Source organism: Tachyglossus aculeatus, chromosome 14 (assembly GCF_015852505.1).
Source record: "Tachyglossus aculeatus isolate mTacAcu1 chromosome 14, mTacAcu1.pri, whole genome shotgun sequence".
Classification (NCBI taxonomy): domain Eukaryota; kingdom Metazoa; phylum Chordata; class Mammalia; order Monotremata; family Tachyglossidae; genus Tachyglossus; species Tachyglossus aculeatus.
In genome coordinates this window covers 53,667,158-53,732,325 of record NC_052079.1, presented here as the reverse complement: position 1 = coordinate 53,732,325, position 65,168 = coordinate 53,667,158, and the positions used below count along the sequence as shown (strand labels likewise).

General features: G+C 45.2%; 1 protein-coding gene across 1 annotated transcript; it reads left to right on the top strand.

Moving 5' to 3' along the window:
• Positions 1 to 14,660: 14,660 nt before the first annotated feature.
• NFAM1 (NFAT activating protein with ITAM motif 1) lies at positions 14,661 to 60,056 on the top strand. Its single transcript, XM_038756855.1, has 7 exons — positions 14,661 to 14,746; positions 20,209 to 20,389; positions 29,994 to 30,326; positions 33,454 to 33,569; positions 47,157 to 47,246; positions 58,607 to 58,693; positions 59,980 to 60,056. The coding sequence occupies exons 2-7, from the start codon at positions 20,335 to 20,337 to the stop codon at positions 60,037 to 60,039; spliced, it is 741 nt and encodes a 246-aa protein (XP_038612783.1). The 5' UTR covers positions 14,661 to 14,746; positions 20,209 to 20,334; the 3' UTR covers positions 60,040 to 60,056.
• The last annotated feature ends 5,112 nt before the right edge of the window (positions 60,057 to 65,168 follow it).

The following is a 65,168-nucleotide window of genomic DNA, read 5'->3' as shown; positions in this document are numbered from 1 at the left end:
GGCAAATCACTCCACTTCTCTGTGCCTCAGTTACCTCCTCTGGAAAATGGGGATTAAGACTGTGAGCCCCGTGTGGGACAGGGACTGCACCCAACCCGATTTGCTTGTTTCCACCGCAGCACTTAGTACGGTGCCTGTCACATGGTAAGCACTTAACAAAAATCACAATTACTATTATTATTAGATTAAGCACTTAATAAATATGATCGAATGAATAATAATAATAGCATTTATTAAGCGCTTACTATGCGCAAAGCACTGTTCTAAGCTCTGGGGAGGTTACAAGGTGATGAGTTTGTCCCACAGGGGGCTCACAGTCTTCATCCCCATTTTACAGATAAGGTAACTGAGGCACAGAGAAGTTAAGTGACTTGCCCAAAGTCACACAGCTGACAATTGGCGGAGCCGGGATTTGAACCCCTGACCTCTGACTCCAGAGCTCGTGCTCTTTCAGACTCAGGCCCAGCCAAGGACAGTAGGTTAGGAGTCCAAAATTATCACTGAACGCACCATAGAGGAGCATTTTGACATCATAATCATCATCATAATAATGATGGTATTTGTTAAGCGCTTCCTATGTGCAAAGCACTGTTCTAAGCGCTGGGGAGCTTACAAGGTGATCAGGTTGTCCCACAGGTGGCTCACAGTTTTAATCCCCATTTTACAGATGAGGTCACTGAGGCACAGAGTAGCGAAGTGACTTGGCCAAAGTCACACAGCTGACAGTTGGCGGAGCCGGGATTCGAACCCATGACCTCTGACTCCAAAGCCCGGGCTCTTTCCACTGAGCCACGCTGCTTCCCCATAATATGCATCATTATAATAATGGTATTTGTTAAGCACGTACTATGTGCCAGGCACTGTACTAGCACTGAGGATTAAGACTTTAAGCCCCACGTGGGACAACCTGATAAAGTTCATTCATTCATTGAGTGGTATTCATTGAGCGCTTACTGTGTGCAGAGCACTGTACTAAGCGCTTGGAAAGTACAATTCGGCAACAGGTAGAGACAATCCCCACCCAACAACGGGCTCACAGTCTAGAAGGGGGAGACAGACAACAAAACAGAACAGGTTGTATCAGCGCTTAGAACAGTGCCAGCGCTTAGAACAGTGCTCAGCACATAGTAAGTGCTTAATAAATGCCATTATTATCTATCCCGGCGCTTAGAGCCCTGCTTCGCACATAGTAAGCGCTTAACAAATACCACTGCTATTATTACAAGGTAATCAGGTTGTCCCACGTGGGGCTCCCAGTCTTAATCCCCATTTTTACAGGGGAGGTAACAGGCCCAGAGAAGTTAAGTGGCTTGGCCAAGGTCACACAGCAGACAAAGGTAGGAGAAAACAGGTTTTGAATCCCCATTTTACAGATGAGGTAACTGAGGCCCAGAGGAGCCAAGTGACTTGCCCTGGGTCACGCAGCAAGCAAGTGGCAGAGCTGGGATATGTGACTGTGGTGTTTGTTAAGCACTTACTATGTGCCAGGCACTATACTAAGTGTTGGAGTGGAACGTGTCTCTGTGGAAAGAGCCCGGGCTTTGGAGTCAGAGGTCGTGGGTTCTAATCCTGGCTCTGCCACTTCATCCATTCATTCAATCGTATTTATTGAGCGCTTACTGTGTGCAGAGCACTGGACTAAGTGCTTGGGAAGTCCAAGTTGGCAACATCTAGAGACGGTCCCTACCCAACAGTGGGCTCACGGTCTAGAAGGGGGAGACAGAGAACAAAACAAAACGTATTAACAAAATAAAATAAATAGAATAAATATGTACAAATAAAATAAATAAATAAATAGAGTAATAAATCCGTACAAACATATATACATATATCCAGGTGCTGTGGGGAGGGGAAGGAGGTAAGGTGGGGGGAATGGAGAGGGGGAGGAGGGGGAGAGGAAGGAGGGGGCTCAGTCTGGGACGGCCTCCACTTGGCAGCTGTGTGACTTTGGGCAGATCACTTGGCTTCTCTGTGCCTCAGTTACCTCATCTGTAAAATGGGAATTAAGGCTGTGAGCCCCCCGTGGAACAACCTGATCACCTTGTTTCCTTCCCCTCTCCATCCCCCCGGCCTTACCTCCTTCCCTTCCCCACAGCACCTGTATATATGTATACATGTTTGTACGGATTTATTGCTCTATTTATTTATTTATTTTACTTGTATATATCATCATCAATCGCATTTATTGAGCGCTTACTGTGTGCAGAGCACTGTACTAAGCGCTTGGGAAGTACAAATTGGCAACATATAGAGACAGTCCCTACCCAACAGTGGGCTCACAGTCTAAAAAGGGGAGACAAAACCAAACATACTAACAAAATAAAATAAATAGAATAGATATGTACAAGTAAAATAAATAAATAAATAGAGTAATAAATATGTACAAACATATATACATATATATATAAATAGAGTAATAAATATGTACAAACATATATACATATCTATTCTATTTATTTTATTTTGTTAATATGTTTGGTTTTGTTGTCTGTCTCCCCCTCCTAGACTGTGACCGCACTGTTGGGTAGGGACCGTCTCTATGTGTTGCCAACTTGGACTTCCCAAGCGCTTAGTACAATGCTCTGCACACAGTAAGCGCTCAATAAATACGATCGATTGATTGATTGTTTTCCCCCCCAGCGCTGAGAACAGTGCTTTGCACATAGTAAGCGCTTAACAAATACTATTATTATTATTATTATTATTATTATTATTATTATTATTATTATTAAGTGGCGGAGTGGGATTAGAACCCACGACTTGTGACTCCCAAGGCCGGGCTGTGGCCACCAAGCCTCGCTTCGGCTCAGTGACAGATTCCTGGCTCCATCTACTGGGGAGGAGAAGTTGGCCCAACGCTGAGGTCATTCATTCTTTCAATTGTATTTACTGAGCGCCTACTGTGTGCAGAGCACTGTACTAAGCGCTTGGGAAGTACAAGTTGGCAACATCTAGAGACAGTCCCTACCCAACAGCGGGCTCGCAGTCTAGAAGGGGGGAGCCAGACAACAAAACAAAACAAGGAGACAGGCATCAGTTGCAACAAAATAGGTAAATAGAATTATAAATATATACACATCATTAATCAAATGAAAACAAAATAATGTGGTATTTGTTAAGCGCTGTATACCATAAATAATAAATAATTATTAATAGCGTGGCTCAGTGGAAAGAGCCTGGGCTTTGGAGCCAGAGGTCATGGGTTCAAATCCCGGCTCTGCCAATTGTCAGCTGTGTGACTTTGGGCAAGTCACTTAGCTCCTCTGGGCCTCAGTTCCCTCATCTGTAAAATGGGGATTAATAATAATAATAATAATAGTAATGGCATTTATTAAGAGCTTACTATGTGCAAAACACTATTCTATTAAGACTGTGAGCCCCCCGTGGGACCACCTGATCACCTTGTTACCTTCCCAGCGCTTAGAACAGTGCTTTGCACATAGTAAGCACTTAATAAATGTCATTGTTATTATTAATATAATTAATAATAATGATATAAAAATAATAAATACTGTGGTATTTGTTATGTACCTGTATATATGTTTGTACATATTTATTATGTCTGCTGTGTGACCTTGGGTAAGTCACAACTTCTCTGAGCCTGTTATCTCATCTGCAAAATGGGGATTAAGACTGAGCCCCATGTGGGACAGCTCAATCACCTTGTGTGCCCCCCCCCCCCAGCGCTTAGAACATTGCTCTGCACATAGTAAGCGCTTAACAACTGCCATCATTATTATTTTTATTTATTTATTTAATTTGTACATATTCATTCTATTTATTTTATTTTGTTAATATGTTTTGTTTTATTCTCTGTCTCCCCCTTCTAGACTGTAAGCCCCCTGTTGGGTAGGGACCGTCTCTAGATGTTGCCAACTCGTACTTCCCAAGCGCTTAGTCCAGTGCTCTGCACACAGTAAGCGCTCAATAAATACGATTGAATGAATGAATGAATGAAAGTGCTCGCTGTGTGCTGAGCGCTGCAATAATAATGATGGTATTTGTTGAGCGCTTACTATTGTGAGAAGTAGCGTGGCTCAGAGGAAAAAGCCCGGGCTTTGGAGTCAGAGGTCATGGGTTCAAATCCCTGCTCTGCCAATGGTCAGCTGTGTGACTTTGGGCAAGTCACTTCACTTCTCTGGGCCTCAGTTCCCTCATCTGTAAAATGGGGATTAAGACTGTAAACCCCCCGTGGGACAATCTGATCACCTTGTAACCGCCCCAGCGCTTAGAACAGTGCTTTGCACGTAGTAAGCACTTAATAAATGCCATTATTATTATGTGCCAAGCACTGTTCTAAGCGCTGGGATTGATACAAGGTCATCAGGTTGTCCCGCTTGAGGCTCACAGTCTTCATCCTTAGAAGCTGCGTGGCTCACTGGAAAGAGCCCGGGCTTTGGAGTCAGAGTTCAAATCCCGGCCCCACCAATTGTCAGCCGTGTGACCTTGGGCAAGTCACTTCACTTCTCTGTGCCTCAGTTACCTCATCTGTAAAATGTGGGTTAAGACTGTGAACCCCACGTGGGACAACCTGATCACCTTGTAACCTCCCCAGCGCTTAGAACAGTGCTTTGCACATAGTAAGTGCTTAATAAATGCCATTATGGGAAGCAGCGTGGCTCAGTGGAAAGAGCCCGGGCTTTGGAGACAGAGGTCATGAGTTCAAATCCCGGCTCCGCCAATTGTCAGCTGTGTGACTCTGGGCAAGTCACTTCACTTCTCTGGGCCTCAGTGACCTCATCTGGAAAATGGGGATGAAGACTGTGAGCCCCCCGTGGGACAACCTGCTCATCATCATCATCATCAATCGTATTTATTGAGCGCTTACTATGTGCAGAGCACTGTACTAAGCGCTTGGGAAGTACAAATTGGCAACACCTGATCACCTGATCACCTTGTAACCTCCCCAGCGCTTAGAGCAGTGCTTTGCTTAGAACAGAACAGTGCTTTGCACATAGTGAGCACTTAATAAATGCCATTATTATTATTAGATTCATTCAATCGTAGTCATTGAGCTCTTACTGTGTGCAGGGCACTGTACTGAGCGCTTGGGAGAATGCAATACAACAATAAACACGCACGTTCCCTGCCCAGAATGAGCTTAAGGTTTTGGGAGCTTCAAGTGGGTCAGGGAGTGTATCCAACCTGATCAGACTTTAGTACAGTGTCTGGTACGTTGTAAGCGCTTAACAAGTACCATTAAAAAAAAGTTGGTGTCAGGGAAAAGGTGGATCAGCAATGGGAGGGATAATTATGGAATTTGTAAAGTGCTTACTACAGGTCAAGCACTGTCCTAAGCACTGGGAGGGATACCAGTTGCCCTGGAACTTCTCCATTCATTCATTCATTCAATCATATTTTTTGAGCACTTACTGTAGGCACAGCACTGGACTAAGCGTTTGGAAAGTTAGGCTGAATGAATGAATAATAATAATGACGTTTATTAAGTGTTTACTATGCTCAAAGCACTGTTCTAAGCGCTGGGATCTATTTGGTTGGTATTGACGCTTGTCTCCTTGTTTTGTTTTCTGTCCCCCCCCCTTCTAATAATAATTTCTAGACGGTGAGCCCGTTGTTGGGTAGGGACCGCCTCTATATGTTGCCAACTTGTACTTCCCAAGCGCTTAGTACAGTGCTCTGCACACAGTAAGCGCACAATAACTACGATTGAATGAATAAATGAATGACAAATTTTGTACATATTTATTACTCTATTTTACTTGTATATATTTATTCCATTTATTTTATTTTGTTAATATGTTTTGTTTCGTTGTCTGTCTCCCCCTTCTAGACTGTGAGCCTGCTGTTGGGTAGGCACCATCTCTATGTGTTGCCAACTTGTACTTCCCGAGCGCTTAGTACAGTGCTCTGCACACAGTAAGTGCTCAATCAATATGATTGAATGAATGAATACGAATGAATGAATGACTGAAATTTTGTATATATTTATTACTCTATTTTTCTTGTACATATTTATTCTATTTATTTTATTTTGTTAATATATTTTGTTTCGTTGTCTGCCTCCCCCTTCTAGACTGTGAGCCCGCTGTTGGGTAGGCACCGTCTCTCTATGTTGCGAACTTGGACTTCCCAAGCGCTTAGCACAGCGCTCCGCACACAGTAAGTGCTCAATAAATACGATTGAATGAATGAATGCGAATGAATAAAGGACTGAAATTTTGTATATATTTATTACTCTATTTTTTAATTTTGTTAATATGTTTTGTTTCAAAGAAAAAAATACATATTTATTCCATTTATTTTATTTTGTTAATATGTTTTGTTTTGTTGTCTGCCTCCCCCTTCTAGACTGTGAGCCCGCGGTTGGGTAGGGACCGTCTCTCTATGTTGCCAACTTGTTCTTCCCAAGCGCTTAGTACAGTGCTCTGCAAACAGTAAGCGCTCAATAAATACAATTGAATGAATGAATGAATGACATTTATTAAGCGTTTACTATGTGCAAAGCACTGTTCTAAGCTCTGGGACCTATTTGGATGGTATTGACGCTTGTCTGCTCGCTTTGTTTTCTGTCTCCCCCCTTCTAATAATAATTTCTAGACTGTGAGCCCGTTGTTGGGTAGGGACTGTCTCTATATGTTTCCAACTTGTCCTTCCCAAGCGCTTAGTCCGGTGCTCTGCACACAGTAAGCGCTCAATAAATACGACTGAATGAATGAATGAATCCCTACCCAACGATGGGCTCACAGTCTAGAAGGGGGAGACAGACAACAAAACAAATCAAGTAGACAGGTGTCAATTCCATCCATTATCAGCAATGGAGGGCTCGCCACCAGGAAGCCCTCCAAGAACCTTCTCCATCATCATCAATCGTATTTATTGAGCGCTTACTGCGTGCAGAGCACTGTACTAAGCGCTCCATCCTGCCGATGATTTCCCACCATGAATTCCCCACCCCGACGGCCTGCTGTAGGAGGGTTTTCTTTGCTTTGTTTTGAGTCTTGAGGCTTCAGTGGGGTGCCCCCTCGCCCTCCTCCTCATCAATCGTATTTATTGAGCGCTTATCGTGTGCAGAGCACTGGACTAAGCGCTTGGGAAGTACAAGTTGGCAACATATAGAGACAGTCCCTACCCAACAGTGGGCTCACAGTCTAAACTGGTTTGAGATTTGAAGAAGGACGATTCCATGTTCTCCGTGAGCAGGGGCTGCGCAGTTTAAGAAGTCATTTTGCTACTTGCTCCCCTCTGTAGTAACACACGAGGTGGGCTCACCTCCTCCAGGAGGCCTTCCCAGACTGAGCCCCTTCCTTCCTCTCCCCCTCGTCCCCCTCTCCATTCCCCCATCTTACCTCCTTCCCTTCCCCACAGCACCTGTACATATGTATATATGGTTGTACATATTTATTACTCTATTTATTTATTTATTTATTTTACTTGTACATCTCTATCCTATTTATTTTATTTTGTTGGTATGTTTGGTTTTGTTCTCAGTCTCCCCCTTTTAGACTGTGAGCCCACTGTTGGGTAGGGACTGTCTCTATGTGTTGCCAATTTGTACTTCCCAAGCGCTTAGTACAGTGCTCTGCACATAGTAAGCGCTCAATAAATACGATTGATTGATTGATTGATTGGGGGAAGAGGTTAAAATGAGGAACTAAATGAGGTTAAGAAGCCCCCTTTTGATGTGGCTCACCACACCACGGGAGAGATGGGCCTGAATGGGCTCTCCCAACCCAAGTCCAGGTTCAATCTCAGACACCTTGTCAACTTTTGGGTGGGCTGAAGGGTGGGCCTCACACCAGGTTCTGCCCATTAAGTAATAATGTAATAATGGCATTTGTTGAGTGCTTACTATGCGCAAAGCACTGTTCTAAGCGCTGGGGGGGATGCAAGGTGATCAGCTTGTCCCACGTGGGGCTCACAGTCTTAATCCCCATTTTACAGATGAGGGAACTGAGGCTCAGAGAAGTTAAGTGACTTCATCATCATCAATCGTATTTATTGAGCGCTTACTGGGTGCTGAGCACTGTACTAAGCGCTTGGGAAGTACAAGTTGGCAACATATAGAGACAGTCCCTACCCTACAGTGGGCTCACAGTCTAAAAGTGACTTGCCCAAGGTCACACGGCAGACATGTGGCAGGGCCGGGATTCGAACCCATGACCTCTGACTCCCAAGCCCGGGCTCTTTCCACTGAGCCACGCTGCTTCTCTGAAGTACTTGTTAAGCCCTTGTTAAGTACTTTGTTTTGTTGTCTGTCTCCCCCTTCTAGACTGTGAGCCCACTGTTGGGTAGGGCCCGTCTCTATAAGCTGCTAACTTGGACTTCCCAAGCGCTTGGTACAGTGCTCTGCACACAGTAAGTGCTCAATAAATACGACTGAATGAATGAATGAATGAATGTGAGCCTGTTGTTGGGTAGGGACCGTCTCTATATGTTGCCAACTTGTACTTCCCAAGCGCTTAGTACAGTGCTCTGTGCACAGTAAGCGCTCAATAAATACGACAATGAATGAATGAATGTGAGCCCGTTGTTGGGTAGGGACCATCATCAATCGTATTTATTGAGCGCTTACTGTGTGCAGAGCACTGTACTAAGCGCTTGGGAAGTACAATTGGCAACATCTAGAGACAGTCCCTACCCAACAGTGGGCTCACGGTCTAAAAGGGGGAGACAGAGAACAAAACCAAACATACTAACAAAATAAAATAAATAGAATAGATATGTACAAGTAAAATAAATAAATAAATAAATAGAGTAATAAATATGTACCAACATATATACATATATACAGGTGCTGTGGCGAAGGGAAGGAGGTAAGATGGGGGGGATGGAGAGGGAGACGAGGGGGAGAGGAAGGAAGGGGCTCAGTCTGGGAAGGCCTCCTGGAGGAGGTGAGCTCTCAGCAGGGCCTTGAAGGGAGGAAGAGAGCTAGCTTGGCGGATGGGCAGAGGGAGGGCATTCCAGGCCCGGGGGATGTCTCTATATGTTGCCAGCTTGTACTTCTCAAGAGCTTAGTACAGTGCTCTGCACACAGTAAATGCTTGATAAATACGATTGAATGAATGAATGAATGACAAGACTTGTTAAGCATTCATTCAAACATATTTATCGAGCGCTTACTGTGTGCAGAGCACTGTACAAAGCGCTTGGAAAGTACAGTTCAGCAATAGAGACAATTCCTGCCCACAACGGGCTCACAGTCTAGAAGGGGGGAGACAGACATGAAAACAAGTAAGCAGGCATCAGTAGCATCATTATAAATTCATTCATTCAATCGTATTTATTGAACGCTTACTGTGTGCAGAGCACTGTCCTAAGCGCTTGGGAAGTACAAGTTGGCAACATAGAGAGACGGTCCCTACCCAACAGTGGGCATGAATACAATAATAGAGAAGCAGCGTGGCTCAGTGGAAAGAGCCTGGGCTTGGGAGTCAGAGGTCATGGGTTCTAATCCCGGCTCCACCACTTGTCAGCTGTGTGATTTTGGGCAAGTCACTTAACTTCTCTGTGCTTCAATTGCCTCATCTGTGAAATGGGGATTAAGACTGTGAGCCCCACGTGGGCCAACCTGATCACCTTGTATCACCCAGCGCTTAGAACAGTGCTTTGCACATAGTAAGCGCTTAACAAATGCCATTATTCTTATTAGTATTATATATACAAATTAATAAAAATGAATAGGATTGTGACCTTGATGCCTAATAATAATAATAATAATGATGGTATTTGTTAAGTATGTGAGCCTCACGTGGGCCAACCTGATCACCTTGTATCACCCAGCACTTAGAACAGTGCTTTGCACATAGTAAGCACTTAACAAATGCCATTATTATTATTATATATACAAATTAATAAAAATAAATAGAATTGTGACCTTGATGCCTAATAATAATAGTAATAATGATGGTATTTGCTAAGTATGTGAGCCCCACGTGGGCCAACCTGATCACCTTGTATCACCCAGCGCTTAGAACAGTGCTTTGCACATAGTAAGCGCTTAACAAATGCCATTATTATTATATATACAAATTAATAAAAATAAATAGGATTGTGACCTTGATGCCTAATAATAATAATGATGGTATTTGTTAAGTACTTACTATGTGCCAAGCACTGTTCTAAGCACTGGGGTAGATAGAAGCAAATCAGGTGGGACCCAACCCCTGTTCCACGTGGGGCTCACAGCCTTAATCCCCATTTTCCAGGAGAGGGAAACCGAGGCCCAGAGAAGTGACTTGCCCAAGGTCACCCGGTAGACATGTGGCAGAGCCAGGATTAAAAGGCATGTCCTCTTCTTCCCAGGCCTGTGCTCTTTCCATTTCCAAGCTAGCTCTCTTCCTCCCTTCAAGGCCCTACTGAGAGCTCACCTCCTCCAGGAGGCCTTCCCAGACTGAGCCCCTTCCTTCCTCTCCCCCTCGTCCCCCTCTCCATCCCCCTCATCTTACTTCCTTCCCTTCCCCACAGCACCTGCAAATATGTATATATGTTTGTACATATTTATTACTCTATTTATTTATTTTACTTGTACATATCTATTCTATTTATTTTATTTTGTTAGTATGTTTGGTTTTGTTCTCTGTCTCTCCCTTTTAGACTGTGAGCCCACTGTTGGGTAGGGACAGTCTCTAGATGTTGCCAATTTGTACTTCCCAAGCACTTAGTACAGTGCTCTGCACACAGTAAGCGCTCAATAAATACGATTGATGATGATGATGATGATTAGGCCATGCTGCTTCCTAAGTGTCGGAGAGGTGGGAGACAAGCTGCGGATCGAGCTTCCTCTTCACAACCCAAAAAAAGTGTCAAGCGGGGTTGGCCTGGGGGAAGCAGAGGCTCCGGGGAAACAAATCCAAGAGTTTACGCCAAGAGGCCAAAGACACACCGGCCCGCAGAGTGACTGACTGGCAGATGAGAGGAGAGATAATAATAATAATAATAATAATGGCATTTATTAAGCGCTTACTATGTGCAATGCACTGTTCTAAGCTCTGGGGAGGTTACATGATGAGCAGGTTGTCCCACGGGGGGCTCACAGTCTTCATCCCCATTTGACAGATGAGGGAACTGAGGCCCAGAGAAGGGAAGTGACTTGCCCAAAGTCACCCAGCTGATAAGTGGTGGAGCCGGGATTTGAACCCGTGACCTCTGACTCCAAAGCCCGGGCTCTTTCCACTGAGCCACGAACAAGGAGGTTCAGTTTCCCTCCCCGGAGATGCCTCGGGCCCTTGCCGCAGATGGGAGTAGGGGAGCCCCTTCCTTCCTCTCCCCCTCGTCCCCCTCTCCATCCCCCCATCTTACCTCCTTCCCTTCCCCACAGCCCCTGTATATATGTATATATGCTTGTATGTATTTATTACTCTATTTATTTATTTATTTATTTTATTTGCACATATCTATTCTATTTATTTTATTTTGTTAGTATGTTTGGTTTTGTTCTCTGTCTCCCCCTTTTAGACTGCGAGCCCACTGTTGGGCAGGGACCGTCTCTATATGTTGCCAACTTGTACTCCCCAAGCGCTTAGTACAGTGCTCTGCACACAGTAAGCGCTCAATAAATACGATTGATGATGATGATGATGATGATGAAGTGGGAGTCGGAGCAGGGCAGCCAACAGTGATGAAAAATAGTTTTCAGAAAAAATCAAGGGTGAGACAAGTCTTCCTCCGGCGGACGCGGGAAAGTCGAGGCGGACCCGGGGACCCGTCCACCGCCATGGGCCGAGGCTGGGTCGTGTGAGCCCACTGTTGGGTAGGGACTGTCTCTATATGTTGCCAACTTGGACTTCCCAAGCGCTTAGTACAGTGTTCTGCACACAGGAAGCGCTCAATAAATACGATTGATTGATTGATTGATTGATTGATTGATGACCAGGGCTGGTCTGGGTCTCCCAGCCTGCCCTCACGGCTCTCCCGCCCGTCAACTCGAACCCAGGGGATGGGAGCCAGTTGGCACTCAGAGGAGCGGAAAGCCGGAGGGTTTCTGCACCGCGATCGACCGAGGAAGAATAACCACACCTGGATGGTGGAGGGGCCTGTTTGGGAGATCCTTGGCAGACAAGACCCCATTTATCTTCTCGGTATCCCCGGGAGGGGAGGAGGGTTGAGTTCCATCATTGGAATGATTTATGGAACACCTGCAGGATGCACACTACACTGGATGCTTGGGGATAATCAGGAAAAAAGGCATTTTGATGAGGATCCTGTATATATGTATATATAATAATAATAATAATGGCATTTATTAAGCGCTCACTATGTGCAAAGCACTGTTCTAAGTGTTGGGGAGGTTACAAGGTGATCAGGTTGTCCCACGGGGGGCTCACAGTCTTAATCCCCATTTTACAGATGAGGGAACTGAGGCCCAGAGAAGTTAAGTGACTTGCCCAGACTCACACAGCTGACAAGTGGAGGAGCCTGGATTTGAACCCATGACCTCTGACTCCAAAGCCCTTTCCACTGAGCCACACTGCTTCTCAATATGTTTGTACATATTTACTACTATATTTATGTATTTTACTTGAACATATCTATTCTATTTATTTTATTTTGTTAATATGTTTGGTTTTGTTCTCTGTCTCCCCCTTCTAGACTGTGAGCCCACTGTTGGGTAGGGACCGTCTCTATGTGTTGCCAACTTGTACTTCCCAAGCGCTTAGTACAGTGCCCTGCACACAGTAAGCACTCAATAAATATGATTGATTGATTACTTGTTAAGCACTTACTGTGTGCCAAGCACTGCTCTAAGCACTGGTGTAGATACAAGCTAATCAGTTGTATCCACTAGGCCGTGCTGCTTCTTTTCATTCATTCATTGATTCATTTATTCAGTCGTTATTTCATTCAGTTGTATTTATTGAGCGCTTACTGTGTGCAGAGCACTGTACTAAGCACTTGGGAAGTACAAGTTGGCAACAAGTCATATTTATTGAGTGCTTACTGTATGCAGAGCACTGTACTAAGCACTTGGGAAAGGACAATATAACGATAATCAGACTCATTCCCTGGCCAAAATGTGTATCTCAAATACAGCTGCAGGCACACTGCTTGCTGTTTTCACGCCCTAAAACTGCTTCTCTCTATTGACTAGAGAAGCAGCGTGGCTTAGTAGAAAGAGCCCGGGCTTTGGAGTCAGAGGTCATGGGTTCAAATCCCTGCTCCGTCACTTAATAATAACAATAATGGCGTTTATTAAGCGCTTACTACGTGCAAAGCACTGTTCTAAGCGCTGGCACTTAGCTGTGTGACTTTGGGCAAGTCACTTAGCTTCTCTGTGCCTCAGTTCCCTCATCTGTAAAATGGGGATTAGGACTGTGAGCCCCCCAGGGGACATCGTGATCACCTTGTAACCTCCCCAGTGCTTAGAACGGTGCTTGGCACAAAGTAAGTGCTTAATAAATGCCATCATCATTATTATTATTGCCCTGATTCCACCTATGCAGTGCCGACAGGAGGTTGAGGATGGGCAAGAGGCCTTGGCTCCCTAGCCTCACTTCACCCAACTGTACAATGGGTATAATAAACCCACAAGACAGGGCATGCCATGTCAGCAGGGGCTGTAGAGTGGTTTAGTGGGTAGAGCATGGGATTGGGAGTCAGAAGGACCTGGGTTCTAATCCTGACTCCTCCACATGTCTGCTGTGTGACCTTGGGCAAGCCACCACCTCACTTCTCCGGGCCTCAGTTACCTCATCTGTAAAGAGAAAGTGAGCACTATGTGGGGCAGGGACTGTATCCAACCTGATTATCTTGTATAATAATGATGGCATTTATTAAGCACTTACTATGTGCAAAGCACTGTTCTAAGCGCTGGGGAGGTAGCAAGGTAATCAGGTTGTTCCACGGGGGGCTCTCAGTCTTAATCCCCCTTTTACAGATTAGGTAACTGGGGCACAGAGAAGTTAAGTGACTTGCCGAAAGACACACAGCTGACAGTTGGCAGAGCCAGAATTTGAACCCATGACCTCTGGCTCCAAAGCCCGGGCACTTTCCACTGAGCCACGCTGCTTCTCTATCTACCCCAGCGCTTCCTACAGTGTCTGGCACATAGTATATGTTTAATACTATAATGGCCTAGTGGAAAGGTCACAGGCCTGGGAATCGGAAAACCTGGATTCTATTCCCATCTCTGCCACTTTTGTGTTTTTTTTAATGGTATTTGTTGAGCACTTACTATGAGACAGGCACTAAGCGCTGGGGTGGATACAAACTAGAGAAGCAGCGTGGCTCAGTGGAAAGAGCCCGGGCTTTGGAGTCAGAGGTCACGGGTTCAAATCCCGGCTCGGCCAATTGTCAGCTGGGTGACTTTGGGCAAGTCACTTCACTTCTCTGGGCCTCAGTTCCCTCATCTGTAAAATGGAGAGTAAGACTGTGAGCCCCCCGTGGGACAATCTGATCACCTTGTAACCTCCCCAGTGCTTAGAACAGTGCTTTGCACATAGTAAGCACTTAATAAATGCCATCATTATTATTATTAACTAATCCGGTTGGACGTAGCCCATGTCCCACATGGGGCTCACAGTCTTAATCCCCACTTTACAGATGAGGGAACTGAGGGTCCTGATCCTGGGGAAGGGTCTTTGCTGGGTCGAACAGGTCTCCACCATCACCAGGTGATACAGTTTCTACTAAGAGTGTTACGGCCTGCACTTTCACAGGGTCCAGCCCACGGGAGGGAGAGCTCAGGGAAACAACCGCGTCCTGTTTTCTTTCTCGGTGTTGTCTAAGGTGCCGGTGCTGAGGTCAGCAGGCTCTGGGAAGAAAAATAATAAATCACTCAGCGAGATTGGTGAGTCAGAGTTCCTTAATCATTAGCAGAGCAAAGCCGAACGGAGCAGAGCGGAGCAGGCCGCTGTCTGGGCTGCTGCTGCTCATTAAAACTTTCACCGGACCTAAATTCTTTAAATTGAAAAAAAAAGCCCAGAATATAGCTTCTTTTTCTCACGAGGAGGGTTTATGGGGTTTCCCCCAGGAAGGAGAATGGGGGCTCAGATTTCTGGCTGAACAAAAACTCAGGCCACTTCGAAAGAGCTTGAGCGTGCTAGCCAGATGCCTGAACCAGTTGGAAATAGCCTACTCATTCAGAAAATATAATAATAATAATAATAATGTTGGTATTTGTTAAGCGCTTACTATGTGCAAAGCACTGTTCAAAGCGCTGGGGGGAATACAAGGAGATGAGGTTGTCCCATGTGGGGCTCACAGTCTTAATCCCCATTTTACAGATGAGGGAACTGAGGCACAGAGAAGTGAAGTGACTTGCCCAAGGTCACACAGCAGACATGTGGGGGAGGCGGGATTCGAACCCATGACCTGTGACTCCCAAGCCCGTGCTCTTTCCACTGAGCCACGCTGCTTCTCACCCCTCTTGTAGACTGTGAGCCCACTGTTGGGTAGGGACTGTATATGTTGCCAACTTGTATATCCCAAGTGCTTAGTACAGTGCTCTGCCCACAGTAAGCGCTCAATAAATACGATTGATTGATTGATTGATTTTCCCCCCTCAACCGGTCATGGGTTCTAATTCCAGCTCTTCCATTCATTCATTCATTCATTCAATCTTATTTATTGAGCGCTTACTGTACGCAGAGCACTGTACTTGTCTGCTGTGTGACCTCGGACAAGTCACTTCCCTTCTCTGGTCTGTCTCCCCAGTTAGACTGGAAGCTTTTCTTAGGCAGGAAACGTGTCTTCCCACACTGTCGTACTGTACTCTCCGGGGAGTTTAGTACAGTAAGTGCTCAATAAATAGAGAAGCAGCCTAGCCTAGTGGATAGAGCACAGGCCTGGGAATCAGAAGGAACTGGGTTCTAATCCCAGCTCTTCTACTTGTCTATTGAGACTGTAAGCCCCATGTGGGACGGGGACTGTGTCCAACCCTATTTACTTGTAACCACCCCAGCGCTTAGTACAGTGCCTGGCACACAGTAAGGGCCTAACAAATACCACACATTACTGTGTGACCTTGGGCAAGTCACTTCATTTCTCTGTGCCTCGGTCACCTCATCTGTAAAATAGGGTTTAGGACTGTGAACCCTTTGTGGGACATGGATTGTATCCAACCTGATTCCAAACTGAATTGTACTTTCCAAGCGCTCAGTACAGTGCTCTGCATAAAGTGCTCAATAGATACGATTAAATGATTGAATGATTACATTGTATCTACCCCAGCGCTTAGAACAGTGCCTGCTTCTCCGCTGTACTGTACTAAGCACTTGGGGGAGTACAATAGAGTTATTCATTAACTCATTTGTATTTATTGAGCCTTTACTGTGTGCACAGCACTGTACTAAGCGCTTGGGAAGTACAATTCAGCAACAAATAGATCCACTCCCTGCCTTCACAGAGCTTCCAGTCTAGTAGAGGCAGGCAACCGTTAAAATCAATTACAGATGGGAGAAAATCCTCATTCTACTTATCTCGGCCTTTATATGGTGTCTTTCACCTCACACTGTTGGGTAGGGACTGTCTCTATATGTTGCCAACTTGTACTTCCCAAGCGCTTAGTCCAGTGCTCTGCACACAGTAAGCGCTCAATAAATACGATTGATTGATTGATCGGGTGCCTAAGCACCTCGCTATTTCCGTTAGGATTGCGACAACGCCATAACATGGGTGATCTGTGATACACACAATCATACAGCACCGTGGGGGATCAACAATAAATAGCATCGTGATTTCCCCTACACGTCCCCGTGAAAAAAAATTAAAAACAACAACAAAAAACTTTCCGGCTTCATAAATCATCTTGGTGGGGCGGCCCGCCTGGATGCCTGCCCGTCTTATAGGCCAGCTGCTTCCCTCCCGCCGCAGCCTGGGCCTCACTTCCCGTGAGGCAATTGTGTAGCTGTGTTGCACAACGCGCTGTTTTCACTGGGGAATGACAGAGAGTTGCGGTGGGGCAGAGGAGCAGCTGGCCAAGAGAAAAGAATAAACGCGGGCAGAAATACAGGCAGAGCTGGAAGGGAGCAGGTCTTTGTAGTGATTGATCTCCGCCAGCCACCGGCCCCTTCCTGGACCAGTTGAGCCCCTCTCAGTCGTATTTATTATATTAATAATAATAATAATAATGGCATTTATTAACACTTACTATGTGCAAAGCACTGTTCTAAGCGCTGGGAGGGGGTACAAGGTAATCAGGTTGTCCCACAGGCGCTCACAGGGTTCATCCCCTGGAGGCCTTCCCAGATTGAGCCCCTTCCTTCCTCTCCCCCTCGTCCCCCTCTCCATCCGCCCCATCTTCCCTCCTTCCCTTCCCCACAGCACCTGTATATATGTATATATGTTTGTGCATATTTATTACTCTATTTATTTATTTATTTTACTCGTACATATCTATTCTATTTATTTTATTTTGTTAGTATGTTTGGTTTTGTTCTCTGTCTCCCCCTTTAAGACTGTGAGCCCACTGTTGGGTAGGGACTGTCTCTAGATGTTGCCAATTTGTACTTCCCAAGCGCTTAGTACAGTGCTCTGCACATAGTAAGCGCTCAATAAATACGATTGATGATGATGATCCCCATTTTCCAGATGAGGGAACTGAGGCCCAGAGAAGTGAAGTGACTTGCCCAAAGTCACACAGCTGACAAGTGGCGGAGCTGGGATTTAAACCCATGACCTCTGACTCCAAAGCCCGGGCTCTTTCCATTGAGCCAAGCGCTTACTGTGTGCAGAGCACTGTACTAAGAGGTTGGGAGAGAACAATCCAACAATAAACACACACACACCCTTCCCACAATGAGCTTACAGTCTAGGTGCGAGGAGACAGACATTAAGATAACTAAATGAATTACAGATGCGATAATAATAATAATGGTATGTGTTAAGTGCTTACTATGTGCCAGGCACTGTACTAAGCACTGGGGTGGATACAAGCAAAGCAGTTGGACACAGTCCCCGTCCCACATGGGGCTCACAGTCTTAATTCACTCATTCATTCATTCAGTCATTCAATCGTACTTATTGAGCACTTACTGTGTGCAGAGCACTGTACTAAGCGCTTGGGAAATACAAGTTGGCAACATATAGAGACGGTCCCTATCCAACAGTGGGCTCACAGTCCAGAAGGTGGGCTCACAGTCTCACAATCAAACAGGCTCACAGTTCCCATTTTACAGATGAGATAACTGAGGCACAGAGAAGTGAAGTGACTTGTTCAAGTCACAGAGCAAATAGTGGAGTCAGGATTAGAACCCAGGTCCTTCAGACTCCCAAGCCCCAGTTCTATCCACTAGGCAACACTGCTTCTCTCCTTCTCTGCTTCCAGCTTCTCAGCTCCAAATCCCCTAACAGGGGTTGGCTGGCAGGCAATCAGTCAATCAGTCAATGGCATTTATTGATAATAATAATGATAATGATAATAATAATAATGACGGTATTTGTTAAGCACTTACTATGTGCTAAGTGCTGTAGACACAAGGTAATCAGGTTGTCCCACGTGGGGCTCACGGTCTTAATCCCCATTTTACAGATGAGGTAACTGAGGCCCAGAGAAGTGAAGCAGCCTGCCCAAGGTCTCACAGCAGACCGGGATTAGAACCCATGACCTCTGACTCCCAAGCCCGGGCTCTTTCCACTAAGCAACGCTGCTTCTCATTGAGCACTTATTGAGCTCTTATTGAGCACTTACTGTGTGCAGAGCACAAACTAGACTTGTAGACTGTGAGCCCACTGTTGGGTAGGGACCGTCTCTATATGTTGCCACCTTGTACTTCCCAAGCGCTTAGTACAGTGCTCTGCACACAGTAAGCGCTCAATAAATACGACTGAATGAATAAACTAAGCTCTTGGGAGAGTACAATACAATAGAGTTGGCAGGCACATTCCCTGCCCACAAGGAGCTGACAGTCTAGAGGGGGAGACAGATGTTAACATCAATTACGCATGTGGACATAAATGCTTGGGGGGCTGAAGGTGGGGTGATTATTTAGTGTATATAATATATAATTTAATTAAGTGTATATAGCTATAATTCTATTTATTCTGATGGTATTGACACTAGTTTATTTGTTTTGTTTTGTTGTCTGTCTCCCCCTTCTAGACTGCGAGACCGTTGTTGGGTAGGGACCGTCTCTAGATGTTGCCAACTTGTACTTCCCAAGCCTTAGTACAGTGCTCTGCACACAGTAAGCGTTCAATAAATACGATTGAATGAATGAATATGAAGGTGCTGTGGGGGGGGAAGGAGGTAGGGCGGGGGGGATGGGGAGAAGGAGTGAGACGGGAAGGATCAATCGATCAATCAATCAATCAATCAATCAATCGTATTTATTGAGTGCTTACTGTGTGCAGAGCACTGTACTAAGCGCTTGGGAAGTACAACTTGGCAACATATAGAGACAGTCATCATCAATCGTATTTATTGAGCACTTACTGTGTGCAGAGCACTGTACTAAGCGCTTAAGGACTAAAACAGTCCCTACCCAACAGTGGGCTCACAGTCTAAAAGGGGGAGACAGAGAACAAAACCAGACATACTAACAAAAGGATGGTAGTTCCGTCTACAATGATGGGAAAGTCAGGGTTTGGGAGGGAAGATAAGGAGTTCAGTCTTGGACATATTCATTCGATCATATTTATTGAGCGCTTACTGTGTGCAGAACACTGTATTAAGCGCTTGGGAAGTCCAAGTCGGCAACATATAGAGCCAGTCCCTACCTGACAGCGGGCTCACAGTCTAGAAGGGGAAGACGGGCAACAAAACAACACATATTAACAAAAGAAAATCAATAGAATCGTCAATATGTACAAGTCAAATAAATAGAGGAATGAATTGGGACATTCATTCATTCATTCGATTGTATTTATTGAGCGCTTTATTGTGTGCAGAGCACTGTACTAAGCTCAAGCTACATATTGAGTTTTAGATGGAGGGCAGACATCCAGATGGAGATGTCCTAAAGGCAGGAGGAGACACGAGCCTGAAGGGAGGGAGAGAGAGCAGGGGCAGAGATGGAGATTTGGGGGTCATCAGCGGAGAGATGATAGTTGAAGCCGTGGGAGCGAATGAGGTCATCAAGGGAGTGAGTGTAGATAGAGAACAGAAGAGGACCAAGAACTGACCCTTGAGGAACCCCTACAGTAAGGGGATGGGAGGAGGAGGAGGAGCACTGGGCGGACAGGCAGGGAGACAGGAAGACAGAGGCGGGGAGAAAACGGACCTGCGGAAGGGGGAGGCACTTAACTGGAAAGTGAAGGGAAATTGGGCCCAAATGAAACAGCTGTTCTCTCTTCCCCCTCTTGTGACCTGAGGAGGAAGAACTGAAGAGGAAGGAGAGGACCCGAAGCCCTTGGCCGCGGGGGAACTGCTGGGCGGCTTCCTTTGGGGACAGATGCTTCCTTCCAGCCTCAGGCTTCGGCCTACCCCTTAAGCCCACCATGGTCTCCAGGCTCATCTTCTTGGCTCTGCTCCCGTGGCTGCTTCAGAGAGGAGGTAAAAGTTCCCTGCACCGTTCTCTGGATCGGAGCTCTCCTAGAGTGGAGTGTCTTTTTTTTTAAATGGTATTGGTTAGGTGCTCACTATGTTCCAGGCACTGTACTAAGAGGCGGGGGATATACAAGATAATCAGGTTGGATGCAGTCCATGTCCCACATGGGGCTCACAACCTCCATCCTCATTTTGACGGATCAGGTATGAGGCCCAGAGAATCAATCAATCAATCAATCAATCGTATTTATTGAGCACTTACTGAGTGCAGAGCACTGTACTAAGCGCTTGGGAAGTACAAGTTGGCAACATATAGAGACAGTCCCTACCCAACAGTGGGCTCACAGTCTAGAAGGGGGAGACAGAGAACAAAACCAAGCTAATTGCCTAGAGTCACACAGCAGACAAGTGGCGGAGCTGGGATTAGAATCAATCAATCGGTGGTGTTTATTGAGTGCTTACTGGGTGCAGAGCACTGTACTAAGTGCTTGGGAGAGTACAATATAACAGTTTAACAGGGTTGATAGACACTTTCCTGGCTCACAGTGAGAACCCAGGTCCTTCTGACTCCCGTGCCCATGCTCTATTCATTCATTCAATCATATTTATTGAGCACTTACTGTGTGCAGAGCACTGTACTAAGCGCTTGGGAAGTACAAGTCGACAACCGATAGAGACGGTCCCTACCCAACAACGGGCTTACAGTCTAGAAGGGGGAGACAGACAACAAAACAAAACATGTAGACAGGTGTCAAAGTCGTCAGAACAAATAGAATTTAAAGCTTTATCCACTAGGCCATGGTTTATCTACTTGGTCTTGCTTCCAATCTACTCCATAATAATAATAATAATTATGATAATAATAATAATTGTGGTATTTGTTAAGCGCTTACAGTTACCTCACCTGTACAATGGGGATTGACTGTGAGCCCCCCATGGGGCAACCTGATCACCTTGTAACTTCCCCAGCATTTAGAACAGTGCTTTGCACATAGTAAGTGCTTAATAAATGCCATTATTATTATTATTATTACCAGGTACTGTACAAAGTGCTGGGGTGGATACAAGCAGATCAGGTTGGACACAATTCCTGCCTCACATGGGGCTCACTGTCTCAATCCCCATTTTCCAGCTGAGGTCACTGAGGCCCGGAGAAGTGAAGTGACTTGCCCAAAGTCACACAGCAGACATATGGAGGAACCGGGATTAGGACTCATGACCTTCTGACTCCCAGGGAAGCAGCGTGGCTCAGCGGAAAGAGCCCGGGCTTGTCACCTCCCCAGCTCTTAGGACAGTGCTTTGCACATAGACTGAGCCCCCTCCTTCCTTTCCCCCTCCTCCTCCTCCCTATCCTCCCCGCCTTACCTCCTTCCCCTCCCCACAGCACCTGTATATATGTATATATGTTTGTACATATTTATTACTCTATCTATTTATTTTACTTGTACATATTTATTCTATTTATTTTATTTTGTTAATATGTTTTGTTTTATTCTCTGTCTCCCCCTTCTAGACTATAAGCCCACTGTTGGGTAGGGACCGTCTCTATATGTTCCCAGCTTGTACTTCCCAAGTGCTTAGTACAGTGCTCTGCACACAGTAAGCGCTCAATAAATACGATTGAATGAATGAATGAATAGTAAGTACTTAATAAACGCCATTATTATTCTGTTCTAGCCACTATGCCATGCTGCTACTCTTTTTTAAATGGCATTTATTAAGCGCTTACTGTGTGCAAAGCACTGTTCTAACCTTTCAGCTTTTAGGTCAGCCTGGTGACCCCCCCCGTTCAGAAGGTGATGAAGAATGTATTCTTTTATTAGTTCAGTAGTGACCGCGCCGCCACTCTGGGGATTTTACCTCACTGCTGTGAGAGGCTTTCCAGGAACCAGAGATTCATTCATTCAATCGTATTTATTGAGCCCTTACTGTGTGCAGATCACTGTACTAAGCGCTTGGGAAGTACAAGTCAACAACAGATCGAGACGGCCCCTACCCAACAACGGGCTCACAGTCTAGAAGGGGGAGACAGACAACAAAACAAAACATGTAGACAGGTGTCAAAATAGTCAGAACAAATAGAATTATAGCTATATGCACATCATGAACAAAATAAAGAGAATAGTAAATATGTACAAGTAAAATAAATAGAGTAATAAATCTGTACAAATATATACAAGTGCTGTGGGGAGGGGAAGAAGGTGATGGGGAGGAGCAGAGGAAAAAAGGGGGCTCAGTCTGGGAAGGCCTCCTGGAGGAGGTGAGCTCTCAGCAGGGCTTTGAAGGGAGGAAGAGAGCTAGCTTGGCAGATGAGTGGAGGACTCCAGGACAGGGGAAGGACATGGACTGGGGGTCGACAGCGGGACAGGCGAGCACTTACTGTGTGCAGAGCACTGTACTAAGTGCTTGGGAAGTACAAATTGGCAACATATAGAGATGGTCCCTTTTCCCAACAACGGGCTCACAGTCTAGAATGGGGAAACAATGGGGAAACAAAACAAGTAAACAGGTGTCAATACCATCAGAATAAATAGAATTATAGCTACATACACATCATTAATAAAATAATATAATATAGAGATGCATCTTCATCTAAGTCCACTAGGATCCCTTTGCCGGGTAGATGAATGGCTCGAATTCCAGTCGCTTCAGCCTCCAGAGGGAAAAGAAGCTATCCCACTAATAATAATGATAATTGTTGTATTTGTTAAATGCTTATTATGGTCCCGGCACTGTTCTAAGTGCTGGGGTAGACACGAGTTAATTAGGTTGGACACAGTCCCTGTCCCACGTGGGTCTCACCGTCTTAATCCCCAATTGGCAGATGAGAAAACTGAGGCCCAGAGAAGTGAAGTGACTTCCCCAAGGTCCCACAGCAGACACGGGGTGGAGCGGGGATTAGGACTCAGGTCCTTCTGATTCCCAGATCCGTGCTCTACCTACTAAACTGCACTACTTCTTACAGATGAATGACACGGATGCCATTCGCTCCATCCTTCAGAGGGAAAAGGTGCTGTCCGATGGTGGTAATGAAATAACGATAACTGTGGTATTTGTTAAGCACTTACCATGTGTCAGGCCCTATACTAAGCGCTGGGGTGGATATGAGTAAATTGGGTTGGTCACAGTCCCCGTCCCATGTGGGGCTCACAGTCTTAATCCCCATTTTACAGATGAGGTCACTGAGGCATAGAGCAGTTAAGTGACTTGACCAAAGCCACACAACAGAAGAGTGGAGGAGCTGGAGTTAGCTAAGCACTGCACTAAGTCCTGGAGTAGAAACCAGATGATCACGTGAGTGTTACTGTGTGCAGAGCACTGTACTAAGTGCTTGGAAAGTACAAATTGGCAACATACAGATATGGTCCCTTCCCAACAACGGACTCACAGTCTAGAATGGGGAAACAATGGGAAACAAAACAAGTAAACAGGTGTCCCCATCTTAATCCCCATTTACTTAATGGGGATTAAGTAAACACTGTCCCCATCCCTCTTCTTGCATCCATGCCAGCGCTTAGTACAGTGCCTGGCATATAGTTAAAGCGCTTAACAAATACCATTATTATTATTATTATTATTATTACTACCCCTCATGGGGCTCATGGTCTAAAATAGGAGGGCAAACAGAGCTTGAATCCTGTCTCCATGTTTTGTTTTGTTGTCTGTCTCCCCCTTCTAGACTGTGAGCGTGTTGTTGGGTAGGGACCATCTTTATATGTTGCCAACTTGGACTTCCCAAGCGCTTAGTACAGTGCTCTGCACACAGTAAGCGCTCAATAAATACGATCGAATGAATGAATGAATGAGCCTGTTGTTGGGTAGGGACTGTCTCTATATGTTGCCGACTTGGACTTCCCAAGCGCTTAGTACAGTGCTCTGCACACAGTATGTGCTCAATAAATACGAATGAATGAATGAACAGAGTTGGTAGACATGATCCCTGCCCACAAGTGCTTTCAGTCTCTGATCGAATTCCCTCTAGCTTAACCCTCCCAGCAGTAGGCAAGCCGGGACACGGGGAATCCGTGAGCCCAGGCTCTAAAGACAATAATTCAGCCGGGCTGGGACCCAGCTCCTGTTCTGCTTTCTTCTGCCAAGCCGGTGCTTTTGCATCCTCTGTGAAAAAGGTCTTTCGAAACCCTCTCAGCCTGCAAATGACAACGGCTATTTTCTTCCATTCTTGCAACATCAGTTAGATGAGCCTGGAAATTGGTTTTCCCCTTTTATAGTGGGGAAGCTGTCTGCAGCTCCCAAAGTCCGCCCACCACCCATCTCCGAACCCTGTTTGTGTCGCTGCAATTTGGGCCTGCCCATGATTTTCTCACATCCCTGTCGGCGCTTCGTTTGACTGACCATGCTGGGAAGATAAAGCTGGGTAATCATCAAACTGGAGAAAGTACCCAGCTGTTTCACTATCAAGTTCCTTCATTTCAGCAATGGACAGGAAACTAGAGTAGCGGAACAGGAAGCGGACACCTTTGAAATACCTAGTTAGAAGCGAGACTACTTTTGCTTCGTTATCAGTTTGTTGGACTTCCCTGCTAATGAGATGGCGAGGAGAGGAGTTTTATCCTGGACAGATCCCCCTCCAATCCCCTTCCACCCAACTAATCACCCAGACTGAACACCTCAGCTTTCTTTCTTTCTTTTAATGGTATTTATTAAGCACGTACAATGGGCCGGTTATTGTACTAAGCACTGGGGTAAATACAAGGCAATTGGGTTGGACACAGTCCCTGTCTCACATGGGGCTCAGTCTTAATCCCCATTTTACAGATGAGGTAACTGAGGCAAGGAAAAGTTAAGTGACTTGCCCAAGGTCACACAGAGGACAAGGGAAGGAGCTGGGATTAAAATATCCAGCAATTAATTCAATAGAATTTATTGAGCATCACCGATGAACAGATCACGATAGTAAATGTTTGGGAGAGAACAATTAAAGAAAAAGACCCAGACTTGTCCTTGAGGTTTTTTTTTTCTTTTAATGGTGTTTGTTAAGCACTTACTATGTGCCAGGCCATATACTACGTGCTGGGGTAGATATTGGGTTGGACACAGTCCTTGTCCCACATAGGGCTCATAGTCTTAATCCCCATTTTACAGATGGGGTAACTGAGGTGCAGAGAAGTTAAGTGATTTACCCCAGGTCACATGGCCGACAAGGGGATTAAAACTCGGGCCCTTCTGATTTCCAGACTGGTGAGCTACCCACTAGTCTATGCTACTCCTCAAGTTAATAGGGGAATCAGGCAGACATAAATTAAACCCACCCAATGGGAGCGGAGGGAAAGATATAGATACAACTGCTAATTGTAAGAGTAGAGAAAAACATGTACATCAGTGAATGAATGGAGTTCACAAATTAATGTATACAAAAGTACTACGGTTGGTCTGATCCAGTAAGAACATTGTTTGAGGGTTAAAGTGTTTATAATTTCTCAAAATTTGGGATTAAACAAATCTATAAATTTATTGAAGGCTTACTAGATGCTCAGCACTGTACTGAGAGCTTGAGAGAGTACCCTACAACAGAATTAGTAATAATAATAATAATAATAATGTTGGTATGGCGCTTACCATGTGCCAAGCACTGTTGTAAGCGCTGGGGGGGATACAAGGTAATCAAGGCTGTCCCACGTGGGGCTCGCAGTCTTAATCCCCATTTTACGGATGAGGTAACTGAGGCACAGAGAATAATAATAATGATAGCATTTATTAAGCGCTTACTATGTGCAAAGCACTGTTCTAAGTGCTATGGAGGTTACAAGGTGATCAGGTTGTCCCACAGGGGGACAAGGTAAGTGAAGAGAAGGTAAGTGACTTGCCCAAAGTAACACAGCTGAAAAGCGGTGGAGCCGGGATTAGAACCCATGACCTCTGACTCCCAAGCCCAGGCTCTTGACACTGAGCCACGCTGCTTCTCTAGTAGACACGTTTCCTGCAAGTAATGAACTTACAAATCTAGAAGGAGACCCCTTAATTTAGACACCCCCAACTTAGAGAAATACTTAAAAATACCATAATTACTTTTACCCCCTTTCCAAATGGACAATCTAGTCACTTTTTTTCTTTTTAGGGAAAACGTTTCTTCCCACTCATCCTATACAGGATGACTATGAATTTATAATTTAAGAAAAAAAATAAGAACGATACTTTTAGATTTGAAAAATTTGTCGTCTGGAGTTTTATTAGTTTGGGTTGAATGAGTGAGAGTTGATAGGCTTCGTGAGAGATTTTATAGCAGAAAATGCCACATCTCCAAATACCTTGGCAAAGGGATGCACCAGAAATGAAACTTATTCTGTTGCCTTTGGAAGGCAGCCAGGAGCTGAAATCGCCGGGGCTGCTGCTTTTTAAAAATGCAGCTGGTTAGCTTTGCGTTCATTTGATATCATTTCCCTTCCCTCAACATTAGAAAAAAAAAAAAATGATGGACGCTTTTTGTTTACTGTAGCATTTTCTCTTGCCTCCAGGGAAAGCAGACATATTTTGTATGAACTATCCCTGTTTTTAAGCTGGTGTCCAGATCGCACTCCCTGAATGCATTTACCTATCCAAGATCAGGCTAAGTGGGGAGAGAAATTTTCCAAAGAAAATATCAAATTGGCGTACTTTCTAGAAAGAGAAGCAGAGCGCTAAGGACTGGGCCCAGGGCTACATCAGGTCCAGAACCTGGTGGACAAAGCCAATTAAAATAATAATAATAATTATAATAAAACCTGTTATAATAAGCGCTTACTATATGCCAATCACTGTTCTTAAACGCTGGGGTCGACACAAGTTAATTGGGTTGGACACAGTCCCTGTCCCACGTGGGGCTCACAGTTTGAGTAGGAGGGAGAACAGGTATTGAATCCCCATTTTACAGATGAGGTAATTGAGGGACGGAGAAGCTAAGGTCACACAACAGACATGTGGCAGAGCCGGGTTTAGAACCCAGGTCCTTCTGACTCCCAAGTCCTTGCTCTATCCACTAGGCCTTGATGCTTCTAAATGGATGAGACACTGGGAAGACATGCTATGTGACCTTGGACAAGTCACTTCACTTCCCTTTGTCTCAGTTACCTCATCTGTTAAATAGGGATTAACACTGGGAGTCCTATGTGGGACAGGGATCGTGTCCAACCTGATTATCTTTTATCTACCCCAGTGCTTAGTACAGTGAAAGACATGTAATAAGCACTTCAAAAATACCATTAAGCGGTGGATGTGTTTTTGAGCAGAAGAAGGTTTTGATGGGCTTGCGGTGGGGTTTTTCTTCACCTTCCTGTAACTTTCAGCTGGCTGAGGTTTGAGCCAGGGCCCCCATTCAGACGCTGTTGGCAATATTTTATTCTTCCTCATCAATTAGAACGAATCGGGGGGGTTGTAAATAGCTTTAAGAGCTCTTGTGGGAAGAAGATGGGAGAATAATAAATCGGGAACTCCGGGTTCGTCTGCCGGTTCTATGACTGCGTCTACCCAAGCCCAGGGAAGTAGATAATTGAGGCACTTATTCGGAGAATTCAGGCAGAAGCAACCATGCTTTTCCTTCAATAATAAGGTTGGAGGAGGAACAAGATAGTGATGTAAAAAGGCATTTTGAGCTTCTTGAAGAAAGATATCGATCGATGATTTTAGAGTTATTTAGAGGAAAGGTATTTTAGTATATAAATCTAAAAATATTAATTATATTCGATCCAGGTGCTCTAAATATATAGCCAAACAACTAGCCTTAATTTGTTTTTTTCCTGGAGATTTTTTGGGGGGTGGCTGGGGGAAGAATCTGGGGAAAGGGGTCCAGAGATATCATCAAAGTGCAAGTCATTTCCCCTAGATTTTCCCAGAGACTGGATCTGGAATTACCATGTCACACATGTTGATGATCCTATCTCTTGCAATAAACACAAAAAATACCCAGGACAGTCAGCAATATCCCTTTTGGTAATATGACTTGTAATATGACCAAAAGATCAGTTCAGTTATTAGAGTCATTTCTAAACTGGCCTTTCTGTAGTAGTAATAGTAATGGTATCTATTGAGCACCCACGGCCAGGTACTGTACCAGACACTTCAGAGATACAACAGAAGCAGAAGACATGTCTCCCTGCCCACAAGGAGTTTTCACTCTAATGTGAGGAGATGGGCATGGAAATATTTACAACTAATAATACATATTATAGTAATAATAATGGTAGTTTTTGTTAAGCGCTTACTATGTGCCAAGCACTGTTCTTAGCACTGGGGAGAAGACAAGATCACGTTGTCCCACGAGGGGCTCACCGTCTTAATCTCCATTTTACGGATGGGGTAACTGAGGCACAGAGAAATGAAGTGACTTTTCCAAAGTCACACAGCTGACAAGTGGCAGAGCCGGGATTTGAACCCACGACCTCTGACTCCCCAGGTCCATGCTCTTTCCACTAAGCCACGCTGCTTCTTGATAATAATTGTGGTCTTTGTTGAGTACTTACTGTGTGCCAGGCGCTGTACTAAGTGCTGGGGTGGATACAAGCAAATCAGGTTGGACACAGTCCCTGTCCCACATAGGGCTCAGTCTCCATTTTACAGATGAGGGAACTGAGGCCCAGAGATGTGAAGTGACTTGCCCAAGGTCACACAGCAGGCAAGTGAGAAGCAGCATGGCGTGATGGATAGAGCATGGGTCTGGGAGCGAGAAGGTCATGGGTTCTGATCCCGACTCAACCTCCTGTCTGCTGTGTCACCTCAGGCAAGTCAATTCACTTCTCTGTGCCTCAGTTCCCTCATCTGTAAAATGAAGACTGAGACTGTGAACCCCACACAGTACAGGGACGGTGTCCAACTTGAATTGCTCGTATCCACCCCAGCGCTTAGTACAGTGCCTGGCACATAGCTTTAATTCTCTTTGTTCTGACGATTTGACACCTGTCCACATGTTTTGTTTTGTCATCTGTCTCCCCCTTCTCGACTGTGAGCCCATTGTTGGGTAGGGACCGTCTTTATATATTGCCAACTTGTACTTCCCAAGTGCTTAGTATAGTGCTCTGCACACAGTAAGCGCTCAATAAATACAATTGAATGAATGAATGAATGAACAAATACCATCATCATCATCATCATCACGTGGCGGAGTCAGGATTAGAACCCAGGTCCTTCCGATTCCCAGGTCCACGCTCTTTCTATTAGGCCATGTTGCTTAGTACAGAGAAGCACAGAGAAGTACAGAGAAGTTAGAGAAGCAGTGTGGCTCAGTGGAAAGAGCCCGGGCTTTAGAGTCACAGGTCATGGGTTCAAATCCCGGCTCCACCACTTGTCAGCTGTGTAACTTTGGGCAAGTCACTTCACTTCTCTGGGACTCGGTGACCTCATCTGGAAAATGGGGATTAAGACTGGCAGCCCCCAGTTGGACGACCTGATCACCTTGTAACTTCCCCAGCGCTTAGAATACTGCTTTGCTCATAGTAAGCGCTTAATAAATGCCATTATTATTATTATTACAGTGCTCCGCACACAGTAAGCGCTCAATAAACTCAGATGATAAATACGAGCGGGCCGTTGTAGATGCAGAAAGCGCACAATAAACACGAATCATAAATACGGGCGGGCCGTTGTAGATGCAGACAGCCATCCTGTACCTTCTCACCTACAGGAGGGCAGTCCGTGGTGGAGAAGATGCCCCCTATCCTGGTTAAATCGGCTCCCTCCCATGTGGAATTCCAGTGTGCGGTCACCTATCCCAACACCGACGCGTACAAGAACTTCCAAGTCGGCTACTATCAAACAGACCACCGAGGCCAGCGAATCCAAGAGGTGTACTTCCCCTGCAGAGCGGGCCCCGGGCCCGAGAACCAGACCCTTACGACGGACTGCTCGTTTTCCGCTGGCCCATTCCGTAACGCCTCCGCCACTGGGACTTACTACTGCCAGGTGAAGTGGTCTGGAACCAAACGGAAAGGAAATGGCATCTTCATCCTCGTCAGAGGTGAGTTTCGCTCCCCTCACCCTGCCTTGGCCAACGTCAAGGAGATTTCCCAAGGTCAAGTGGGACCTCGGCCCTACCTCCTTCCCCTCCCCACAGCACTTGTATATATTTGTACAGATTTATTACTCTATTTATTTTACTTGTACATATTTACTACACTATTTATTTTGTTAATGATGTGCATATAGATATAATTCTATCTATTCTGACGGTTTTGACACCTGCGTAGATGGTTGATTTTGTTGTCTGTCTCCCCCTTCTAGACTGTGAACCCTTTGTTGGGAAGGGACCGTGTCTATATGTTGCCGACTTGTACTTCCCAAGAGCGCACAGTAAGCGCTCAATAAATATGATTGACTGAAATGAATGAACCTACCAATTCCCTAAGGTGGGACAGGTTTCACCCTCCCTCCTTTTTTATTTTTTGTAATGGAATTTGTTAAGCACTTCCCGTGTATCAATCACTGCTCTACGGACTGGGGTAGATACAAATTAATCAGGTCAGACAGAGTCCCTGTCTCACACAGGGTTCACAGTCAGGTTAGGAGGGAGAACGGATATTTAATCCCCATTTTACAGTTAAGGTAACTGAAGCAAAGAGAAGTGAAGTGACTTGCCCAAGTTCACACAAGGTAGGAGCGGGATTAAAACTGGTGGGGAACATTTGCTTACAGAGAAGCAGCATGGCTCAGTGGGAAGAATGTTAATATGTTTGGTTTTGTTCTCTGTCTCCTCCTTCTAGACTGTGAGCCCACTGTTGGGTAGGGACTGTCTCTATATGTTGCCAACTTGTACTTCCCAAGCGCTTAGTACAGTGCTCTGCACACAGTAAGTGCTCAATAAATACGATTGATTAATTGATTGATTGAAGAGCACAGGCTTGGGAGTCAGAGGTCATGGGTTCTAAGCCCGACTCCGCCGCTTAGCTGTGTGACTTCACAAGTCACTTCACTTCTCTGTGCTTCAGTTCCCTCATCTGTAAAATGGGGATTAAGACTGTGAGCCCCACATGGGACAGCCTGATTAACTTGTATTCCCCCCAGTGCTTAGAACAGTGCTTGGCACATAGTAAGCACTTAATAAATACTATTATTATTATTATTATTATTATTACCAGCATTTGTGAGAAAATCTGCATGGTCTAATGGAAAGAGCTTGAGCCTGGGTGTCATAGGATCTGGGTTCTAATCCCGGCTCCGCCATTTGTATTCTGTGTGACCTTAGGCATGTCACTTAGCTTCTCAGTGCCTCACTGTCCTCATCTGTAAAATGGCGATTCCATAACTGTTCTCCCTCCTGCTCAGACTGTGAGCCCCATGAGGGACAGGGATGGAGCCTGATCTGAATATCTTGTATCGACCCTGGTACTTAGAATAGTGTTTGACACATAGTAAGTGCTTAACTGAGACAATAATATCACTGTCAGAAGCAGAATACTGGATTGGGTAGACCATTGCCCTTACCCAATAACGGCATTCTTTTCTCCCTCCTTAGACCTCATGTATGGATGTGTACTCAGTCATTTATTTCAGCCATTCCAGCTGTAAATATTTTTTATGTTAGCCACCCCCATGAATTTATAAACACTACATGGGCAGGGAATGTGTCACTTCTTTATTTGGTTCTTTCAAAGCATCTAGTACGGTGCACAACACCAAATGAGAAGCAGTGTGGTCTAGAGGAAAGAGTCCAGGCCTGGGAGTGCTTAGTACAGTGCTCTGCACACAGTAAGCGCTCAATAAATATGATTGAATGAATGAATGAATTAATTAATTAATTAATGGTTGTCAGAGGATCTGGGCTCTAATCCAGGTTCCACCACTTGCCTGCTCTGTGACCCTGGACGAATCACTTCACTTCTCTGGGCCTCGTCATCTGTACAATGCGAATTAAATACCTGTCTCCCTCCCGCTTAGACCGTGAGCCCCATGTGGGACAGGGACTGTATTCATTCAATCGTATTTATTGAGTGCTTACTGTGTGCAGAGCACTGTACTAAGCACTTGGGAAGTGCAACATATACAAGTTGGCAACATACTGTATCCGACCTGATTAACTTGTAATTACCCTAGTGTTTAGTACAGTGCTGGGTACATAATAAGTGCTTAACAAATATCCCAATTATTATTGTTATTATTATTCTCCTTCCTTGTCCTCTTCTTCTTCTTCCTCCTCTTCCTTCTCTTCTCCCACCTTCTCCCCCTCATTATTGTTATTAAATGAGTGTGCAAGAAATGAATGAGAAGCGTTGTGACCTAGTGGAGAGAGCGTGGACCTGGGAATCAGAAAGACGTGGTTCCAGATCCCAGCTCTGCCACTGGCCTGCCATGTGACCTCGGGCTAGTCCCTTCACTTCTCTGTGCCTCAGTTCCCTCACCTCTAAAATGGGAATTTAAAAAAATGATAGCATTTATTAAGCACTTACTATGTGCAAGGCACTGTTCTAAGCGCTGGAGAGGTTACAAGGTGATCAGGTTGTCCCACGGGGGACCCACAGTTTTAATCCCCATTTTACAGATGAGGTAACTGAGGCCCAGAGAAGTGAAGTGGCTTGCCCAAAGTCACACAGCTGACAATTGGTGGAGCTGGGATTTGAACCCATGACCTCTGACTCCAAAGCCCGGGCTCTTCCCACTGAGCCACGCTGCTTCTCTGTGGCTCACAGAGACGGTGAGCTCTGTGAGCCGGTGAGCCGTATGTGGGACAGGGACGATGTCTGATCCAATTATCTTGTATCAATCAATCAATCAATCAATCGTATTTATTGAGCGTATTATTGTGTCTACCCCAGCACTTAGTGCAGTGCCTGGCATACAGTAAGCACTTCACACATACCAGACTAACAATAAATGCCGTGGCTACTGTTACGACGACTAGGACGGCTGTTAGCTGGTGCTTTTAGACTCTTCACCTCGGGACCACTTCAACTCACTCATAGTACTGTGCTCTGCACACAGTAAGTGCTCAATAAATACGAATGAATGAATAAAAGAACGAGCAAGTGTCGGCGTTCAAAGGGAAGGGAGTGGGCGGCATTCCCTGCCCGGCTGCTGACTTGAGAACCAAGTGGGAGTGAAGATCATCTTTCCTAAATCCTCTGTCTCCCCGTTGCTCTCTCTCCTCATAGATTCCGGGTACAAAGAACCCCCCATGAGTGCAAGAAAATTCCTACTCATCACCTCTACCTCCCTCCTGGCCATCCTAAGCATCGTTGGTACGGCTCTGCTGCTGTGGAAGACCGAGGTAGAGTGTGTGTGTGTGTGTTTGTGGTGAGTGAGAGTGCGTGTGTGTGTACATGCATGCTCATTAGTGTGCATGAAGCCTTGGGTCACGACACCAATTACTCTCTGTAATGTGGTGTCGGCTTGGGCAATCCCAAGGCGTTCAAAAGGCAAGGCGGGAGAAGGAGGCCCTCGGAATGAAAGGCAGTGGGCTAGCAAGGCTAGGACCACACTGGCCAACTCACCCGGCCCAGGAGGCAACGGAGAGTCCACAACTGGACTTCGGAACACAGTGACTCCGGCAGGGAGGCAGCGTGGCTCAGTGGAAAGAGCACAAGACTGGGAATGAAGGGACTGGGGTTCTGATCATCATCATCATCATCAATCATATTTATTGAGTGCTTACTTGTGTGCAGACCACTGTACTAAGAGCTTGGGAAGTACAAGTTGGCAACATATAGAGACAGTCCCTACCCAACAGTGGGCTCACGGTCTAAAAGGGGGAGACAGAGAACAAAACCAAACGTACTAACAAAATAAAATAAATAGAATAGATATGTACAAGTAAAATAAATAAATAAATAAAGAGTAATAAATATGTACAAACATATATACAGGTGCTGTGGGGAAGGGAAAGAGGTAAGATGCGGGGATGGAGGGGGGACGAGGGGGAGAGGAAGGAAGGGGCTCAGTCTGGGAAGGCCTCCTGGACTCCTGGATAAAAATAATTAATAATAATTATGTTATTTGTTATGCGCTTACTATATGCCAGGCATTGTTCTAGGCGCTGGCTTAGATCCAAGGTAATCAGGTTGTCCCACCTGGGGCCCACAGTCTTAATCCCCATTTTACAGATGAGTTAACTGAGGCACAGAGAAGTGACTTGCCCACAGTCACACAGCAGACGAGTGGCGGAGTGGGGATATATACCTGAATATATGTATATATGTTTGTACATATTTATTACTCTATTTATTTTACTTGTACATATCTATTCTATTTATTTTATTTTGTTAGTATGTTTGGTTTTGTTCTCCGTCTCCCCCTTTTAGACTGTGAGCCCACTGTTGGGTAGGGACTGTCTCTATATGTTAGCAACTTGGACTTCCCAAGCGCTTAGTACAGTGCTCTGCACACAGTAAGCGCTAAATAAATACGATTGATTGATTGATTGATTAGAACCCACGTCCTCCGACTCCTAAGCCCCTGCTCCTTCCACTAAGCCATGCTGCTTGATCCTGAGCAAGTCATTTGACCCCCCTCTTGGGCCTCAATTTCCTTATCTGTAAAGTGGGGTTGTTAGCTTCTTAGATTGTAAGACTCCTGAGAGTTGATCTGATTGTCTTGTATAATAATAATGGTATTTATTAAATGCTTACTATGTGCCAAGCATTGTTCAGTTATTCATTCAATCGTATTTATTGAGCGCTTACTGTGTCCAGAGCACTGTACTAAATGCTTGGGGGAGTACGATGCAGCAATAAAGCACTGGTAATAGGGTTGGACACAGTTCCTGTCCCACATGGAGCTCACACTCTTAATCCTCATTTTACAGGTGAGGTCACTAAGGCCCAGAGAAGTGAAATAATAATAATGGTATTTGTTAAGCACTTACAATGTGCAAAGCACTGTTCTAAGCGCTGGGGAGGTTACAAGGTGATCAGGTTGTCCCACGGGGGGCTCACAGTTTTAATCCCCATTTTACCGATGAGGTAACTGAGGCACAGAGAAGTTAAGTGACTTGCCCAAAGTCACACAGAAATAATAATAATAATAATAATATGGTATTTGTTAGGTGCTTACTATGTGCAAAGCACTATTCTAAGCGCTGGGGTGGTTACAAGGTGATCAGGTTGTCCCACTTGGGGCTCACAGTCTTAATCCCCATTTTACAGATGAGGTAACTGAAGCACAGAGAAGTTAAGTGGCTTGCCCAAGGTCACACAGCTGACAAGTGGCAGAGCCGGGTTTCGAACCCAGGTCCTCTGACTCTCGGGCCCCAGGCTTTTTCCACTAGGTCACACTGCTTCCGTGTTTCAATCTAATGAGTCATCACACCCTAAGTGTAAGCACTTCCACTAGACTGTAAACTCATTGTGGGCAGGAAACATGTCTATCAATTCTGTTAGTGATAGTGTTCTCTCCCAGACAGTACAGTGCTCTGCACACAGTAAGTGCTCAGTAAATACCATGGATTGATTGATTTAGTGCCAAAATTGGAAAGGTGGTAATAATAATAATTATGGTATTTGTTCAGCGCTTACTATATGGCAGGTACTTAACACTGGAGTGGATACAAGCTCAGCGCTTAGAACAGTGCTTCAGCGCTTAGAACAGTGCTTTGCACATAGTAAGCACTTAACAAATACCATAATTATTATTATACAAGCAAATCGGTTTGGACACAGGCCCTGTCTTGCGTAGGGCTCACAATCTTAATCCCCATTTTACCCATGAGGTAACTGAGGCCCAGGGAATAATAATAATAATAATAATAATAATAATAATGGCATTTATTAAGTGCTTACTAGGTGCAAAGCACTGTTCTAAGCGCTGGGGAGGTTACAAGGTGATCAGGTTATCCTATGGGGGGCTCACAGTCTTCATCCCCATTTTACAGATGAGGTAACCGAGGCACAGAGAAGTTAAGTGACTTGCCCAAAGTCACACAGCTGACAGTTGGCAGAGGCGGAATTTGAACCCATGACCTCTGACTCCGAAGCCCGGGCTCTTTCCACTGAGCCACGCTGCTTCTCTATGGAAGTAAAGAGACTTACCCAAGGCCATATGGAAGACAGGTGGAAAAGCTGGGATTAGAACCCATGACCTTTTGACTCCTAGGTTCATGCTCTATCCCACTATCAGGAACTCCCAAAGCAGAGCTGCTTGCCACCAGCATTCATTCGTTCAATCATATTTATTGAGCGCTTACTGTGTGCAGAGCACTGTACGAAGCGCTTGGGAAGTACAAGTTATAGAGACGGCCCCTACCCAACAACTGGCTCACCGTCTAGAAGGCGGAGACAGACAACAAAACAAAACATGTAGACAGGTGTCAAAATTGTCAGAACAAATAGAATTATAGCTATAAATAGAACAAAATAAATAGAATAGTAAATATGTACCGGTAAAAAATAGAGTAATAAATCCGTACAAACATATATATAAGTGCTGTGGGGAGGGGAAGGAGGTAGGGCGAGGGGATGGGGAGGAGGAGAGGAAAAAGGGGGCTCTCTTTGGAGAGGTGGGAAGGCCTCCTGGAGGAGGTGAGCTCTCAGTAGGGCTTTGAAGAGAGGAAGAGAGGTAGCTTTTTCTTAACCAAGATCCAATCATTTCCCTTGGGTCTCTTTCCTCTCGCTCCAGGCCGGCTTGGCTCCCACACACATTTCTGACTCTCCCCAGGGACAGGTCAGCGCTTCCTTATTGAACGACCACGGCGACTGTGAGCCCACTGTTGGGTAGGGACTGTCTCTATATGTTGCCAATTTGTACTTCCCAAGCGCTTAGTACAGTGCTCTGCACATAGTAAGCGCTCAATAAATACGATTGATTGATTGATTGATTGATTGACTGAAGACCAGGGTTGAACTCCCGTTCGCCCACCCGCTGCCTTTTGCTAGCCGGGCTCCCTGATCACTGGGGCACGCTCTGAGGCTTTGAGGCCAAATCAGGGGATCTAAATCTCACAAGGAGCTCTTCCCAACAGCTCCGGGTCTTCAGTCCGTCAAATGGATTAAATTTATTAGCGGGTTTCTGGAGCCCCTGTTTAAGGAGGGTTAAAAGGTTGGATGGATAAATGGTATGCTAACCTGGTTCGCATCTCTGACCTCACTGGCGCATTCATCGAAATGCAGAGAGTAGGGTAGAGCAACCAGCTGGGTGACTTCCCTGCCCTAGAAATAATAATAATAATAAGGGACTGTTTCTGTATGTTGCCAACTTGTAATTCCCAAGCGCTTAGTACAGTGCTCTGCATCATCATCATCATCAATCGTATTTATTGAGCGCTCACTATGTGCAGAGCACTGTACTAAGCGCTTGGGAAGTACAAATTGGCAACATATAGAGACAGTCCCTACCCAACAGTGGGCTCACAGTCTAAAAAGGGGAGACAGAGAACAAAACCAAACTTACTAACAAAATAAAATAAATAGAATAGATATGTACAAATAAATTAAATAAATAAATAGAGTTAAAAAATATGTACAAACATATATACATATATACAGGTGCTGTGGGGAAGGGAGGGAGATAAGATGGGGGGATGGAGAGGGGGACGAGGGGGAGAGGAAGGAAGGGGCTCAGTCTGGGAAGGCCTCCTGGAGGAGGTGAGCTCTCAGCAGGGCCTTGAAGGGAGGAAAAGAGCTAGCTTGGAGGATGGGCAGAGGGAGGGCATTCCAGGCCAGGGGATTGATGATGATTTATTAAGCGCTTACTATGTGCAGAGCACTGTTCTAAGCGCTGGGGAGGTTACAAGGTGATCAGGTTGTCCCATGTGGCCCACTGTTGGGTAGGGACTGTCTCTATATGTTGCCAATTTGTACTTCCCAAGCGCTTAGTACAGTGCTCTGCACATAGTAAGCGCTCAATAAATACGATTGATGATGTGGGGCTCACAGTCTTAACCCCCATTTTACAGATGAGGTCACTGAGGCTCAGGGAAGTTAAGTGACTTGCCCAAGGTCACACAGCGGATGTGGCAGAGTCGGGATTCGAACCCATGCCCTCTGACTCCAAAGCCCGGGCTCTTTCCACTGAGCCACGCTGCTTCTCGGAAGAAAGGTACCTTCTGGCTACCTCCGGCTGGCAGTCAGAGCCAGAGGGCGGGAGAGGAGTATCGGGAAGTCGGGCATGACAGCTGGATCCTGGGGGGATCGAGAAGACCCCCTAGGAATACCAACCATTTGAACCCTCTTTTAAAATCCGCTGCTTAGCACGAGGCTACTGATCCCTGTTGCCCGGGCTCTCAGCAAAGGGAATCAAAGCCAGATGCTTCAACAAATTATCCCTTTAGGTCCCCCTTCACTCTAAGGCCCATCTCTTCGAGGGTAATAACTCTGCCGATAAACCAAGTCACGTAAAAATGAACTAAAACAAAAATCTTAATTGGTTGAACGCTTTAGAGGTGCTTGTCATCTATTTTTTTTATGGTATGTGTTAAGCACTTACTATGAGTCAGTCACTGGGGTAGAAACTAGCTAATCGGGTCAGGCACAATCCCTGTCCCACATGGGGCTCCCAGTCTCAACGCCCATAGAGACGTTGGGGGATATACAAGGTAATCTGGTTGTCCCACGTGGGGCTCACACTTAATCCCCATTTTACAGATGAGGGAACTGAGGCACAGAGAAGTGAACTGAATTGCCCAAGGTCACGCAGCATTCATTCATTCAATCGAATTTATTGAGTGCTTACTGTGTGCAGAGCACTGTACTAAGCACTTGGGAAGTACAAGTTGGCAACATATAGAGACGGTCCCTACCCAACAGTGGGCTCACAGTCTAGAAGGGGGGAGACAGAGAACAAAACAAAACATATTGACAAAATAAAATAAATAGAATAAATATGTACAAATAAAAAAAAATAAATAGAGTAATAAATACGTACAAACATATATACATATATACAGGTGCTGTGGGGAGGGGAAGGAGGTAAGGCGGGAGGGATTGGAGGGGGAGGGCAGACAGGTGGCGGAGTCAGGATTAGAACCCAGATCCTTTTGACATCCAGGCCCGGGCTCTATCTACTACATGAGAAGCAGCGTGGCTCAGTGGAAAGAGCCCGGGCTTGGGAGTCAGAGGTGATGGGTTCGAATCCCGGCTCCACCACTTGTCAGCTGTGTGACTTTGGGCAAGTCACTTCACTTCTCTGGGCCTCAGTTACCTCATCTGTAAAATGGGGATTAAGACTGTGAGCCCCACGTGGGATGACCAGATTACCTTGTATATCCCCCAGCGCTTAGAACAGTGCTTTGCACATAGTAAGCACTTAACAAAAGCCATCACTATTATTATTACTAGGTCATGTTGCTTCTCGTAGTAATAATGATAATAATGATGGCATTTGTTAAACGCTTACTATGTGCGAAGCACCGTGGGATATACAAGGTAATCAGGTTGTCCCACGGGGGGCTCATGGTCTTAATCCCCATTTTACAGATGAGGTAACTGAGGCCCAGAGAAGTGAAGTGTCTTGCCCAAAGTCACACAGCTGACAAGTGGTGGAGCCGGGACTAGAACCCATGACCTCTGGCTCCCAAGCCCGTGCTCTTTCCACTGAGCCACACTGCTTCGTACTTCATGCTGCTTCATCTACAGCCGTTCCCTCTAGACTGGAAGCTTGTGGTGGGTAAAGAACGAAACTTGAGACCACTACCAGCCAATCAATCAATGACTTTTATTAAATCATATGAGGGCCAAGCACTGTACTAAGCGCTTAGCCACTGGACTTAATCCAAGAGGCCATTAGTTGCCCCTCTCTTCTCTCCTCTCATTATTTTTACTTATTAATGGTATTTATTAGACACTTACCACATGCCAAGCTCTGTGCTAAGTGCTGGAGCTCACAGTCAAAGCAGGAGTGGGGGAAGATTCCCATTTTACGGGGGAGGAAAGTGAAGTCCAGAGAGGTTGTGACGTGGGGTTTTCTTCCTCTCCACTGCCTCCAAATGCTTCCCTTTCCTCAACCATTCTGTTTTCTTTAATTATTATTAATAATAATAATGATGGCATTTGTTAAGCGCTTACTAGCGTGACTCAGTGGAAAGAGCACGGGTTTTGGAGTCAGAGGTCATGGGTTCAAATCCCGGCTCTGCCAATTGTCAGCTGTGTGACTTTGGACAAGTCACTTCACTTCTCTGGGCCTCAGTTACCTCATGTGTAAAATGGGGATGAAGACTGTGAGCCCCCCGTGGGACAACCTGATCACCTCGTAACCTCCCCAGCGCTTAGAACAATGCTTTGCACATAGTAAGAGCTTAATAAATGCCATTATTATTATTATTATTACCTTGAGCAACTCACTTCACTTCTTTGGACCTCAGTTACCCTCATCTATAAAATGGGGATTAAGACTATAAGCCCTATGTGGGATAGGGACTGGGTCCAACCTAACTTGTATCTACATCTCAACGCTTAGTGCAGTGTCTGGCACATAGGAAGCGCTTAACAAACACCATTAAAAAAAGGGGAGGGGACTACTCTCATCCCTTTTTTCACGGGAGGGAGAGGGGCTGTGATGGGCACAGAATGAATCCCCAGGAGCAGCCAAGTTTCAAGAAAGTGAGAAAGGGTGTGGGAAGAAAGCACTTGAAACCCCCTTCCAGCCCCATGGCACTTACATCCCTATAATAATAATAATAATAATTGCATTTATTAAGGGCTTACTATGTGCAAAGCACTGTTCTAAGCTCTGGGGAAGTTACGAGGTGATCAGGTTGTCCCACAGGGAACTCACCGTCTTAATCCCCATTTTACAAATGAGGTAACTGAGGCCCAGAGAAGTTAAGTGACTTGCCCAAAGTCACACAGCTGACAATTGGCGGAGCCAGGATTTGAACCCATACCTGCCCTTTATTTATTTCTATTAATATCTGTCTCCTCCCTCTAGACTGTAAGCTCATTGTGGGCAGGAAATGTATCAGTCTATGGTCGTGATGTACTCTCCCAAGCACTTAGTACAGTGCTCTGCACACAGTAAGCGCTCAATAAATCCGATTGAATGAATGAGTGAACCAGGAGAGCTGCTCTGGAATGAAAGGGACAGGAAATGTACTGCTCTCAAGCAGCTGGGATCCTCAACTCAACCCTACTGGGTGAAGTGAGGCAGAAATGGAGACTCATTGGCGGGAAGTCAGAGAAGAAAAATTCATTCAATCGTATTTATTGAGCGCTTACTGTGTGCAGAACACTGTACTAAGCGCTTGGGAAGTAAAAATGATTAGAGGGCTGGAGGACCTGACTTCTAGCAGGTGGAGAGATGATGGGGTGGGTGGGAGGAGAGCTAAATGTAGAGCTTGCAAAACGATTATTATTAGGGGGACGATTTGCAATGCTCTGGTAGAGTTTTTGAAATTTGAAAGAATTTCTCAGATTAATACTTGAAAGGTGCTTGTAGGCATGGCTTAAAGGGGAAGAAATCAGAGTGATCAATTATTTATTTTACTTGTACATATCTATTCTATTTATTTTATTTTGTTAGTACGTTTGGTTTTGTTCTCTGTCTCCCCCTTTTAGACTGTGAGCCCACTGTTGGGTAGGGACTGTCTCTATATGTTGCCAACTTGTACTTCCCAAGCGCTTAGTACAGTGCTCTGCACACAGTAAGCCCTCAATAAATATGATTGATTGATTGATTATAAATGGGGAAGGTGGGGAATTGGGGGCATTCCCCTATTAGTAGAATAATAATAATAATAATAATAATGGTATTTGTTAGGTGCCTACTATGTGCAAAGCACTAAGGTAGGCACTGGGGTAAATACAGGGTAATCAGGTTGTCCCACATGAGGCTCACAGTCTTAATCCCCATTTTACAGATGAGGTAACTGAGGCACAGAGAAGTTAAGTGAACTTGCCCAAGGTCACACAAGTGACAAGTGGCAGAGCCAGGATTAGAACCCACATCCTCTGATTCCCAAGCCCGGGCTCTTGCCACTAGTGAAGGCTTTTTAAAAAATAGCTCTTTAGAAAACGGAGGCATGAGAATACTGGGCAAATCCGAACTTAAATAAATCAGCAATTCTACATGACATGCATCCCAGGGCAGCCAAGGAATTTGCTTATGTAATTAATGACCCAGTTAATTTTTTTTAATCATGCAGACGCCGACTGATAACAGAACCCAGGAAGATAGATACATTAGCCCCATTATTTATTTATTTTTTTAACCAAAGAGGCACGAAGAGACTCATACGAGATTCTGTGTCTCTGGCCTGGTCAGTCTCAGGGAGTAGGGGCAGGTGGTCAGCAAGCTTGAGCCTATTGTTGGGTAGGGACCGTCTCTATATGTTGCCAACTTGAACTTCCCAAGCGCTTAGTACAGTGCTTGGCACACAGTAAGCGCTCAATAAATATGATTGAATGAATGAGCGAGTGGGGCTACTGCATCAGGAAAATCTGTCAAGGGGCTGCCGGAAATTGGAAAGCATGTCTCCTTTATTCATCCCTTCCCCTCCCAGCCCCTCAGCACTTATGTCCATATCCATAATTCATTTATTCCTATTAATGTCTGTCTCTCCCTCTAGGCTGTAAGCTCACTACGGGCAGGGAATATGTCTACTCAATTGTAATAATAATAATAATAATAATAATAATAATGGCATTTATTAAGTGCTTACTCTGTGCAAAGCACTGTTCTAAGCGCTGGGGAGGTTACAAGGTGATCAGGTTGTCGCATGGAGGGCTCACAGTCTTAATCCCCATTTTACAGATGAGGTAACTGAGGCTCAGAGAAGTGAAGCGACTTGCCCAAAGTCACACAGCTGACAACTGGTGGAGCCGGGACTTGAACCCATGACCTCGGACTCCAAAGCCCGGGCTCTTTCCACTGAGCCACACTCGGCCAAGTGCTTAGTACAGTTACCCCATCTGTAAAATGGGGGTTAAGACTGTGAGACCTATACAGGACAGGGACTGTGTCCAACCCGATTTCCTTGTACCCACCCCAGCGCTTAGTACAGTGCCGGGAACATCGTAAGTGCTTAATAAATGCTGGAATTATTATTACTATTACAGTGTTTGCTCTGCACATAGTAAGCACTCAGTAAATACGATTGACTAATTCACTGAATTAATAATAATAATGACGGTATTTGTTAAGCGCTTACTATGTGCAAAGCACTGTTCTAAGTGCTGGAGCACTGTTCTAAGCACTGGGAAAGAGGTGCCTAGGGGAACAGGGACTTGAGAAGAGAAGGAGTCCAATAGGTTGGATGTGTTTGACACATGGGAAGAGGCAGAATGGAAGGTGCCATCACAGGGCTATGGTTTGGCAGAAGGAGAATAAAGATTGGCACTGACTTGGGAAAGGGTTAGACACCAACCCCGGGCAGGCTGGCACCTCTATTTTGCCCGGTGCCAATTGGCAGCTTAACTATCCTGGAGAGAGGGAACGTCCTCCCTTTCATCTGGGAAATGGGTCTGAAATCTCACTCCGGTACTGGTGATCTCTTTCCCCTCTCTTATTTTCAATCCATGAATTTTTCCACTTTATATTTTCTGTGGGGAGGTCGTATTCATGTTATTTGCTTTCATACATTCATTCATTCATTCAGTCGCATTTATCGAGCACTTACTGTGTGCGGAGCACTGTACTAAGCTCTTGGGAGAGTACCATACAAGACATGTTCCCTGTCCACAACGAGCTTGCAGTCTGAGAGTGATGTCCTCGTGTCTGCTGTTTGCCTAAGATAAACGGATTTGCCCATTTTCATTCATTCATTCATTCGTATTTATTGAGCACTTACTGTGTGCAGAGCACTGTATTAAGCACTTGGGAAGTATAAGTTGGCAACATATAGAGACGGTCCCTACTCAACAGTGGGTTCACAGTCTAGAAGACTGTGAAATGTCACGGTCTATTTGACATTTTATATCAATTACCTCATCTGTAAAATGGGGATTAAGACTGTGAGCCCCACGTGGGACAACCTGATCACCTTGTAAACTCTCCAGTATCTAGAACGGTGCTTGGCACCTAGTAAGTGCTTAATAAATGCCATTATTATTATTATTATGTCTTTTTTTCTGTTTTTGCTGCCATGTCTACATTACTTCTGCTCAGTGCAGGTCATTTTTCCTTCAAAAAATTAATTTCCTGGCCTTAGCCAGATGGTGAAGGGGTTTGGGAAGGGAGGGGAGAGGGGAGAGACCCTAGCATGGAAGGAACATGCACCTAGGAGTTAGTGGCTCTGCCACTTGCCTGCTGTGTGATGCTGAGGCCAAGTCGCTTAACTTCTCTGTGCCTCAGTTCCCTCATCTACAAAATGGGGGTTCAATACCTGTTGTCCTTCCTCCTGCGACTGGGAGCCCCAGGTGGGACCCTGATGATCTTGTATTTACCCCAGCACTTAGTTCAGTCCTTGGCGCTTAACAAATATTGTAATTATTATTACTCTGTGCTAAGTGCCAGGATAGCTACAATACTGTCAGGTCAGACAGACACCGCTTCTGCCCCATGTAAGCCTCACTGTCTAAGGGGACATCAGGCCTCTATCCTAACAGAACTCTTCATCACATTCAATTTTATTTACTGCCTGTCTCCCCTTCCAAGGGCATTAGTGAGATATTAGCTGGTTAACGTTTCTGAAAATCCTAGAAAATGTCAGAGTCTCTTCACTCAGGGAGAAAATACCACAGAACAGACATAGCCTTTAAGTACTTTTATTTATTTAGTCCATTTTTAAAGCTACACCTTCCGCTTGAAAAAGCCACGGGGAGCAAGTGGGATAAAGGGGTGTTAATTAAACCAATTACAGCAAGTCGTATAGTGACAGTTATGCACAGAAATAAAAACAAGTGGCACAGAATAGTTTTGAAATAACGTTCTCCTACCCCCATCCCATAAGGGAGCCCAGGTTAAAAGGTGGGTTTACAATGCTCCCTGTGGATTGAAAGGAAGAGGATCTGTTCCATCAGAACAGAGAGGATATCCCAGGAATGTGAGCTCTCAGTGGAAAATTCCTTACCTCCAGGATCTTGATATGGGAATGGAGGAATGGAGCAGAGCTACACCAACTGATCTCAGCGGTCACCAGAGAGGAAACAGGGGGAAACAGAGGATCCCTAAGTTAGCCAGAGCACAAACCGGGCAGACTTGTGGAGGCAAAAATCGACACCTCGAATTGCAGATTGGGGGCTGATTAAGATTCTACGAATTACAGATTGGGGGCTGATTAAGATTCTGGAGGGCTGGGATCTCTTTGAGGTCTGACATTTCTATCATCATCAATCGTATTTATTGAGCGCTTACTGTGTGCATAGCACTGTTCTAAGCGCTTGGGAAGTACAAGTTGGCAACATATAGAGACATCCCTACCCAGCAGTGGGCTCACAGTCTAAAAATTTCTATGGCAGGCCTAGATGTGGGGGTCCTCTCAGGAAGGCCTGAGGTCCAGAACCTTCTTCTTTTTCAGTTTCAACCATTTCTGTGGTCCCTTTTTGCCAACCTTGGTGGGACTGTACCCCGACTCTGTCCCCAGGTCTTCCCAGATCCTACCTGCACCTCAGGCATGAAAAGCAGCGTGGCTTAGAGGATAGAGTACGGGTCTCGGAGTCAGAAGGACCTGGGTTCTAATCCCGGCTCTGCAGCGTGTCTGTTGTGTGACCTTGGACAAGTCACTTCACTTCAGTGGGCCTCAGTTACCTCATCTGAAAATTAGGGATTAAGACTGTGAGCCCCATGTGGGACAGGAACTGTGTCCAACCTGCTTAACTGTATCTAAAACAGTGCTTGGCATATAGTAAGCGCTTAACAAGTACCATAATTATTATTAGTTATTATTCCCACTTCCGGTCCCATCCTGATGGGCTGCCCAGGTGTGAGTCTTCCTGGCCGCTGCCGAGTTCCAGCCGAAAGGGTAGGTGGTTGAGAGAGCGAGTGACTGATTCATGTTCAGCCTACAGCCTGGAAATTCTTTCATTCAATCATATTTATTGAGCGCTTATTGTGTGCAGAGCACTGTACTAAGCGCTTATTTTAGTTTAATTTAATTTAGTTTAATTTAATTTAAATGTAATTTTAAATTTAATTTAATTTAATTTAGTTTAATTTAAAATTCCACCAGGTTCGTTCATTCATTCATTCAATCGTACTTATTGAGGGCTTACTGTGTGCAGAGCACTGTACTAAATGCTTGGGAAGTAAAAGTTGGCGACATATAGAGACGGTCCCTACCTAACAGCGGGCTCAATAAATACGGTAAGCGCTCAATAAATACGATTGATTGATTAGGAGGCGGCAAGGCGATTGCTTTAAAGCCGATGGCGAGGAGTTTCTGTTTGAAGCAGAGGTGGATGGGTAACCACTGGAGGTTCTTGAAGAGAGGGGAAATGTGGCCTGAACATATTTGTAAAAAAATTATCCGGGCGGCAGAGTGAAGTATGGACTTGAGTGGGGATATATAAATATATATTTGTACAGATTTATTACTCTATTTTACTTGTACATATTTACTATTCTATTAATTTTGTTAATGATGTGCATTTAGCTTTAATTCTATTTGTTCTGACAACTTTGACACCTCTCTACATGTTTTGTTTTGTTGTCTGTCTCCCCCTTCTAGACTGTGAGCCCGTTCTTGGGTAGGGACCGTCTCTATATGTTGCCAACTTGTACTTCCCAAGCTCTTAGTACAGTGCTCTGCACACAGTAAGCGCTCAATAAATACGATTGAATGAATGAATGAATGAGAGAAGAGAGTCAGGAAGGTCAGCCAGGAGGCTGATCCACTAATCAAAGCGAGATAGGATAAATTCTTGGATGGACACGGTAGCAGTTTGGATGGAGAGGAAAGGGCGGCGGATTTTAGCGATGTTCATTTTTCTCCTTGTGCTTCGATTTAGGGATCTGATCACCAAACCCATGCCGTCCTTTCTTCTCCCCAAATCAGGTGTTGCCTTTGAGGAAGCTCCTCTCTCGGAAGGACCCAGTTCAAGAGACGGGAATCCAAGAGCCAGCTCGTTCCGGATCTGTTTACACCGTGAGTCACTCTGGCTTAGGTCTCTTTCGCTGGGCACCAGCCCTGTATTCTTTACATCTTCTATGTTGCCAACTTGTACTTCCCAAGCGCTTAGTGCAGTGCTCTGCACACAGTAAGCGCTCAATAAATACGATTGATTGATTGATTGATCTTCTTCAGCCCTCTAACCTTCCACCGGGGAGCAGGCAGGGTGGGCACTGACAGACCTCTTGTAGACTGACAAGGAGAGGCGGGGGAAGTCATATGGGTAATAATAATAATAATAATGTTATTTGTTAAGCACTTACTAGTTGCCTAGCCCTGTCCTAAGTACTGGGGTAGATACAAGGTAATCAGGTTACATATTCATTACTCTATTTATTTATTTATTTATTTTACTTGTACATATCTATCCTATTTATTTTATTTTGTTGGTATGTTTGGTTTTGTTCTCTGTCTCCCCCTTTTAGACTGTGAGCCCACTGTTGGGTAGGGACTGTCTCTATGTGTTGCCAATTTGTACTTCCCAAGCGCTTAGTACAGTGCTCTGCACATAGTAAGCGCTCAATAAATACAATTGATGATGATGAAGTGACTTGCCCAAAGTCACACAGCAGACAGGTGTCGGAGCCGGGATTAGAATCCACAACCCCTACCTCCCGAGCCCTTGTTTTTTCCATGGAGCCACGCTGCTTCTCATGGATCAGCTAGGCACACCGTGGAATGTGATGACACCAAGGGCGCAATTTAGCAGAAGGCCACGGGATTTTGGGGGATCCTAGAGTGTTTCCTGTAAGGGAGAGCTGTGAGCCCCCTACTTGCCCAGGGGCCCTATGCCCCCCATTCTCAAGCCACCGGGAAGTCTGGAACAGCTTCTGAATCACGGCCGAGAAAGGGTTGGCACCACAGAGAAGCAGCGTGGAAAGAGCCCAGGCTTTGGAATCAGAGGTCATGGGTTCAAATCCCGGCTCCACCACTTGTCAGCTGGGTGACTTTGGGCAAGTCACTTCACTTCTCTGTGCCTCAGTTCCCTCATCTGTAAAATGGGGATTAAGACTGAGAGCCCCCCGTGGGACAACCTGAACACCTTGCAACCTCCCCAGCGCTTAGAACAGTGCTTTGCACATAGTAAGCGCTTAATAAGCACCATTATTATTATGGGGACAAAAAGCCCCCAGAAAACCAGCCAGTACCATACTGGCACAACTGGTTAGGGGATTGGGCAAAATGGGACCGAAACTGCCCTGTACTAACTGGATAACTGCCCCCCTTCCCCCAGGAGTAGAGCGGGTGCAGGACTGCTCTATGGAAATCTAAGAGCTTAGTACAGTGCTGAGCGCTTAGTACACTGCTTTGCATACAGTAAGCCCTCAATAAATACAATTGAATGAATGAGTGAATATGGCATTTGTCTGTGGAGAACGATTAAACAGCATCTTCCCCTGCTGTGGGATCTTGGGCAAGTCACCTGACCTCTCTGGACCTTGTTTCCCCCATTTGTAAAACAGTGATAAAATAGACTGTGAGCCTAATAATAATAATAATGGTAGTTTTTGTTAAGCGCTTACTATGTGCCAAGCACTGTTCTAAGTGCTGGGGTAAATACAAGATAATCAGGTTGTCCCACGTGGGGCTCACAGTCTTAATCCCCATTTTACAGATCAATCAATCAATCAATCAATCGTATTTATTGAGTGCTTACTCTGTGCAGAGCACTGTACTAAGCGCTTGGGAAGTACAAGTTGGCAACATATAGAGACTGTCCCTACCCAACAGTGGGCTCACAGTCTAAAAGGGGGAGGCAGAGAACAAAACCAAACATACTAACAAAATAAAATAAATAGAATAGATATGTACAAGTAAAATAAATAAATAGAGTAATAAATATGTACAAACATATATGCATGTGCTGTGGGGAAGGGAAGGAGGTAAGATGGGGGGGACAGATGAAGTAACTGAGGCACAGAGAAGTTAAGTGACTTGCCCAAAGTCACACAGCTAAGTGGCGGAGGTGGGATTAGAACCCATGACCTCAGACTCCCAATCCCGGGCTCTTTCCATTAAACCACGCTGCTGTAATAATAATAATGATGATAATGCAGTTATTAAGTACTCACTAAGAGATACTTGATGGGGTAGATACAAAGTGATGAGATTGGACACAATCCCTGTCCCACATGGGGCTGGGTTCTAATCCTGACTAAGCTGCTTGGCTGCTGTCTGATTTGGGCAAATCACTTAACTTCTCTGAGCCTCAGTTTCCTCATCTGTTAAATAGGGATCAATATTTATTCTCCCTCCCCCTTAGACTGTGAACTTCACTTGGAATAAGGCCTGTGTCTGACCTGATTGTCTTTTATCTACCCGGGTGTTTAGTACATTGCTTGGCACATACTAAACAAATACCTCTATTATTATTATGATAACGGGGTTCACACTCTACCATATCCCCATTTTACAGTTGAGGAAACTGAGGCCCAGAGAAGTCGAGGGAGTTGTCCACGGTAACACAGTGGGGAAGTAGCAGGGCTAGGATTAGAACTCAGATCTCCTGATTCCCAGGCTTGTGTCCTTTCCACTGGGCCACACTACCTCTTAAATCACATGCACGGATTTATTGCCCAGGAAACATTTTTGCTATCTCCCCCTCGTTCCTCTCTCCATCCCCCCATCTTACCTCATTCCCTGCCCCACAGCACCTGTATATATGTATATATGTTTGTACATATTTATTACTCTATTTATTTATTTATTTATTTTATTTGTACATATCTATTTTATTTATTTTATTTTGTTAGTATGTTTGGTTTGTTCTCTGTCTCCCCCTTTTAGACTGTGAGCCCACTGTTGGGTAGGGACTGTCTCTATATGTTGCCAATTTGTACTTCCCAAGCGCTTAGTACAGTGCTCTGCATATAGTAAGCGCTCAATAAATACGATTGATGATGCTGCTGATGCTATTGTGTAGGCGGGGCCGTGGAAAAGCCTTAATCATCTGTACAAACGTGCGTATTCCTGTCTTCTCCTCACCCCAAACTTTTACCAGAGGGCTAAAGATTCAACCATCCTTCCCACACTTACCAGTCACAGTAGCAAAGCATTTTACATACACAGCCATTTTTCTTTAAGGAGTGCTCCGATTTCTTTCATGCCTGGTGGGCTTATGCTAATTTGTGTGCCTGTCTTAGAGGATAAGGAAGTGATGTTTTGAGGGATGGAGAAAAGAAAAAGGAGGAGAACCCATCAGTATTATTATTATTATCTTCATCATTATTATTATTATGTAATTACCTCAGCTCTTAGTGCAGTTCTTGGCATATAGGAAGTACTTGACATATACCACTATTATTATTACTATTTTTGATAAAGTGCTTTCTGTATACCAAACCCCGTTCTAAACGCTGTGGTAGAGACGAGTTAAGTTGGATACAGTCCCTGTAGCACATCATCATCACCATCAATCGTATTTATTGAGCGCTTACTGTGTGCAGAGCACTGTACTAAGCGCTTGGGAAGTACAAGTTGGCAACATATAGAGCACATGGGGCTCACAATCTAAGTAGGAGGAAGAACAGGTATTGAATCCCCATTTTACAGTTGAGGAAACAGAGGCACAGGAAAGCCAAGTGACTTGCCCCAGTTCACGTAGCAGGTAAGTGTCAGAGTTGGGATTAGATCCCGTCCTCTGACTCTTACGGCTGGACTTTTCCCGTAGGTCACACCGCTTCCCAAATATGCCCTGGCTGTGACTTTTTCCCAGCTCACGGTAAAGAAACAGGAGCAACTAACTATTTCCCTGCTCCCGATTCCTCAGTGGGTGGTGTTTTACTAATCCAAGAGGAAGCTCATTCTTTGATAATGGCCCTAGCAGGAGACTGGTATGAAAGGTAGTGAAAAGAGAGATTGAGATGAGGTGACAGCATGAAACAAAAACCAAGGAAAAATGAGGCCTCCACAGGAGTGTGAGTACCCACACAGTCATTTATCGAGTGGTTACTGTGTGCAGAGCACTGTAAAAATAATGATGGCATTTATTAAGCGCTTACTATGTGTAAAGCACTGTTCTAAGTGCTGAATAATAATGGCATTTATTAAGCGCTTATTATGTGCAAAGCACTGGGGAGGTTACAAGGTGATCAGGTTGTCCCACTGGGGGCTCACAGTCTTAATCCTCATTTTCCAGATGAGGTCACTGAGGCCCAGAGAAGTGACTTGCCCAAAGTCACACAGCTGACAATTGGCAGAGCCGAGATTTGAACCCATGACCTCTGACACCAAAGCCCGGGCTCTTTCCACTGAGCCATGCTGCTTCTCTGTATTAAGTGCTAGGGAGAGTACAATACAACAATAAACAGACACATTCCCTGCCCACAACGATCTTAGAGGTCAGAGGGGAAGACAGATATTAATATAAATAAATAAATGACAGATATGGACATAAGGGATGTGGGGGCTGGGATGGGGGAGGAATAAAGGGAACAAGTCAGGATGACGCAGAAGGGAATGGAAAAAGAGGAAAGAAGGGCTTAGTCAGGGAAGCACTCTTGGAGGAGAAGTGCCTTCAATAAGGGTTTGAAGGGAGGGAGAGTAATTGTCAGTTAATTGTCTGTCAAAGCAGCATGGCGTAGTGTACAGAGAACCGTCTTGGAAGTCGGAAGATCATGGGCTCTACTCCAGGCTCCACCACTTGTCTGCTGTGTGACCTTAGGCAAGTCACTTTGCTTCTCTGTGCCTCAGTTACCTCATCTGTAAAATGGGAATTGAGACTGTGAGCCCCATGTGAGCAGAGCAACCTGATTTGCTAGTAATTACCGTAGCGCTTAGTACACTGCCGGGTACATAGTAAATGCTTAACAAATGCCGTAATAATAATAATAATTATTATTCAGTCAGTCAGTCAGTCAGTCCTATTGATTGAGCGCTTACTGTGTGCAGAGCACCGTATTAAGTGCTTGGGAAGTACAAGTCGGCAACATATAGAGACGGTCCCTACCCAACAATGGGCTCACAGTCTAGAAGAAGGAGACAGACAACAAAACGAAACATGTAGACAGGTGTCAAAATCGTCAGAACAAATAGAATTAAAGCTATTTGCACATCATTAACAAAATAAAAAGTAAAATAAATAGAGTAATACATTTGTACAAATATATATACAGGTGCTGTGGGGAGGGGAAGGAGGTAGGGTGGGGGGGATGGGAAGGAGGAGAGGAAAAAGGGGGCTCAGTGTGGGAAGGCCTCCTGGAGGAGGTGAGCTCTCAGTAGGGCCTTGAAGGGAGGAAGAGAGCTAGCTTGGCGGATGGGCAGAGGGAGGGCATTCCAGGCCAGGGGAAGGACGTGGGCCGGGGGTCGACAGCGGGACAGGAGAGAACGAGGTACATTGAAGTATTATATGACAATTATCTGTCAGATATGACACTACGGGTTAGGCCAGTGGTCCAACCAAGCTCAGATTCTCTAGCTGTCGACGGAACCCAGGGATGTCCAGAAGAACCGTGCGGTGACTGCCCTTATGGACAACCTGTCCTCTCCATCAGGGATGTACCATCTTCAGCTCCAACCTGTCAGCCCACTAATCCATTGTGGGCCCAACCACAGTCCATCAGAATAGCTAAGCCTCTGCTCACCACCCTACTAGGATTAAGGGAATGCTTTTCCAGCCTCCCAGTCTGAGGGAATCGGGAGACCATTTTCAAAACAGCCATCCATTAAGGAATCCGTTTTAAAGAACAGGCCAAAAGGTTGAGGCGAGCCAGTGGCGACATGGGCCCTCTCCGTGTCTAACAGAGACTAATTCCCATGAGAACTTCTGCTGGGAAGAGGTCTAAGGAACTGGGTGCCCCTCTCCTCCAGCATCCTTGAGGACGGGGCCGGTTTCCGACGGTAAGCAAGAGAAACAGACGTCCAAGGGCACTTTGTCAAGAGGGGGGCAGGGGTTGAAATTTGAATGCACATCCCCTCCTTCTGCCTGAGTTGGAAATGATGCCTTTGTTAACGGGGACGTTGTGAAGAAAAAGCGGGGTAGGGGGTGGGGAGGGTGGGGACCCCCCTGGAGAAATGGTCTAGTTTGGGTAGAACAAGCCACACTTCTGTAAAACGGCATGTGTGGCATCATCCGGAACAGGAAGGGATGGCAAATATTTTCTGGCCTCACGGTGGCCAAAGGCCTGAAGCCAGCCGTGCCTAATGGCCACTTGTCAGCTGTGTGACTTTGGGCAAGTCACTTAACTTCTCCGTGCCTCAGCTACCTCATCTGTAAAATGGGGATTAATAGTGTGAGCCCCCCGTGGGACAACCTGATCACCTTGTAACCTCCCCAGCGCTTAGAACAGTGCTTTGCACATAGTAAGCACTTAATAAATGCCATCATTATTATTGTTATCAACGGGGTATTTGAAAGCTTTTTTGGCCTGAGCCCTGCTTCCAAGAGGCACCGAGCTTGAGGTTCATTGATTCACTGAATCATATTTATTGAGCGCTTACTGTTTGCAAAGCTCTGTACTAAGCGCTTAGGAGAGTACAGTAGAACAATAAACAGACACATTCCCTGCCTATAACAAGCTTACATGTCTAGAGGGCTGGTCCAGCGGAAGCAGTGTGGCCTGGTGGAAAAAGCCCAGGCCTGGGAATCAGAAGGATCTGGGTTCTAATCCTGACTCCACCACTTGTCTGCTGTGTGACCTCGGGCAAGTCACTTCACTCTTCTCTGCCTCAGTTACCTCATCTGTAAAATGGGGATTAAAAGTGTGAGCCCCTCGTGGGACAACCTGATTACCCTGTATCTACCCCAGTGCTTAGAACAGTGCTTGACACATATTAAGAGCTTAACAAATACTATAATTATTATTATTATTATAGCTGTAATTTATTTATTTGTTTATCTATTTATTTAATTAATGCCTGTCTGCCCCTCTAGACTATGAGCTCATTGTGGGCAGGAATGTGTCTATTTGTTGTAAAATGGGGATGCTGTGGGCCCCAGGTGGGCAGGGACTGTGTCCAACCCGATTAGCTTGTATCTACTCCCGTGCTTAGTACAGTGCCTGGCACGTAGTAAGCGCTTAACGAATACCACAAGTAATCGAAGCCCTCTTAGCTATGAAGCGATGACAGCCCTAATGACGATGGAGGGTGACCTTTTTCAGTCCACTGGACTCACCCTCAAGCCAGATCCCCAGCGCCTATTAGAGGGATTAATGTCTCTAACCGTTATCTGAAAAATAGGCCTAACGAGACTCCGGGCCGCGTGGATGAAAGATATGGAGATGAGAACATTATCCTTGAGGGGGTTTCTTCAGTGCTAATGGAGGCTTGACTCCCTTCAGGGGCGATGTTCATTTCAAGCATCTCGTCGCTTCCCTTCCTTTCCCAAAGCCCGCACATCTTCCCATCTTTCTCTTCATCCCGTCCTCCAAGTTGCCCTTTGACCTCGCCCCCATCCCTTTCATTTGTCTGACATCCTGCCTTTGTTCTAAGGATTTCCTAAGCGCTCGGTGTTTTTATTACATAGGCTTAGGGTCTCGCTTTCTCTCCGACTCTCCGTCTCCTCAGCCTCTTTCCGTTTTCTATTAACACCCCCCCGTCCCTCCAGGCTGCTTCAGCAACTCCTGCTTTCTTGTTGCCAGAGAAACAGCCTTCTTGACAACCTGCTGTCATCCGGGAGACAGGCTTGGAAAAGTCTCGATGACGTAGGATCTCTCAACTCCAACAGATCTGGGCCACTGCTAAATCAACACTAATGAGGATGGCATTAATGAGTTACATCCCTGCTTATGTTCTGTTTAAGCCAGAGTGACTGAGCAGGTGAAGTGTCTGAAAGCCTGAAAGGGCTCAGGGCCTGATCATTTTAATGACTTGTAAATAATAATAATAATAATGGTATTTGTTTAGTGCTTACTATGTGCCAAGCACTGTTCTAAGCACTGGGGGGCTACAAGGTTATCATCATCATCATCATCAGTCGTATTTATTGAGTGCTTACTATGTGCAGAGCACTGTACTAAGCGCTTGGGAAGTACAAATTGGCAACACATAGAGACAGTCCCTACCCAACAGTGGGCTCACAGTCTAAAAGGGGGAGACAGAGAACAAAACCAAACATACCAACAAAATAAAATAAATAGGATAGATATGTACAAGTAAAATAAATAAAAAAATAAATAGAGTAATAAATATGTACAACCATATATACATATATACAGGTGCTGTGGGGAAGGGAAGGAGGTAAGATGTGGGGATGGAGAGGGGGACGAGGAGGAGAGGAAGGAAAGGGCTCAGTGTGGGAAGGCCTCCTGGAGGAGGTGAGCTCTCAGCAGGGCCTTGAAGGGAGGAAGAGAGCTAGCTTGGCGGATGGGCTGAGGGAGGGCATTCCAGGTTATCAAGGTTGTCCCACGTGGGGCTCACAGTCTTAATCCCCATTTCATTTATTCATTCATTCATTCATTCAATCATATTTATTGAGCACTTACTCTATGCAGAGCACTGTATTAAGCGCTTGGGAAGTACAAGTTTGTTCATTCAATCGTATTTATTGAGCACTTACTGTGTGCAGAGCACTGGACTAAGCACTTGGGAAGTACAAGTTGGCAACATATAGAGATGGACCCTACCCAACAACGGGCTCACAGTCTAGAAGATGAGGGAATTCAGGTCCAGGGAAGTTAAGTGACTTGCCCAAAGTCACACAGCTGACAAGTGGCGGAGCCAGGATAGAATCCACGACCTCCGACTCCCAAGCCCAGGCTCTTTCCACTGTGCCACGCTGCTTCTCTACAAACTTAACAGAAAAACCCTAAACACTCACCACGCTATCCGAGGATAGTTTTCCAGGTCCCTTTTCTCTGTGCTCACCAGAAAAGGGGACCCGAATTAGTAGAATCAATCAATCAATCGTATTAATTGAGCGCTTACTGTGTTCAGAGCACTCTACTAAGTGCTTGGGAGAGTACAATATAATAGTAGGATAAACAATAATATAGTATAATGGTAATGGTACTTGTTAAGGACTTCCTATGTGCCAAGCACCTCTCTAAGCACAGCACTGTACTAAGCGCTTGGGAGAGCACAATAAACAGGCACATTCCCTGCCCACAACAAGCTTACAGTCTAGAGGTTGAGTTTAGGGGTTCCCACCTGAGTCAAGTTCAAGGGACTTCCTGGGGAGGTCCTAGAATGGATTTAGCCTCCCAAAGCTTTTTGGGACTGGAGCCTACCTGGGACCAGATAACAGAGAAGCGCAGCGTAGCTCAGTGGAAAAGAGCACGGACTTTGGAGTCAGAGGTCATGGGTTCAAATCCCGGCTCTGCCAATTGTCAGCTGTGTGACTTTGGGCAAGTCACTTCACTTCTCTGGGCCTCCGTTACCTCATCTGTAAAATGGGGATGAAGATTGTGAGCCCCCCGTGGGACAACCTGATCACGTTGTAACCTCCCCAGCGCTTAGAACAGTGCTTTGCACATAGTAAGTGCTTAATACATGCCATTATTATATCTATCCCACCAATTTAGCACTTAACAAGTACCATAATAATTATTATTGATTATTACTGGACAGGGAACCAATGTCACTCGGTCTAGAGTAATCCTACCTGGATTTGGAGGTGAGGGTGGTGATAGGCTATGCTTTGTGACTACAGTGCTCTGCACACAGTAAGCGCTCAATAAATATGATTGAATGAATACGCTAACCTTCTCACCGTACCTCGATCTTGTCTGTCTCGCTGCCGACCTCTCGCCCACATCCTACCTCCGGCCTGGGATGCCCTCCCTCCTCATATCAGACGGACGATTGCTCTCTCCCATTTCAAAACCTTATTGAAGACCCACCTCCTCCAAGAAGCCTTCCCTGTCTAAGCCCTTCTCTCTTCCCACTCCTGCTCTGCTCTGCTCTCACTTGCTCCTTCATTCATCCTCCCTCCGATCCCCACAACACTTATGTATAGATCTATATATAGAGAAGCAGCATGGCTTAGTGGAAAGAGCACGGGTTTGGGAGTCAGAGGTCATGGGTTCTAATCCCTTGTCTGCCCTGTGACCTTGGGCAAGTCACTTCACTTCTCTGTGCCTCAGTTACCTCATCTGTAAAATGGGGACTAAAAGTGTGAGCCCCACATGGGACAACCTGATTACCCTGTATCTACCCCAGCGCTTAGAACAGTTCTTGGCACATATTAAGTGCTTAACAAATACCATAATTATTATTATTATTATAACTGTAATTTATTAATTTATTTATTATCTATTTATTTAGAGGGGCCTGTCTGCCCCTCTAGACTGTGAGCTCGTTGTGGGCAGGAATGTGTCTATTTGCTGTTATATTGTACTCTCCCAAGCATTTAGTACAGTGCTTTGCATACAGTGCTAATTGTCAGCTGTGTGACTTTGGGCAATCAATCAATCAATCATATTTATTGAGCACTTACTGTGTGCAGAGCACTGTACTAAGCACTTGGGAAGTACAAGTTGGTGACATATAGAGACGGTCCTTACCCAACAGTGGGCTCACAGTCTAGAAGGGGGCAAGTCACTTAACTTCCCTGTGCCTCAGTTACCTCATCGGTAAAATGGGGATTAAGACTGTGAGCCCCCCGTGGGACCACCTGATCATCTTATAACCTCCCCAGTGCTTAATAAATGCCATCATTATTATTGTTATCATTATTCAGCAAGCGCTCAATAAATACGATTGAATGAACAAATGGTAGGCAAGTGGAAGACAGTTTATGCTCAGAAGCTCCATGCTCACTCAGACCCAAAATGTATTGAAAAAACTGGGCTAAAGTCCAATGCCATGCACTACAAAATGACTATATATATATATATATATATGTATATATGCTTGTACATATTTATTACTCTATTTATTTATTTATTTATTTATTTTACTTGTACATATCTATTCTATTTATTTTATTTTGTTAGTATGTTTGGTTTTGTTCTCCGTCTCCCCCTTTTAGACTGTCAGCCCACTGTTGGGTAGGGACTGTCTCTATATGTTGCCAACTTGGACTTCCCAAGCGCTTAGTACAGAGCTCTGCACACAGTAAGCGCTCAATAAATACGATTGATGATGATGATGACTAGTTTCTTGACAAGCATGATTAATTTTGACAGTTCTTCAAGGGAATGGTGGAGATGGAGACTAGAAGGGGACCCAGGACTGACAGGACTCCCCCTTCTAGACTGTGAGCCCGTTGTTGGGTAGGGACCGTCTCTATATGTTGCCGACTTGTACTTCCCAAGCGCTTAGTACAGTGCTCTGCACACAGTAAGCTCTCAATTGAATGAATTGAGTGAATGAACGAATGAAAGAATGAATAGGCCGGTTCCGCTTGTACTGATTATACATTGATGTTGTTCCTGATCTTTTCCTTCCCCGTCCAGTCTCTGGAGCACATTCAGCCGGAAGTTTATTCTATCATTGAGCAAGACCCTAGTAGTCCACTACAGGAGTGTGGCCACCTGCCTCAGGTAAAGTAGCCCGAAGCTGGCCAGCCGCTGACTCTCTCTTCGGTCTTCCTCCTTTCTCTCTCTTCTCACTTCTCTCTCTCACTTCTCTCTTCCTCCCTTCAAGGCCCTACTGAGAGCTCACCTCCTCCAGGAGGCCTTCCCAGACTGAGCCCCTTCCTTCCTCTCCCCCTCGTCCCCCTCTCCATCCCCCCATCTTCCCTCCTTCCCCTCCCCACAGCACCTGTATATATGTATATATGTTTGTACATATTTATTACTCTATTTATTTATTTATTTGTTTATTTTATTTATACATATCTATTCTATTTATTTTATTTTGTTAGTATGTTTGGTTTTGTTCTCTGTCTCCCCCTTTTAGACTGTGAGCCCACTGTTGGGTAGGGACTGTCTCTCTATGTTGCCAATTTGTACTTCCCAAGCGCTTAGTACAGTGCTCTGCACATAGTAAGCGCTCAATAAATACGACTGATGATGATGATGATGATGATTCACTCATTCATTCGATCGTATTTATTGAGCGCTTACTGTATTCATTCATTCATTCAATCATATTGAGCGCTTACTGTGTGCAGAGTACTGTACTAAGCGCTTGGGAAGTACAAGTTGGCAACATGTAGTGACGGTCCCTACTCAACAATGGGCTCACAGTCTAGTCTGTACTGTATGCACAGAGCACTGTCCTAAACACTTGGAAAGTACAATTCAGCAATAAAGAGAGACACTCCCTGTCCACAATGGGCTCACAGTCTGTTATAATAATAATAATAATGATGACATTTATTAAGTGCTTACTATGTGCAAAGCATTCATTCATTCATTCATTCAATCATATTTATTGAGCGCTTACTATGTGCAGAGCACTCTACTAAGCGCTTGGGAATCAATCAATCAATCAATCGTATTTACTGAGCACTCACTGTGTGCAGAGCACTGTACTAGGCGCTTGGGAAGTACAAGTTGGCAACATATAGAGACGGTCCCTACCCAAGGCACAGTTCTAAGTGCTGGGGAGGTTACAAGGTCATCAGGTTGTCCCACGTGGGGCTCACAGTCTTAATCCCCATTTTACAGATGAGGTAACTGAGGCACAGGGAAGTGAAGTGACTTGCCCAAAGTCACACAGCTGACAATTGGCGGAGCAGAGTGTGTGGGCTGGCTAATTATAATCTCCCAAGCACTTGGTACAGTGCTCTGCACACAGTAAGCGCTCAATAAATATATTTATGGGCAATGTTTATAGTTAGCGTTCACTTTCTTATGTGGTTTTTTTTTTGTTCATTCTACAGGAACAGCAGCTGAAAGTGGAAGCAGACTTGGAGTGTAATTCCGTCTATGAAAATTTCTGATGAATAAATGCTGATTGACTTAGTCTAAGCATCTCTGCACATAGTAAGCGCTCAATAAATGCGATTGATGATCTCTGCTGCAAAAGAAGCAGGCACGGGAAGCAGTGCAGCCTAATGGCTAGAGCCCAGGCCTGGGAGCCAGAGGACCTGGGTTCTAATCCCGGCTCCGCCTCTTGACCGCTGAGTGATCTTGGGCAAGTTCGCTTCATGTCTCCGTGCCTTGGTTTCTTCAACTGACAAATAATAATAATAATGTTGGTATTTGTTAAGCGCTTACTATGAGCCAAGCACTGTTCTAAGTGCTGGGGTAGATACAAGGTAATTAGGTTGTCCCACGTGGGGCTTACCATCTTAATCCCCATTTTACAGATGAGGTAAATGAGGCACAGGGAAGTTAGGTGACTTGCCCAAAGTCGCACATCTGACAAGCAGCGGAGCCGGGATTAGAACCCAGGTTCTAATGCCGATTGTGTTGCCGACTTGTACTTCCCAAGCGCTTAGTACAGTGCTCTGCACACAGTAAGCGCTCAATAAATATGATTGAATGAATGCATGAACCCGTGACCTCTGACTCTCAAGCCTGGGCTCTTTCCACTAAGCCACACTGCTTCAACACCTGTTCTCCCTCCTACTTAGATTGTGACCTCGTGTGGGACATCATCAATCATCACCAATCGTATTTATTGAGCGCTTACTATGTGTAGAGCACTGTACTAAGCGCTTGGGAAGTACAAATTGGCAACATATAGAGACAGTCCCTACCCAACAGTGGGCACTGAATATGGTCTTATTGACTAGTGTCTATCCCAGCACACTAAACACTGCTTGACAAACAGTAAGCACTTAACAAATACCTTAAAAACAGACAAAAACAAACAAAAAAAGGGCAGTGTCTTTCTTCGCTGCCCCATGAGCAGCAGCCTTCCAATTTAATAATAATAATGATGGTATTTGTTCATCACTTACTATGTGCCAGGCACTGTACTAAGCGCTGGGGTGGAGACAAGCAAATCAAGTTGGACACAACCCTCGTCCCGCGTAGGGCTCGCGGTCTCAGACTCCCATTTTACAGAGGAGGTAACTGAGGCACAGGGAAGTGAAGTGACTTGCCGGAGGTCACAGGGCAGACAAGCGGCAGAGCCAGGATTAGAACCCAGGCCCTTCTGAATCCCGGGCCCGTGCTCCATCCACTATACCAGCCTGCTTCTCAATTTCTGTTTTTATCATCATCATCAATCGTATTTATTGAGCGCTGACTGTGTGCAGAGCACTGTACTAAGTGCTTGGGAAGTACAAGTTGGCAACATATACAGTTCCTACCCAATTTTTAAGCTGTTCCTGGCTAGCTGAAAGGGTCCTGGAGAGTTTCACAGTCATTAGGTAGGTGGATTTTAATTCAAGTGGTGCAAGTAAAATGACCTCAACTTCCTTTACCGCCCTCCCCACTCCCAACCCCTAGATTGTTTCTCTCTCTCCCACCTTCCGGCTCTTTCTGGGGCATCCCCGAACCCACGGCTTGTCTGCCCCGAGAAAACAATATCACCTCATCCAGTTCCGAGTTGACACTGGCTTAGTACAGTGCTCTGCACACAGTAAGCACTCAATAAATACGATCGAATGAATGAATGAATGTGCATAGGGCTTTAATTCTATTTGTTCTGGCGCCTTTGACACCCGTCTCCATGTTTTGTTTTGTTTCCGTCTCCCCCTTTTAGACTGTGAGCCTGCTGTTGGGTAGGGACTGTCTCTAGATGTTGCCAACTTGTACTTCCCAAGTGCTTAGTACAGTGCTCTGCACACAGTAAGCGCTCAATAAACACGATTGAATGAATGAATGAATGTGCATAGAGCTTTAATTCTATTTGTTCTGACGACTTTGACACCCGTCTTCATGTTTTGTTTTGTTGTCTGTCTCCCCCTTCTAGACTGTGAGCCCGCTGTTGGGTAGAGACTGTCTCTATATGTTGCCAACTTGTACTTCCCAGGCGCTTAGTACAGTGCTCTGCACACAGTAAGCGCTCAATAAACACAATTGAATGAATGAATGAATGAATGAATGTGCATAGAGCTTTAATTCTATTTGTTCTGACGACTTTGACACCCGTCTTCATGTTTTGTTTTGTTCTCTGTCTCCCCCTTTTAGACTGTGAGCCCGCTGTTGGGTAGGGACTGTCTCTATATGTTGCCAACTTGTACTTCCCAAGCGCTTAGTACAGTGCTCTGCACACAAGAAGCGCTCAATAAATACGACTGAATGAATGAATGAATGAATGTGCATAGAGCTTTAATTCTATTTGTTCTGACTTTGACACCCGTCTCCACGTTTTGTTTTGTTGTCCGTCTCCCCCTTCTAGACTGTGAGCCCGCTGTTGGATAGCGACCGTCTCTAGATGTTGCCAACTTGTACTTCCCAAGCGCTTAGTACAGTGCTCTGCACACAGTAAGCGTTCAATAAATACGATTGAATGAATGAATGAATGAATGTGCATAGAGCTTTAATTCTATTTGGTCTGACTTTGACACCCGTCTCCATGTTTTGTTTTGTTGTCCGTCTCCCCCTTCTAGACTGAGCCCGCTGTTGGATAGGGACCGTCTCTAGATGTTGCCAACTTGTACTTCCCAAGCGCTTAGTACAGTGCTCTGCACACAGTAAGAGCTCAATAAATACGATCGAATGAATGAATGAATGACATTGGAAATCTTTGAGAAGCAGCGTGGCTCAGTGGATAGAGCTCGGGAGTCAGAGAGACCTGGGTCCTAATCCCAGCTCCGCCACTTGTCTGCTGTGTGACCTTGAGCAAGTCACTTCCTTCTCTGAGTCTCAGTTCCCTCACCCGTAAAATGGAGATTAAGACTGTGAGCCCCATGTAGGAGAGGGACTGTGTCCAACCTGCTATCTCGTATCCACCCCAGCACTTAGTACAATGCCTGGTACCTAGTAAGCGCTTCACAAATACCATTTTTTTAAAAAAAAGTTTGAAAGTCCAAACTGAGGCTCAGAAAAGTAAAGTGACTTGTCCAAAGTCACACAGCAGACATGTGGCAGAGCTGAATTAGAACTCAGGTCCTCTGACTCCCAGGGCGGACTCTTCTAATTAAGCTGCTTGCTTTCCATATCCCAAGCCAGCTCCCACCCCTCCTTGAGACACTCCTGTAAATATTCTCAATTTAAGCAGAAGCTTTCTCAGATTGAACAAAGGGGACCAGAGGGCTAAAGTTCCCATCTCCGCCAAATCCCCATCTAACTCTTGCTCTCTCTCAAAAGATCCGCAGCCTCGTGAAACATATTAAATGTTTCAAAGCTTCGACTTCAAACTTCAAAAGCCTCAAGAAAATAAATCCGGCAGAGCACTGTACTAAGCGCTTGGGAAAGTACAGTACTGCAATAAAGAGAGACAATCCCTGCCCACGACGAGCTCACAGTACAGAGCGGGGGGAGACAGATATCAATACAAGTAAGCAGGCATCAATATAAATATACAGTCAAGTCAGTCAATCGTATTAGAAAAGCAGCGTGGCTCGATGGAAAGAGCCCGGGCTTGGGAGTCAGAGGTCATGGGTTCTAATCCTGGCTCCTCCACTTGTGAACTGTGTGACTTTGGGCAAGTCACTTAACTTCTCTGGGCCTCAGTTACCTCATCTGTAAAACGAGGATTAAGACTGTGAGTCCCACGTGGGACAACCCGACTACCTTGTATCCCCTCCAGTGCTTAGCACATAGTAAGTGCTTAACAAATACCATCATCATCATCATCATTTATTGAGCACTTTCTCTGAGTCCTCCGAAAGAGCCCGGGCTTGGGAGTCAGAGGTCGTGGGTTCTAATCCCTCCTCCGCCACTTGTGAGCTGTGTGACTTTGAGCAAGTCACTTCACTTCTCTGTGCCTCAGTTCCCTCGTCTGTAAAATGGGGATGAAGACTGTGAGCACCACGTGGGACAACCTGATTGCCTTGCATATACCTCAGGGCTTAGAACAGTGCTTGGCACACAGTAAGCGCTTAACAAATACCATCATTATTATTATCATTATTATTACCTCTTAACCTGACTGGGTATTAATAATAATAATCCTTCCTCCCCCCCTCGTCCCCCTCTCCATCCCCCCATCTTACCTCCTTCCCTTCCCCACAGCACCTGTATATATGTATATATGTTTGTGCATATTTATTACTCTATTTATTTATTTTACTAGTACCTGTCTATTCTATTTATTTTATTTTGTTAGTATGTTTGGTTTTATTCTCTGTCTCCCGCTTCTAGACTGTGAGCCCGCTGTTGGGTAGGGACTGTCTCTAGATGTTGCCAGCTCGTACTCCCCAAGCGCTTAGTACAGTGTTCTGCACACAGTAAGCGCTCAATAAATCATCATCATCATCATCATCAATCGTATTTATTGGTCGTTGGGGGTGAGGGAAGGAGGAGGGGGAGGAACCGGGGGCCTGAGAAGGGAGTTGAATGTACGGAATGAATACGATTGATTGATTGACTGATTGATTAATAACGATGGTTTGGGGGATTGGACCCCAAATTAGTGTTTTAATTCAGCTACCAAGGGCCCCTACAGATCATCAGAGTGGCCAAGTTGGCAACCTCATTACTTTGTATTTAACCCAGCGTTTAGAACAGTGCTTAGCACATAGTAAGCGCTTAATTATTATTATTATTATTATTATTATTATTGTTGTTATTATTATTATTATTATTATGAAATGGTATTTGCCTGGACACACGTTTCAAAGGCGATGCCTTCTGCACCACCAGGTGGCGATATCGGGCCTTTACGGTGTCCTTGCTTGTTGTCTTTATTCATTCATTCATTCAATCGTATTTATTGGGCGCTTATTGTGTGCAGAGCACTGTACTAAGCGCTCGGAAAGTACAATTCAACAACAGACGGAGACAGTCCCTACCCCACAACGGGATCATAGTCTTTAGGCTATCCAGAACCGAACCGCTCCTATCCACCCCCATGAAGCCCCCTCCCCTTCTCCCACCACCAATAAAGAGTCACTTCTTTTCTCTGGGCCTCAATCTCCTCATCTGTAAAATGGAGATTTAATACCTGTTCTCCTTCCCATTTAGATTGAGAGCCCCACATACAGTCTGGTCTCATGTGGATTGAGACTCA

Bases quoted from the DNA above. Each gene is read 5' to 3' on its own strand.
- NFAM1 (XM_038756855.1), top strand. From the start codon at position 20,335: ATGGTCTCCAGGCTCATCTTCTTGGCTCTGCTCCCGTGGCTGCTTCAG. The intron at 30,327-33,453 runs GTGAGTTTCGCT...CTCTCCTCATAG, and splicing joins CATCTTCATCCTCGTCAGAG to ATTCCGGGTACAAAGAACCC. The intron at 33,570-47,156 runs GTAGAGTGTGTG...TCCCCAAATCAG, and splicing joins TGCTGCTGTGGAAGACCGAG to GTGTTGCCTTTGAGGAAGCT.